We start from the raw sequence: 72,089 nt of genomic DNA, 5'->3' as shown, positions 1-72,089 counted from the left end.
CAGAGTTAGGACTAGAGGGTCCACAGAGTTATCGGACTGGAGGGTTCCACCGAGAAACATTGACCAGAGGGTCAAACAGAGTGATAGCCTCGAGTGGCTAATATGTGTTGTATGTGGTATTTTGGGGAACTCACTAAGCTTCGTGCTTACTGTGTTATGTGTTATGTGTTTCAGGTGTTCTTATCTGGATCGCGGGACGGCATCGACTTGATTGTACACACCAGAGAAATAGTTAAGAGGATCCTGGATTACCATTTTATTAAACATGGAGCTATGTTTTGTGATTTTAATATATGATGTTTTGTGAGATATGTATTGAGAATTATAATTTTTCAAAAGAAAAATTGTTTTGATATTTACGGTGTTACAGTGTCGTCTTCCTATATGACAGGGCCTTCTTTGATAAGCATTGCGTGTCATTACTGCGTGTCATAAATGTGTTTCATAAATGCGCGTCGTAAATAGACGACGCGCAAAAGCGTGTCGTCTCTCGTTATGACAGGGCCTTCATTGACACACATTTACGCGTCATAAAAGGCTGTTTTTCTAGTAGTGTATTTTCCCATCCTTAACATCTTGCAGGTACTTTGGGCAGTTTCGCTTCCAATGCGACTTTTCATGGCAATCGAGGCGTTCAGCCTCTTTAGGGTTGGCAAAAAGAGTGTCAGAACCTTTCTTGGTTCCACTTGAAGAGGAGCCATCAAGGGACTTTCCCTTGGTACACTTCGAAGGGCTCTTCCTCTTCTTTCCTTTGCCTTGCCCGATTGCCAAGGCAGGGGCCATGGTACGAGTAGGAGCGGTAACAATCGATTTACCCTTAAGACCACTTTCGGCGGTCTTCAAGAATCCTTGAAGTCTGCTGAGTGTAACTTCCTCGTTGTTCATGTGGTATGTCATTCAGAATTGATCATAACAAGAAGGTAAAGAGTTCAAAATGATGTTAATTGCCAACTCCCCAGGAAAGTTCACATTCATTTTCAGCAAACGGTCCACATACCTTTGCATTTTCTGCATGTGGCCCATGATGGGTTCAACATCCTTCATTCGAGTTGTTATCATGGAGGAGAGATGATTTCATACCGCTCTTGACGAGCACACTGATGGTGGCGGTCCATCAAGCCCTGGTGCATCTCAAAAGGGTAATAGTCCTCGTAGGACTTTTGGAGCTCAACTGTCATTGTGGCCAACATGATACATGCCACTTTAGTGGCATCTCTCTCATGATTCTGGTATTTAGCGATCTCCTCAGGAGTTGCAAACGACTCATTAAGTTCCTTAAGCTCCTTGTCGAGGACATATTCCTTGTCCTCATATCGAGTGACCATCCTGATGTTCCTGATCCAATCCATAAAGTTGGATCCATCGAAGATGACTCTCCCACAAAGGTTCATCAGAGAGAAGGAGCCGGTAGGGTTTGAGCTAGAAGCAACATTGTTGGAAGACATGTGAAAAGAAAGAAGGACAAGTTCAAATTAGATATAAAGATATTCCTTAATAAGACACCCAAATGTAATATTAAGGCTAGGACCCAACACAATAATTTATAACTTAGAAGAGGGATGCCGTAATCCAAGCTATAAAATATTTGAAGGTAGGTAAATGATTCACCAATTTCCACCATAAAAACGAAATAAATTATTAGGTTTTAAATGGTTTTGAAACTCCTAGATTCTTTGAGATTCATTGAACTTTTCAATGGCATGTTTTAATCTTGAGTGTGGCCTTCAAGTTTTGTGATTGGGATGTCGAGGATCACAAAACAAGGTGTGAAGTAACAATGCAAATTATTTGGTACTCTTAATGGTTATCACCTAACCAATGTGTCAGTTAACCATACACGCTCGACCGATCTGTGATAAACCTTAAGCCACCCTTTGCCTACCTTGTTAAGTCTAGGTTTGTGTGCCGGTTAACCACACACGCTCCACTAACGACTTAATCAAAGTGCAAAGTGTAATTTCATGGGTTAGCACCTTATTCTAATTTTCCTAAAGTAACTGTAACATCCGGATTCCCAGGTATTATTTTCATCCTTTTATTTTTTGGTGTTGTGAGGAGACTCGACGAGTTGGAGTCTAAACTCGCCGAGTAGGGTCACGGTTTTTGTACACGGGTTCGCCTCTGGACTCGGCGAGTCCACGCTTTTTAATGAAACCCTAATTCCTCGAGTTTGGGGCCTATTTAAGGGGCCTTATGGCCGTTATTTGCGGCTACCAGACCCCAGAGAGAAACCCTAAGTGAGCTAGAGCGTTTGTGAGAGGAAAGGAGTCATTTCTTGATCATTTGTTAGTGTGTTTGCAAATAGAAGAGGACCAAGACAAGAGGCGGCTGAAGAGGGTGCTAATCTAGTGATTCTAGGGCTCAGAGACTTCATTTTGCAGTATTCATTTGACCCTTCTTTAGTTTATGGTGTAATTTTTAGAGTTAGGGCTTTTTAGCCCCTTTAGAGGATGGTTATATGGAGTAATTGGTCCCTTCTTGTGTTGGTGCAGTAGATCTGGACCCAAAGTGATCCAGAGGCCCTTTTCCCTTGAGCTTTATGGGTGATAATGGTGGTTATGAGCTTAGGATGTCATTTTAGAGGTCATGTCTTCAATTAAGGCCTTTGAGCCTTTGCATGAGCACCAAGATGTTAACTTTACGTGATTATAATGCTTTGGGAAGTTGGATCTATGGTTTAGAGGAGCAGATCTGACCTCAGGAGGTCAGTTCAGCTTGAGCATGGCATGAACTCGCCGAGTCCATTAGCCGACTCGACGAGTAGGGTGAGGGTTTTCCCGATAATCATACAGTTGGTAACTCACTGAGTTGGGGAAGCGACTCGGTGAGTCAGAGGGAATCTAGAGGACAAGGTACCGAGTCAGGAGCCGGACTCGGCGAGTTGGGTCGGAACATTTCACAGATTGTGATCAGTGATGATATGCAGAGTTGAGGTTGACTCATTGAGTCGAATGAGGACTAGGAGAGTGAAGAACACGTGTGGACTCGCCGAGTCACAGTTGTGTACTCGGCGAGTTTGGTCAAGGTTGACCGTTGACTTCGTTGACTTTTAGGGTTAGTCAATGTTTGGACCATAGGGTCATCGAAAGGGTAGGATAGTCTTTTACCCTTCCTAGAGGATGTATATATATAGAGAGAGAGAGATTAGCCTAGCCCTGAGGGTTGTATTCATTAGAGTATTTATTTCATGTGAATAGGCAGGAGCTAGACCAAAGTTTACCGAGTCAGAGATTTACTGAGATATCCGAGGTGAGTCTTCTCACTATACTTTACCTTGAGTAGGTAACCAGAGTTATGTAACAAAGTATTTGTATGCTTTGTTCGTTATGTGTTGTACTACATTATTTCTATGTGATTTATGTCGTGCATGTTTATAGAGTTAGAACCAGAAGGTTCACAGAGTTAGAACCGGAAGGTTCACAGAGTTAGAACCGGAAGGTTCACAGAGTAGGGTCCACGGACCCACAGAGTTATAGCCTCGAGTGGCTAATATGTGTTATGTGTGGTATTTTGGGGAACTCACTAAGCTTCGTGCTTACAGTGTTTAGTGTTATGTGTTTCAAGTACGAGTGAGGACCGCGGGAAGGTGCCGACTTGATCAGTACACACACGAGATTTTTATGTTATGAGATCTTGGGATCAATATATGTTATGAATTGAGTTTTAACCAATGATGTTTTCATGAATAATGAATGAATTATGTTTTTATAAAATGCGAAAAATTGTTTTGAAAATTACGGTGTTACAGTAACTAAGATTGAGAATTAAAAAAAAAAATATTTAGTTACTTTACATTCATCATACTTTTAATGAGGATTAAAGTCATTGTCCTACCCGTTCGGCTAACGACCCTCCACCAGTCAAGGAAGTGGTGGGTGAGAGTGGACACCCATTAAGCTACCATTTTATAGGCAACAACCTTATAGCCCCCCCCCCCTTATAGACCGGCTTCGTAAGTGAGGCTTACTAACGGTAAAACGACTTGTTCTTATACACACACACACACACACACATATATATATATATATATAATATTAACTTATAATGTAACCTATGTGTTTACTAATGGACTTTAAAAGAAAGACTTTTGGTAATCCATAACTTGCGGACAAATTATGGATTCTATTAAAACACATCATGACCAAGAATTAAACTACCAAGCTAGTTGCAAATAATTTATGTGATCTGCTAAACTCATAAGTCTATGAACATTCATATCAACAATTTCTAGAATCATAAAAAACACATATAAGACTTGAAATTTTGATAATAGCTATTGAAAATGGATTAGCATAACCATTACAGCATCCAAAACAAGTTTTATAAGACCAAAACAGTGTAGGGTAATGTTTCTAGCCCATTTCTAGTAGTACAACTCGAAAATCTGGATTCAAGGCCTCCTACTCGTCGAGTGAAAGAGCCTACTGGACGAGTAGGATGAATTAACACATGAACTCATCGAGTCCCCCCATGGACTCGGCGAGTTCATTCAGCAGATTGCAGTTTTTTGAGTTTTTCCAACAAGATTGCATCAAGTATCAAGAAAACAAGCCCAGGCTCGGATACCACTGAAGGGTTTTTAGCATTCTAACACTCCTATGGTGTACATGCAACCCTAGAAACCTTGGATCTATGTTTCACTAAGACACATGCAAATTTGATTTCCAAGGTTCTTAACCTATCTAGCATGGCATGGGGAACTTGAATCATAAAAGCTAGTAAGAAAACATACCTTTCTTGTTGCTTGGATTCCTTGAGAACCTTGTGAGCCTAGCACCTCAAGTGTGATGCCTCAAATGTCTCACACAACACCACAACTCTTGGAATAACCTTGAGAGAAGACACTTATCACTTAAAATCGGCTAGCCCTCTTTTTCTTCACTTAGTAGTCCGATTTTGCTAGTCATAGGGTCCTTTTATAGTTATGTCACAAGTAGGGTTACAACATGTAAACTCTAATTGACATGGCTTTCCATATTCCTTGATCTATGGGTTTATAACCTCCATGGACTATCCAAGGAGCACCTTATGGGTTTTAGCTCAATTCAATAAACTATGGATCATTAGCCCACTATAAAAGAATGGATGATTTACACAATCAACCCCATATATTTAATTAGTCTCCTTTTGATCACATAATTAATTCCAGATTAATTATTGATCAATACTAATTAAGTAATATTATTAATATATTAGAACTTATAATATATTAATAATCTGTTAGTTTCTTTTCTCTCATTTAGTCTATCCAAGTGTTGCAAGGCCATGCAACCCAAATGGACCATGCCAACCGGGTTAAGTACATCCCAGAAATAGTTATGAACTTAGACACCTAATCCAACATACAGTTGAAATTCTTCATCGAGTTCATCTGAGGCGTGAATTTTAATCATTCAACATCAGTTTGATTACCTTTGTTTTAATTGTTTACTTGTTGAATCTAATCGATCCTTAAGGATTTATATCCTAACAGATACTCCTCCATCTTTTCCGAACAAACCTTCTTCCCCCCATCTCTATAACTGTTCCTATAACTAGTGCACCATTACCAAACAAATTTGTGGGTGTTTCTCAACCTCATATTTCTGATCCACTATCTACTCCCTTATACTACTATTCTACAGCTAAAACCTCTACCTTTGTTAGTAATCTGATGTCTACTGCCAACGTATCTGATATGAGGGCACATGATTTCGGTGTTACTACTGGTCCAAATACTTCAACAGCTTCTCCTCTATGCGAAGATGATTCTGATATCATGTATGGGGATGATCAGAAAAATATACATGATTTTGTTTTTAGCCCCTTTATAGTACATCAAAATAGTGATGACGAGGAAGCCCCCATGACGAAATAGCAGTTCAAAGCACTCAATGAAAAGTTGGATTCTCTACTGGAGTCTTCCAAATCCTCTTCAAACTATGAGTATTGGCTTCAGTCTCATAATGCCTTAATCGAGACATTAACCAAGGAGCATGACAAAAGCCTCGCTGCATCTACAAAAGCAGTTGAGAATTTTAAGAAAACTGTTAAGGAAACGATCAAAAAAGTCGAAAAACTACTTGCTGAAGTTATGAAGTTTATGGCTGACTTTCGAAGCTCTTCGGATCAAAACACTGCAGCTGTAAACCAAGTCATTACGAGTCTTCGGAACCACTCTTCAAAGGAAAAAAGAAGCTCTTTCTCTAGTTTAGAGTGAAATCAAAGCTGGAAACTCTGAAATTAGTGCTTCTGTCATTTTGAAGATAGAGCAGGTTCAGAAAGATCATCCTGGTAAAAATGTGATCATGGATAAACTGGCTCATAAAACTGAAATAGTAAAGGTTCTATCCGTCAAGCTGAATTATGCAACCGCACGTCTGGATGATTGGAGTCCGAAAAGGTGGTATACCAAAGTTGTATTTCAGATATAAATCCATACTTGTAAAGCCTCGTTGAAACTCATTACTCCATGCTCACTATTTCGGTCCAACAACATCCTACTACAAAACTCAAGCCTGTCTTCACAATGCTAAATCATCTAGAGGGTGTTTCAGAAAGCAGTGGTATTCTGAAACAAGGAGAAGATCAGGTTACCAAAGAAACTCACAAAGAAGAACCCCAACCTAAGCCAAAATCCGATGAGCACCATGAAGTGAAACTAAAAGTTGACCAGAAGAATAATGAAGCTTCTAGGTCAAAGGTAAAGAAAAGATTATTGTTGATGATGAAGAAGAGGAAGTATTATCTGAAGGTGAAAACTTGTGATGAAGCAGAGGCATAGAGAGCTTGATAATATTCAACGTGTTCATAAAGAACTAGAAGCTCAAGAAAGGGAAGTTATGGCTGCGAAAGTAACTTTGAAAACATAAGAGTCCCTTTTTCCTCCATGGACCATGGAAATAATTCTGAATGAGGTTGTCACAATCCAAGTTTGCATTGGTTGGAGCCTATGAGCTCTTTTGATCTGGTTAATTCAACTGATTCTTAGTTTGATTTTCCAATCACTTCGAAAGCATTCCTATTCAAATGCTTTAAGCAAGTTAAGAAAGCACCACTTTCATATTATGATGTCAATCGTAAGCTTTTCTCTTTTTATCTCAAGTATGGGAGGCCACAACTGCAAATATAGAGCTTACAAAAGATGGTTGATGTAAAGGTTTATGCACCTTTCTCAATTGATGGATTAATCAATGTCAAGTTTAAAGGATTCAGGGGTGCAAGTCACACTGAATTTGATTTCACTCTTGCTGATCTTCCGTGAATGAATCCGAATAACTAGATTTCATTGTTCCTGATCCTATTGAAGAATGAGCAGACGTATGAACCAATTGTTGCTCACTTGAAAAGAATGCTTATTTGCTATATTCATGAAGTTCTGAAAATAGATATAGAAATAGCTTTTGTTTTGAAGAAAAAGCTGACTGTGAGTCCTGGACCTGAGCCGAAGGACTTTCGAAAGCTAAAGTTGGGAAATATCAACAAAGAGAATTGGAACGTGGTTTATCAATGAAAAGAATGAGGAAATGTTTAGAAGAGCTTGTTTTTCTTACTCGACAAGCATTTATATTCAACAGATTCTTTGAACAACATTTTGGGTCTGGTTGAAGCAACAATGTCCAACAACGCTGATGATCTGAAGTGTTTTAGTGACATGATCAGATGGTATCTCACAATCCGATATACCCTTCTAAATCTGATGACACTGGTGTTCAAGGTTGAGAAAGTGCAACATTGAAGAATCTCTACTTCTTATTTGACACAAAGGGGGAGATTGTTGAGATATTTAATGTGTTGTGTCAAATTTATTATGTATGTATATAGTCTTTATTAACGTGTTGGGTTTGTCCATCCGTCTTTTTGATTGCTAGAGTTAGACTATTTATAGTGCTTGCATGTATTGTTTTTGGGTTAATCGATTGTTTTACGCTTTTACAGAAAAGTTCATGTTGAACTCTTCTAAAGCTTTGATAATATTAAGCATTCGACACATCTTTGATCATTATTCTTGTTATTTGATTCACTTTACTATTAAGATTCTATCAATCTTAAGGTCATTGTTTCTACAAAACCATACATGTATGGACGTTCTAGAGTTGCCTCTCTTTCTAAACTATTAAACAATTGCAATTCAACCATTGTATCTTTAATTAATTCTAAATAATCCGAAATTAATTTGCAATTAATTCTTGATAAATTATTAATAATTTCTAATTAATATATTAATTATATAATCTATTAACAAATAATTTTATCTATCTCCAAAAGTAATTCTTAGTTATTTCTGGTTATGAAGGCAACCCAAAAAGGATTTTACTTTTATTCACTAAAGTCATATCAATTTAGTTACGACCTTAGATACCTAATCCAACACAAACTTCAAGTAACACAAAAAAGCAATATTTTTGGCTACAAGGCATCACAAATATCATGCAATTCTAACTTGCAATCCCTAAAGTGATCCTTAGCATATCTGCTAGCATGCATTTCTACCCATTTGCATATGAGAAGATATAACGAGTATGGATATTTTTGGAGAACACTTTCCTTTAAGCTCCAGCTGCCTGTAAACATCGCATCCTCTTTTCCCCTTTTCAAAATCATTCTGATACGAACTTGTACCATTCTAATTTTAAGAATAAATTTTTTATTTTTTAAATAGAATAAAAACCCATTTATATAACAGTATATTCTAAGCAAAACCATTTGTTCATAAACCATAATCTAAAACCAAAGTTATAAAGAAAAGTAACACGAAATCTCAATTGACAAAAAGTGTTGATGTGTGTAGTCACGTCTTAACCTTCCCATTGTTTGATAAAATACCTGGAAAACATTTAATCAAAAACTATAACCACAAATCTTAGTGTCATTATATATATAATAGTAACAGGTTTGTAATATCCCCGAGTTCATAACGAATCGAATGATGTATTGCAACGAATGGTCCGGATCAATCCTAGGTTTGTATCAACCCAAATAAGTATATAGACTCACAACACTTTAGTTGATCTTGTCATCAACTCTCCAACCTTCAATATAAAGGTATTCTACCAGTATCTTGGCCTTCCGCACAAAGTTGAATGCCTCAGTCTACCGAAAAATATGTCGACATATACATAATATAGATAAAGGACAACTCAACATCAAATATAACAGTTTATAAGTCTACCTACCAAACACCATACTATAGTCAAACACATCCTAACACAAATGGACACATGCTGCAATCTATACTATAGTGAGAAAACTCACCTTATCTAAATAGTAGAAGCTCACCAGCAATCCCCTCAAAAAACAACTAACACAAGTTACCTAATGACAACTAAGACAAGTCCTTAGAAAAATACTCAATTCCACCAAAGTTTGACTAAAATTCAAACAACTAAAAAAAGTCAAATCTCCTATCAACAATCACGCCACGCCCTCTACTAGCCGCCTCGTGCCCACTACAAAACAAATTATTCGGGATCCAGCGCAAAATTAGACACGACCTAAAAATCTCCAAAGATGTGTGGCAACCACAAAAAGATAAGCCACATCTTACCCCTGTCTACGACTTATATTTCTACTTAAGCCATTTTGTCCAAGCCTCTTACTTCCATATATGGATATCTTTGATGTCAACATGGATAAATGTTCCAATTTTATTCATTAACACATCCTAAACATATTAGGTCTAAAACCCTAATCTCTAAAATGTCTATGATTGCATTTTCCTTCCTGTAATGAGTAAAAAGAGCTCATGCATGCTCTCTAAACTCAACCACAAGGTCAAATACGAAGTCTAGCATGATTCTAACATCATGGAGTTATCCAAACTCCAAAGATTAAACCATAAAAGAGACCGAAACACCAAAACATGAACCAAAACACCATTATTTCATAAATACAAATATGAAATGAATTAAAGCATGAATCTTTGCAACTTATAAAGTCGTTGAAGAGTAGAGATGATAGAGATCCACAAGATTCAAGCTTCCAAGCACAACCTTTCTTCATTCCTTTACCGAAACACATCGAATAAGCACCAAAAAATGGCTCAATAAGAAAGAAGGAGCTCAAAACACGCAAAGGAGGTTAGAGCTACCCTCAACCAAAGTTATAGGGTTAATGGAGAATGATAAATGACAAACCATTAGAGTTAATGTTGGATTAAAGTTTCTAAAACAATAACTAAATTGGTATATTCTTAAATTAGAAGCAAAGTCATTTTTGGGTTGCTCTTATGACGAAAATTAGATACAAATCATATTAAGAGAGATATGTATAATGTATTGGATTTTTATATGATTAGTAAACTAATTGGAAATTATGGGAAAATGATTTGTTGATATATTATGTGATTAATATATTAATTTGAGATAGATAGTTAATTTGTTGATTTATTACATGATTAATAAATTAACTAAAATTAACTAGCTGTCTACCCGCGCAATGCTGCAGATGGCGAATAAATTCTTTTGGTTCTATTATTTACCACAGAATACATTAACAAGTATTATTTGATGTCATCTGGTTCTATTGCGGTATGGGCCAACTTCAATCCCCAAAGTAGGTCAAAGTGAACCGAAAGAAGGATTAAATCAAAGGGTAAATATGATATGAATGTGCATCAAAATCAATAAACTACTAACTTAAAAGATGGTTTTAGAAAATCTGAATAAATTTTATGTATTTGCAGTTAAACCTTTTTAGGAATTTAAAAAAAAATCAAGTTCTTTAAATTTTATGATAAATCGGATATTTATGAATTAATACTATCATACAAGGTATATCTTTTGTTTATAACCATTATTCTTTATATTAGTAATTGTGGTCTTCGTCTTTATTAACGTATTTGTAAAGAAAGGTATGTAAAAATGTTGTTGAAATTAGAATGCAATGTTGTCTCTTTTCGAAATGTATGTAGTCAAAGTATCTAAGAAATTTTATTTTATTTTTTATTATTTACAGTTTGATTTATTTCATTAAAAATTTAAAATACAAAGTTTTGTGTGAGAATTTGTTTTTATTCATCTTTTCCGAGAGATACAGGGGCTTCGAAGTAGGGTAGTTGAGATAAGCATAAAGAGTGGGGAGATAAGCATCCCCTCATAAGTCTTATATTTGTTTTAATTCTCACAACATGCGACATGTTGGATACTTTGTTTTTTTTTTTTTTTTTTTGTTTGATGAATTTAAAAACTCTTCCCTTTTCCATTTTTTTAATTAATTTAGTTACGTAAATTCAGTTAATATATCTTCTACAATGGCTTTGAATATATGAATATAATGTAAGCTCCACCTGCTTAATTATTTTAAAAGCATATAATTAAAACAACACTTGCTCACGAAAATATTAATTACAAGAGTAAGTACTTTAGAAATATGGGGAATTCATGATTCATCATAATAAAGCATTTAGAAACATACAAATAGAAATTGTTTAAAATTTTACTTCTGGTTTTAAAGGGCACACAAATGCGACATTTTTGAACATTAATTTTCCCAAACACATACTCCTAACGCCATGCCGAACGCTTGGCTTGTGGTGCTTTTTCAAACACAGACATGCTTGGAGCTAATTGGCCAAAAGAAGGTTCAAAATTAGAACACAATTAGAAGCATCAGAGAAAGTTATTTCCAAAAAAAAAAACTATACTTACAAAAGAAATAGTAGCTTACATTCAATTTATTTTCATGATGCCAATGTACTTAGAAAGTAAGTTGTTATTTCTTACATTGACATCAAATTAAATGCGATAAATAACAACTTACTTTCATTCATTAGCAAGAAATAACAACTTACTTTCATTTCTTTCTATTACATCACTGCTACCTGCCATGCACACATTAAAATAAGACAAAACTTCAAAAATGGTCCCTATGGTTTTCGAAAATATCAAGTTTAGTCCCTAAGTTCAAAAAACCTCACAGATGGTCCCTATGGTTTCAAAACTTTTAACAAATGGTCCTTTTCGCTGTCACCCCAAACACCACCTCACATCTCCCTCTCATCTGTTTCTGCCCAGAAAAAGGAAGGAATAGTGGTCTCCTGCCACCCCCATCGCTGTTCCAAATCACCGCCATCAGCAAAGATGTGTTCGTAGGGTAACTCTGAAGAGGAAAATTGTTTGTGCATTGATTTTTGTTATCATTTGCTCGATCGATCCAAATCCTCCCTATACTAATTAAATCAACCAGAAGCCCCATTGTCGATGAACTCATATCAAACGGTGAAAACCCCAAATCATAGCTTTCTTAACCTCCGTCCCATTTCTTATTTCATTCCTTCACCATGGTTCTTTAATGGCTTATTCGACACCAACAACCCATTTGACAACAACAAAACTCGAATCAAACCCAAGAAGGGGAAGGGGGTATCATTGGATATTACAGTAGCGACCATTTTTGATCAAACTCAATAGCCCCACCCCACCCCAAATCACATTCTTTACATAGCTGATGCCAAAAAAACCGAAAGGGAATTTCTTGGGAAAATCTTAAAGTGGATCCATTCATAGATTTAGATGAAGAAGAAGATGTGTTGTTGAAGAGGATTTCAAGACCCGGAATTGCATCACAAATGTAAACCATACCCTTTATCTCTCTTCTACATGAATGAAGGCACATAACCCATCAAATTTTAATCAAAATTACATCCGTATCCCTCGTCTTCTTCATAGATTTCAGGATAAACAACCATCTATCTCCAAGAGACCAATCAGGATAAAGGTCAAAAACCCATAAGTGATTGTGAGGCGACCACCAGAAAAGGCCCCACAGAAATCTGTTTCAGATCAAATAAAAGAATGGAATCCGACAGCGATTTAAAGAAAAGGGTGGAAGAATGGTGATGACAGTAGGAAGTAGGAATGGTGGAGAGAGAGAGAGAGAGAGAGAGAGAAAGAGAGAGAAAGAGAGAGAGAGAGAGGGTGGGACCCTTTAATATTAATTAATTATATTTTTTTCTTTTTTTTTAAATAAGACAAATCTTCATAAATGGTCCCTATGAGAGTGAAATGACATAAATACCCTTCACTTAACAACCAAAATCTAATGGAGTTAACGAAAAGGACCATTTGTTAAAAGTTTTGAAGCCACAAGGACCATCTGTGAGGTTTTCTGAACTTAGGGACTAAACTTGATATTTTCGAAAACCACAAGGACCATTTTTGAAGTTTTGTCTTAAAATAATATACCATAAAATATTCTCATTTTCTATTCCTACATCCATGTACATTTTTGAGTGCATGGTTACCATCCCATGAAAACAATATCCACTAAATTCATTGTTAAAAAATGATATCTTTATTAGTGGTATAATTTACTACAACAATATCCACTAAATTCATTGTTAAAAAATGTATCAGAAACAACTTCAACTTCAACTCAATACTTCAAAAGGATTTACTATCACATTTAGATATTATACTTTGGCATTTATTCAGAAAAAAAAAAGAAAAAAAAAACAAATGTTGAGGTTTGCTACCATAAAGAGCATGTATACATTGTCCTCAAATATACGAATGTCGGATTTTGGTAGTAGTCGATGAAGTCTCTCATCTTCTTGTCGACTTGGTAACAACTGATCCTTACCACTGAAAAGATGTGAAAACAGTGGTTGATTAGCAACCTATGATGAAAACTGAAAAAAAAAGTAAAAAAAAAAATGAAAGAAAGAAAGCAGAGAGCATTAGAGTTTAAAAAAACTGAAAATACGAAAGATGGTGAAAACTAAAGTATGTTTCTATTTCTTGTTGTTAAACAAATTAATTAATTAAAAACAACACATTAAAGCATTGCGTTTACAGATTTTTTTAATTATTACAACATCATACTTTGCATAGCCTACAAAATTACATCGGTGTAAATTGCTTTTGAATTTAAATGACAATGCTAAAACTCTGTAGATTTTTCAAATTATAATGTTCAATCAAGAAGAAATGGAAGTGCAGTGAAAGTTTGTTGCAAAATCTTACATTTAACCTAAAAGGAAGTTATCAAATACCATAAAACAAAGAAAGCAGATAACAAAATGAGTTTACCTGTCTATGAAGCACATGTCTCACAACAGAGTCAATTAACTCCTTGATGGGTTCACCAGACTGTGTACTTTTACTTGAACTCCGTTGACTTGGCATGTTGTGCTCTAAGCTTTCCACTAACAATAAAATGTCATTGATGAAAAAAAAGTGTTAGAGAGCACAAAAACATGTATAGGAAAGAAAAATATACTCTTGTATTCAGATACCTCATATCCTTTTACTCTATTTTCATTAACAAACCTTAAAACACCATAGCAAACACTAACAATAGACAAATGGAGTATCAGATGACACACTATTGTCAATCTTAATCTTGATTACATCTATATAATATAAGTAAAACATAATGTTGATGGATTAGCAGTTGAAGAGAGAAAAACGAAAACAAACCTGCTGTCAACTCCCTTATCCTCCTTCCATTCTCACCTGACAGATCCAATGAGCAAATAACCATGGGGAAGAATGTCTATAAAAATTTATTCCAATTTAAAAATCATTAAAAGCTATTATTCATAAACAAAAATGGTAGACCTGATATACTTTTAGTCTTTTAGGGGAAACCAATCAAATATAGAAAAAAATGTATTACCTTTTTTCGTAAAGAGATTAACAGGGTGTAGAGGTGAGAGCGATGGTGCTATTAGTGACAATGAGTGATGGTTTATCTTTAGATTAAGGGTTTATAGAGAGATAAAGATAGAGACGACTTGTGGTGGGATTGCGAGAGAAAAAGTTGGGTGGAGACGGTTGGTGGTGTGAGAAACGACGGTTGGTGGTGGTGAACTATTGGTTCACCATTGGGGGTTATACCACTGATGAGTGGTGAAATGTTTCTACCTACCTAAGATAGTTTCATGATATGACTACGACACCCCTCTTCACATTACGAAATGAAAATATGGATCCTAGCCTTAATTTAATTTATGGGTTAATAATTGAGGATTAAAATCATCTAACTTTAATTTTCTCTTCTTCCAACGTTATAGGTGTTATTAAGATAGAAATGGTCTTCCTTATTCTTATGGAAATGGTTTTCCTCAATCTTTTGGATATAATCTTCCATATTTGAGTCAAGATGAAATTGTTTTATATTCGTTAAGAATTAGTGGAAGTGAATGTCGTCCTCCGTCAACTCTTCAACCTCCTCCTCATGTGATTCTCCCAACGTCACGTTTTCTTTGAGTTGAGACATATAAAACAAATCAATCCTTATTGGCGTGAAAACACAAAGATGGAAATTTTGTGTGTGTGCATGTTCTAAAATTGAAATCGTACATTGACTAATTGGAAAGAATAGGTATTGTATTCCTAAAGGAAAAAGCTAATAATTTGGTTCTTCTTTCGCTTCCAAATTCATATGGTCATTTCATTAAGAACTTTCATATAAAGAATCTCAATGTGACCCAAATTGATCTAACCCAAATGTTGATAGTTGTTGAAGCAGAAATGCTTATACGGCCTAATCCAAAGGTTTCCATGGACATTGACAATGGTAACATTTGTGATCAAGAAAATATTTCTCTTCCTAATTAAAAAGGATCGGGCATGGTCAAACCGTTTGATCGTATGGTAAAGAGAAATGATCGTTCAGATATTATTCTACGTGTTGAACCCAATGAGTCCATTTTTTCTACTGCCGATTGAAGGGACATTAGATGAAAAGCTAGCTGAAATACATGAAAGATCTTAGAGATGCTAAATCACTACAAGAAAAAAAAAACTCTTTTACGACGCGCAAACCACGACACTCATTGATTTATGTTACGGAAAAGAGAGTGACATTAAAAAAGTGTCGTCTCTTCAAAAAATTTAAGGATTTAGGTCACACATTATTGTGTGCCCTTAAATTAATGTCTCATGTAAAAAAATTAAAAACACGGAGGGCACTTTATCTAAAATGTGCGTCCTATGTGAGTGTCGCTTTATGATCTTTACTCAAAACGTGCGTTTCTAAAATTTTTCAATACCCCGCTTCAAATCCCTCTTCATTCTCTTCTTCTCTTCTCTCTGTAAACCCTAATCACGATACCATATCTGCTATACACCTCGACAACTCATATAATCATTCTTTAATTTTTTTCTTAAAAACTCGTGTTCTCTCTCTCGCATTTTCACTTCCCTCTCTCGCATTTTCCTCCTGGTGATGCCCTATTTCCTCGTCCTCAAGCTCTATCCAATCATCCATTCTTCTTTCAATGAATTTATTTGCCACACCAGTAGCTCCTGCCACTACACCATCATCGGCTCTGGATAACCCTACCACCAACACAGATTGCTGTATGAAGAAATTAGTCAACCTTCATTTTCATCGATCCATACAAGTAGAAAATAGCTCAAAATGGTAGTAGTCCGAAGAGTCAATCTGGGTTCATAGGGTTTATTGGTATCAACTCAGGGTTTGGGTTCATGTCCTCTTTCTAAGGAGCCCCAATACCTGACACTTAGGCAATAAAATCGTCTCTGTTTCTGGGATACCGACTGTAATTTTGCTCGTCGTCACCTCCCTTGTGAAGCCAATAGCCGAAGACATTCGACAGTTGCATCTCCATCACAGCCAACCCCCAGGTTCCATTTTTTCGTCCTTCTTTTCTACTTTTTTTTCTTCCTTTTTTTCCATCGCATTTACAATTGGGTTTCAGCTATTGGAGGAGCAACAACTGGGCATGTTGAGATTGGGGATTTTCATGAAGCCCTAAAAATTGAACCTAGTTCATGATACACCTCCTTTGAAACCTTTCGTTTTCATATATTTCAGTTAAAATTTTGAATAACAAGTATTAGTTTTCCAATTTTGTGTTCTAAATAGTATTGTAGCTATTTCGTTCTTCTATTATCTGTTTCTTGTATTAACTTCAAAAAAAGTTGTGTGTTCATTTTTCAACAAAACTAATGGGGATAATTAGGAGTTAGAATCGAAACATATATTGTAATTTATTGGGTTTCAAAGTTAAACCTCATCAAATTTGTAGACAATTATGGTTCTGAAAGCATTACGCATTACGAAATATTGGTGTATTTTTCACTTGTTTTTGTAAACAAATAAACAGAAAACAAAAGCTTTTGTCAAACCAGGTTTAAATTAAACTAAATCAATGTCAATTCCTAAAACTTGTGTTTGTGGATTTGTTATTTGTTAATATTCAAAATCTATGATTTTATTGTAGGCTCTACGTGTTTGGGACTCAAGAAGTGGCGCAAAGATGATGAAGCTTCGAGGGCATACAAATAACATTTGGGTTTTGCTTCTTCACTCCACTGGGAGGTTTGTGTTCTTTAAGAATTGCTTAAGTTTTTTAAAATTAAAATTTATATTTTCTTTGTGTAATTAAATTATTAGGTTATTATGTTTCTAATTCTTTATAAATTTTCAATGATGCAAGTTCTCTTTATCAGGATCTTTGGATTTTATGATTAGGTAGCTTCTGTGTGTGTGTGTATATATATATATATATATATATATATATATATATATATATATATATATATATATATATATATATATATATATATATATATAGTACTCATTATTTTTTTTAAATCTTAACTTTTTTTTATAGATTATGGGATCTAGGACAACAAAGATGTGTGCATTCATATGCAGTTAACACAGATTCTGTTTGGGCACTTGCTAGCATTTCTACATTCAGTCATGTGTATAGTGGTGGAAGAGATCTTTCTATAAGTTCACTTTTTTATATTTCAATGAAAGAAAATAAATATTTAATGTTTTTTTTTTGTTTTTTTTTTTATAGTTGTACTTAACGGATCTTTCAACAAGGGAGAGTATACTTCTTTGCACAAAAGAACATCCAATTCAGGGACCACGTTTGTAAGTTTTGCTTACTTTTTAGTTGAGGTTTATAACATTTTATGCGCATATGACTATTTAGAAGTATAGTATTATTACTTTATAATTTATATTGATGATTGAATTATTTTTTTAATACGTTAATATAACATATTATTTGAAAATATGGTATTTTGTAAGAAAACGTTATAATTGAACAACATACAAATACAATTATAAATCATTCAAAATGGACAAGTTTACAACATATTATCTATATGATGTTATAAAACTTATTAAAAACACAATGAAAAGCTTTAAAGTTGGTCTATATGGTTTACTGATTTTTTTTAAGGTTTGGTCCTTGTGGTCAAAGGTAAAATGGTCATTAAAAAATGAACAACTGAGTAGTTAGATATAATGGCCAAATTTGTTATGGAACACCAATATATAGACCAAAATTGCAAACCAAATCTTCATGGATGAAAAGCTGAAAAAAAAAATATTTATACTTAGGGACCAAAAATATAACTTACTATAATTTTAATCTTTCTTCTACATTAATTGTAAGTTGTGCAAAATGTTTACTGTTTATATATGCGTATATTACGTTGCAAAAAAATGCAACTCAAGGATATGTTACTATTTCTGCTAACGAATCCTTAGAGTATGTTGATGCATTAGCAATGAATGATACTGGCTCTTCAGTTTCATTGTTTAATTGTTGGATTCATAACAAAGATACTGTATGCTGAATAAAATTTATGTTGACCCTAAAAATATTTCAATTCATTTTGAAATTTATGTCTAGATATTCCAATTCCATTGAATCCATTGAACTCCTTATTTATATTAAAAGCTATATTTTTTATTTTACTTTTGGTGGATTCAGGATTTCTAAAGTAAAGAGAAGGAATTAAAAGCTAAAGAGGCTGAATTGAAAAGGAGAGAACAGGTGCTTGTTTTATTTAAATCCTTTTGGGAATGGATATTTATTATTATATTGAACTTTTAAAAATGTCAAATCATTTATCTATAAATAGTTTTACTTTCTTAACTAATCCCATCAACATTTTGGTTTATTACAATAATACTAAACTATTTGCAATGTATATTGTTAAAAAATCAACAAAGTATATTCGCAAATGTAAAGAATGAATGTTGTATTTTCTTTATTTTTAACAAATATACTTTACATATTGTTTTATTAATTGAAACTTTAAATGAGATTCCTCAAGAAAGTCAACTGATTATTCATAGATGATCTAAATGATACAAAATTGAAAATTGAATTGCTTTTTTATAATCTCATTACTATGATTTTCAATTTAGTAACGATTTGCACATATCTATATTCCATTCAATTACACCATTTTTATCATTACTTCAAATTTCATGTTTGTTAGTCATACAGCGGCTGTACTTTCTGGTGTCTTTAGCCCTGATAGACAACAGTTAGCTAGTGGTTCAGGTGACACAACTGTCAGACTCTGTGACTTGAATACCCAAACGCCTATGTTCACTTGTACAGGTTAGAAACCAGCATAACAAGTTTACTTTCTTTAAAGAGACAAAAAGAACATTTACAAACTCAAGTACTAAGTATGTTTTGTATTTTTTTTTAAAATACAAAACATACTCAATACTTGAACATAAACGTAAACAATATGTCTTATAGACTGGAGCTTTGATCATACACGTAAACAGTATTCATCTCCAGAAGAGATGAAAAAGGTAATTTGATGTTTTTTTGTGTGTTTTTTGTACTCATTTATTGGTATGAGAATATATATATATATATATATATATATATATATATATATATATATATATATATATATATAGAAAAGTTCAATAGAGAACCATAATTATTGGTTCTTCAAGTAACTAAATCTTTTTTTCAATTTCTAGAGCTTATTCTTTATCGAAAAAAAAATCTAAAAATATCTAAATTCATATGTTAACATTGTGAATGTGAAAAATATTTTTTGGATTCACCGTGTGAATCCGGATTCATGTTGTGAATTTTCAAAGATTCACATTGTGAATTTGACGTAAAAAAAAATTTGAATTTTATATCATTGGAAAAAAGGATAAAAAGTTATGAATTTCTGTATTATTATTATTTTTTTTTGATAAAAAATAAGTTCTAAAAGTTGAAAAAAAGATTGGTTCCTTGATTCTTTGGTTAATTATGGTTTTTTATTGAACCTCACCCTATATATATATATATATATATATATATATATATATATATATATATATATATATATATATATATATATATATATATGAAGTGTGAAAGTACCAGTCATGATTTCTACAGAAGAGCTTGGGGCAAAAGACATCACCATATGACTTGTATTCATACGATAATATTCATACCAATTCATTGCCTCACGATATAAGGTGGCCAACTTTTTTTTTTTTTTTGTATTTTCTTTTCTCCATTCTTATCTTCCTTATGTATATTTGCATGTTCGTTGAAATGACAGTTTGGCATGCTTTTGTTGTTAGGCTGAGAACTGGAAATGTGATTTTAACCACAATTTGGCATGGCAGTATGACAACATGGAATCTAGATTTGACTATTTTGCCCCTGGTCATGGTTGCACCACTATACTATACAACGCTGATGGGAGTCGGTAATATAATTTCTTGAATACATGTTTGAAGAATATAATCCAAATTATTCGGTTTTTTGATAATAAAAAAAAAGAATGGTATTTGCAAATTACGATAGCTTGTTTAAGGTTGTTTTCATGGAGAACAAGTAAAGAATAGGAGTATCAATACTCTCACTACCACAGATGCTAATGGTGCACTGAAGGTTACTTAACTGAAGCAGTATAATATAATAGAATAGTGAATATAGCCTTTTTTTTGGAAAGTAGCACTATTTCACTCTTTCATATTAACTTTTATAATCTACATGTGTATTAAATTTTAATATTTTATAACATAGATTGATGATGCTTGAAGCCTTTCTGAATACTAATGTGTTGATGATGAAAACATGTATCATGTGGAAACAAAAGCATAACAATCAGAAGTAGAAACAAGAAGGTGTTCCTTAATAGCAATGTAGTATTAGGTTATATAGGGAAACCTCTTAATAACAATGTACAATCGGATCCCTTAATACCAATGCATTACAACTTTTTGACCTGATGTTATGGATGAAATTGATTGTTTTGGTATATATTTGTTTCCATATTTTTGTATTATGCGTAAATAAGTATCGTAAAGACACATCGTAAATGTAAATCGTAAATGGTTGCTGAAGTTTATGACACACAAATGTGTGTCATCTTCATTTATGACAGGGGGTTTAATGATATGCAATGTGTGTCCTAAACGTGCATCGTAAGGTTACGACTCGCAAATGCGTGTTGTCTTCCTTTATGACAGGGGCTTCCTTGATACGCATTGTGCGTCGTAAATGTGTGTCATATGCGCGTCGTCTATAGATGATGCGCAAAAGCGTGTCGTCTCTCGTTATGATAGGGCCTTCCTTGACATGCATTTGCGCGTCGTCTGAGCATTTTACGACACACATCGCGCGTCGTAAAAGGTTGTTTTTCTACTAATCCAATTTGTGTGACTCTACTCTAAGTGCATCCATTATTTGACTTTATAAGTTCCTATTCTTAGACTCTTAATACATAATGTGATGATCACATTTGATTGTATTGTAGAATCTAAAAGAAAGAAGGAAGCTTGAGAAAAGTGAGCTAAATCTGATCGTGAGAAATGGACTTTGGTAAAATGGATCGTTGAGGAGAAATTGGAGCTACTACTAGGGAGTTAGGTAAATTTAATAGATTTCTATTACTCTTCAGAGATGTCTACAAATATATATTTTTTTCATTTTATGCATTGTAAGGATAAGTTCCAATTTTCTTTTTTACCAATAAAATGAAGGTTTGGTTTATGAAGTTCGAGTTTGGACACGAGTGTTCATCCAAATCCCAAAAACAAGAGATCTGATACGAATTTGTAACATCCTGATTTTAAGAATAAAATTTTTATTTTTTAAATAGAATAAAACCTCATTTTCATAACAATATGTTTGAAACATCCGAAAAATATGGTCCAAAAATTTCATTTTAAATTTATAAATAATACCATGGTAACCCAAAACATCTCATAAAAACATAAGTAATAGTATCTAAAAACATCATATCATAATATTGTATAAAAATCACATGTATAAATATCAGAGTGAATCCTGCCAGGCTAAAAGCCATGGTGTGTGCAATGCAATCATCTCGAGCTCTTCCCCTTACTAGCGGAAGTACTTGAAACCAAAACTGAAATCTGTAAGCACAAAGCTTAGTGAGTCTCCCCAAAATACCACATACAATACATATAAACACATATAACATACATTGGGCCCCGCCCTACTACCTCGGGGACTGCCCGACATCGGCCTTATTCGAAATCCAGCATCGGGCCCCGCCCGACATCGAGCAAAGCTCAGCATACATACGAGCATAAATACTAATATACATAACATGAGCATAATCACTTAATTATAGACATATAAACTTTCCTCGAGCCCCACCCGACGTCTGACCAAATTCTGGAAGCATACAAACATTCCTTGGCACCCGCCTCGGCATCAGACCGTAGTCCGGAAACATATAAATACAAGAACATGAAAGAATCACAAAGACATCAAGCATACTAACATTCTTCGGGTACCGCCCTGGCATCGGATCGATACCCGGAAAAGCATAAAACCTACATCAGGCCACGCACGACATCATTATCATTATCACAATAACACTTAGTCAAAATCTGATAATCTTTCTTAGCGTACTATTACCCATTTACCCCTGGTTAAAGTCAATGTTCTAGGTTGACTCAACTCGTTGAGGTGAATCATCAACTCGCCGAGTTCTATATATCAAAAACCCTGAAATCGCGATCCAACTCGTCGAGTCATCCCCCTGATTCATCGAGTTCCCTTGCTACTCATAGTCGCGATTTGGCGACTCAACTAGTCGAGTCCCTTCGCAGACTCGTCGAGTTCTACCTTGTATAAAATTGGGACAAATCGATACAACTTGTCGACTCCCTTTTTGGACTCGCCGAGTTCCTCAATCTGTTTGGGCCATCTTAAAGGATTCAACCCCTACTCATCAGATCTAAGCTTCTTGTTTCTTATATACACTGAAAACGTCCTTTTAAGGGTAAAGTTTCCAACTTTACCAACTAATACCCCCATTTTGACGAGTTTAGCTAAAACCCTAAATCTTTAGGACTTAGATCTTGGTCCACAAGTCATCCATACTCCAAACTAAAGCATACAAACAGAGATCTAAGCCTTAGACATCATTTGAAAACGTAAAGCTTCTGCCTTTTCCTTCATGCATGGCCTTTTGGGGCTTAAAAGGCCAAAATGACATCTTCGAGCTTGCATGGGGGCTCCAATGGCATAAAGTTTGCACCTTCATGCCATAACAGCCCTTCAAGGTCCTGTATTTGGGTGAATATCCACTTGAGTCGTCCTTTTCCCAAAAGCTAACATTGTTGGGCCAAAACCCCATAAAAGTGAAATAAATAGATCTAAGAAACCATTAAGCAAATTTGAGACTTGCTTACCCGAAAATGCTGCAAATGGCGTGTATTTTCTGGATCTACTCTCTTCCTCTTGATCCCTCTAGCTTCCTCTTCTTCCACAAGCTTCAAAAGCGCAAGTTTTCTCTCAAAAAGGGCTCACAAGCTGACACAAGGCTTTAGGGTTTCGTGGCTAGGGTTTTGGGACCTGGAGGATGTAAATGAGGCTGGCGTAAAGGGATTAAGATGCTTAAATATGGTGCAAAACCCTAAAATTAGGGTTTCACTCTAGCAGACCTACTCGTCGAGTTTGGGCTCCCAACTCGTCGAGTAGGTTCCTGAATCTGCGTCCCAAAATAATCACCACTCGACGAGTTTGGGCCTCCAAATCGTCGAGTTCTCATATAAAAGTGAATAAATTTTTATTTAAAATACATACCAGGAACCAGGCATTACAACTCTCCCCCACTTATCTTAGACTTCGTCCTTGAAGTCTGCTGTATCGGGAAACAACTCCGGGTAGTGCTCCCTCATCTCCTCCTCGGGCTCCCAAGTACACTCTGAGCCTTTTCGGTGTTGCCACTACACCTTCACTAGCGCAAACCTCTTGTTCCTAAACTTCTTCGTCTTCTTATTGAGAATAGCTATTGGTCTCTTGATGTAGTTCATGTTGTCTTCAACCTGTATCTCCTCTAGCGGCACAACCGCAAAGTCATCCACTAGGCACTTCCGCAGCTGGGAAACTTGAAAAGTGTTGTGGATCTGACTGAGCTCTACTGGAAGATCCAATTGATACGCCACCTTGCCCACCCAGGCTATAACCCTGAAAGGATCGATGTACCTAGAACCCAGCTGGCCCCGCTTCTTGAACCGAATGACACCTTTTCAAGGTGAGAGCTTCAGGAGAATCATGTCGCCCACCTGAAACTCCAAGTCTGAACGGTGCTTGTCGGCATAGCTTTTCTGCCGACTCTAAGCAGTCTGGGGCTTGCTCCGGACATGCTGGATCCTCTCAGTGGTCTTGAGTACTACCTCAGTACTCCCCATGACCCTCTAACCGACCTTTCCCCAACAGATTGGGGTCCTACACTTCCACCCATAGAGCATCTCAAAAGGAGGTCGGTCTATGCTGGCGTGGTAACTATTAGTATATGAAAATTCTGCTAACAGAACATACGTATCCCAACTGCCAGCTATATCCAAAACACATGCGCGCAGCACGTTCTTGAGAGTCTGTATCGTCCTCTTGCTCTATCCATCCGTCTAAGGGTGGAAAGTGGTGCTGAAGTGGAGATGAGTACCCATCTAATCGTGAAACATGCCACTACCTCATGAACGTAGATCTCAGATAGCTTCTCAGCCGATATACTCTCCTAGATCGGGATAAAATGTGCACTCTTGGTCAATCGATCCACGATGAACCATATCGAATCTTCTCCACGTGCGGTCCTGGGAAGCTTGGTGATGAAATCCATGGTGATGTCTTCCCATTTCCACACAGGAATGTCTAACGGCTGCATCTTTCCGTGTGGTCACTGGTGCTCGACTTTGACCTTCCTGCAGGTCAAATAGTGCTTTGCATACCATGTTACATCCTGCGTCATGTAGGGCCACCAGTAATCAGGGAGAAGATCCCGATACATCTTCGTCGCCTCGGGATGGATAAAGAATGTCACACCCCCAAACCGGAACGGCAGAAATGTTCGGGGGCGAAAGATGTCATGTTTAGCATCACAACACATGTATCATAGCAATCATAGTAACAAACAACCATTGTATTAATATTAAAGTGCTCACAAGTAGTGATTCACAAATGATTGAATCCAAAAGTAAATAACAAAATACGACATGAAGCTACTATACTTCATCTTCTAAATCCCAGTACACGTACCTATCTACTAGTTTCCTGAGAATACAAGTTATTTTGAAAGAGAGTAGATCAGCATTTAAGCTGGTGAGTTCATAAGATTTTAGTGATGTAAAGTAAGTTAAAAGTTCTTTTTATAAAAGTTCGCTTGTTCCTCCAGAAGATCCTATATCTCCCGATATGATGAAAGTTAAGTAAAAATGGCTCTACAATCCTTTCTATGAGTGCTAAATGGATACAATTATATAGAACCCATGGTAAACAAATAATGGGTTGTGTGAATTTTCCCTAAGCCCACAACCAAACAAGGAACAAGAAATGAGGCGGAAGTCACGCATCCTGTTGTTTGTTAGATCTCCGTTGTATATAACCCTGGCTATAACACCCAAAATATTCAAATAATTTTCACATTTTAAAAATAAACTTTTATTCATAAGTATTATAAAAATATCATTGTATCACGTAACAATCCATAACTTCACATCCCAAGATCATAAAAAAAGAAAAACTCCTCGTGTGTGTACTGATCAAGCCAACACATTCCCGCGATCCTCACTGGTACCTGAAACACATAACACAACACTGTAAGCATAAATGCTTAGTGAGTTCCCCAAAATACCACATATAACACATAATAGCCACTCGAGGCTATAACTTTGTGGACCCTCCGGTCCTAACTCTATGGACCCTCTGGTCCTAACTCTGTGAACCTTCCGGTTCTAACTCTGTAAACTCTAGAACATACACAGCATGAATCACATAGAAATAATGAAGTGAATCACAATCACATAAATAACATACAAAATACTATGTCATATAACTCTAATTACCACTCTAGGTAAAGTATAGTGAGAAGACTCACCTCGGGTAACTCGGTAATCTCGAACTCGGTAACATCTGGTCTAGCCTCCGCCTAATCACATGGAATAAGCACTCTAATCAATACAACTCTCAAGGCTAGACTATTCCCTCTCTTAGCACTCTCATAAGGGTAAAATACCATTTTACCCCTCTCATGGATCAAAGACCCTAAAGTTAACCAAACCCTAAAAGTCAACAAAATTCAACTATCTGGATTACGCTGCGCGTACCAAACATGTACGTTGGGCGTACCCGGCGTCCTCACAGAAACGGGGCACGCGACCCCTTACACCATGCGTACTGGGATTATGCCCCGCGTAACTCCCAGTTTCAGACTATTAAGCTCTTGAGGTCTTAAACAGTTAAGACACATGACTAACTTCTAGATCTGACCATTTCTAAGTCTCTTGATCCATGAAGTTGGTGACTTTAAGCCTTTGCATGGCTGGACAAGTCACTAACACTCATAATATCCCATTTCCAACCTTAGAAAGCTCATAACTCAAAGATAACCTCATAACAACGACCAATATGGGATTTTTATGGTTCTATAACTCAAATATCACTGAAATGGGATATATCTAGGTCCATGGAATCCATTACACTCATAAAGTCTCCACCTTTAGGACTTTTAACCCTAGAAATGGTCCATGCAACATCAAACCAAATAAAGAGGAAAGTTTTGAACTTTATACCTCTAGATACAACTCCTTCCTCTGTAGATCTCAGATCCAAACTTGCACTTCAAGCTCTAGCCTCCACAAGCTCCTCTCCTTCTTCTTCACTAACACACCAAGGCACTTTTAGCACCAAAACACTCACACTCAAGCTAAGGACGATGGAAGGCTCTCTTAGGGTTTCACTCTCTGATATGGAGGCTGAGAAATGAGACTTAGCATCCATTATATAGTGCACAAGTCAAATATTAGGGTTTGCATTTGCGCCCGCTACGCCCAGCGTACCCAGGCGAGTCCGCGCCCAAATTAAGCGCATGAGTACGCGCAGCGTACTCCGTAGTACGCCCAGTGTACTCATTTGCTACAAGAACTCACCCAAGGGACCAATCTTGACAACTTGACAAAAGGGAAGGGTTAAATAACTTTACCTGCATTTCGAGATTTTACAACTCTCCTCCTCTAGAACCAGACTTCGCCCTCGAAGTCTCATGCCGAAAATAACTCCGGATGCTACTCCCGCATCTCTAACTCCATCTCCCAAGTCAGCTCGGACCCTTTCCGATGCTACCACTGGACCTGAACCAGAGGCACCTCCCTGTTCCTCAGAATCTTGACTTTCCGGTCTAAGATCGCGATCGGTCTCTTAGCATAATTCAGACTCGCGTCCACCTGGATATCCTGCAACAGTACCACTGCCGACTCATCGGCTATACACTTCCTCAGCTGAGACACGTGGAAGGTATCATGGATCTGGCTCAGCTCCGAATGTAGTTCCAAACGATATGCTACACTGCCCAGCCTCGTGATCACCCTAAACGATCCAATATACCGGGGCACCAACTTGCCCCTTTTTCTGAATCGGATCACTCCTTTCCAAGGAGACACTTTCAGGAGTACAAAATCTCCAACCTGAAACTTGAGCTCAGATCGTTTCCTATCCGCATAACTCTTTTGGCGACTCTGGGCCGTCAACAACCTCTGTCTAACCTGCTGAATCTCCTCTGTCGTCTAAAGAACTATCTCGGTGCTGCCCATCACTCGCTGCCCCACCTCTCCCCAAAAGATGGGAGTCTGACACCTCCTCCCATACAACAACTCGAAAGGAGGCATACCAATGCTCGAATGGTGGCTTTTGTTATAAGAAAACATAGCCAAAGGCAGATACGTGTCCCAACTCCCTCCGAAGTCCAACACACATGCCTGAAGCATGTCCTCGAGCGTCTAAATCGTCCGCTCACTCTGTTCGTCCGTCTGTGGGTGGTAAGCGGTACTGAAATGCAGCCTAGTACCCAAGTCCTCATGGAACTTCTGTTGGATAAGGTGTCTAAGTCCATAAATTATTTGGTATATACTTGACCCGACCCGGCATGGTCCATTTGGGTTGTACTTCACCCGAACTATTTATGGATAATTTTATGAGAGTTATACACATATGTTTATTAATATATTATAATTTATAATATATTGATATGAAGTTATTTAATTAGGCTTAGTCTTAAATTAATTATGAATTAATTTAGAGACTAAAAGGAAGACTAATTAGATTGTGGGCTATTGGTTTTATATGGTGTGGGCTAATACTCATCTGTTAATGGGCTAGGCTTATATGGAAGTCCATGGATGATCCATGGAGCTTTTAATCCATGGATCCTTGGAAAAGGAAAGGTCATGGGTTATTAGGGTTTCACCCTAACCATGCACACTATATAAGCATGCTTATGTTGCATGAAATAGCCACTTGTGAACTAGTGTGTGTGTTTGTGTGTGGCCGAAAATTACAAGTGTGTATACACTCTCTCAAAGTTTTCCAAGTGTTTGTGGTGATTTGTGATTTCCATTTGAGGCATTCACACTGTTGGTGCTTGGCTCTCAAACTCCAAGGAATCAATCTCATCAAAAGGTATGTAATCTTATCTAACTCTTTTATGTTTAAAAGTGCCCCATGCCATGTTAGATAGGTTATGAACCTTGGAAAATTATTATTTTGCATGTATTTAGACAAACATAGATCCAAGGTTTATTAGGGTTGCATGCACACTTAGGAAGTGTTAGATTGCTCAAAACCCAACAGTGGTATCAGAGCCTAGGCTTGCTTGTTTGATACTTGATGCAAAATAGTGAAAAAAAAATTGAAATTGTTGCTGTCTGGCTGATGGACTCGCCGAGTCCATGGGGGGACTCGCCGAGTACAAGGCAAAATTCATCCTACTCGTCGAGTAGGTTCATGCACTCGACGAGTAGAATGATCAGAATGCAGAATTTCGACTTTTGCTGCTGGAAATGGACTAGAAACATTACCCTAAACTGTTTTGGTGTTTTAAAACTTGTTTTAATTAGTGTAATGGTTGTTCTAATCCATTTACAATAGCATATATCAAAATTCCATGATTTTATGTGGTCATATAATTCTTGAAATTTTGATGATCATGTTCATGTTCTTGTGAATTTAGAAGATGATAGGAATTATTTGCTGAATTCTTTAGAATTAATTTTTGATCATTTATGTGTTTTAATGAAAGTCCATAATTTGTCCTCAAGTTATGGATATCCAAAGGTCAATTTTCTTTAACACACACTTAAAACACATAAGTTACATGAAAATGAAGAGTCTTCATTTTTATGAACCTTTAATTCATAAGTTATGAAATGAAAATTTTTGCATAGTTACAAAACTTGCCCTCAAGTTTTGGAATTTATAAAGTTTCACACACTTTAATAAACTTTAGTTCCAACCCTTAGAGTTTTAATAGTTAAAATTCAACCCTTATACTATTTATAACATTAATGGTTAATTATTATATATATGTATAAGAATAAGTCGTTCTACCGTTAGTAGGCCTCATTCACGAAGCCGGTCTATAAGGGGGGTATAAGGTTGTTGCCTATAAAATGGCAGCTTAATGGGTGTCCACTCTCACCCACCGCTTCCTTGATCGGTGGAGGGTCGTTAGCCGAACGGGTAGGACAATGACTTTAAATCCTCATTAAAAGTATAATGATTATTATAAATTAAATAAAATCTTTTTAATTCCCAATCTTAGTTACTTTAGGAAAAATTTGAACATGGTGCTAGCCCATGGAATTCACACTTTGTACCTTACCAAGTCGTTGGTGGAGCGTGTGTGGTTAACCGGCACACTAACTTGGACTAGTAAGGATCACGAAGGGTGAATTAATGGTTGTCATAGATCAATGGAGCGTGTGTGGTTAACCAGCACATTGATTAGGTGATAATATTAAGGGTACCAAGTGAATTAGCATGGTTATTCACACCTTGTTTTGTGATCCTCGGCATCCCAGTCACAAAATTTGAGAGGGCACAATCGAGATTGAAACATGCCATTGAAAAGTTCAATGAATCTTAAAAGATCTAGGAGTTTCAAATCCAATTAAAACCTAATTAATTATTTCGTTTTCATGGTGGAAATTGGTGAATCTCATTCGTCTACCTTCAAATATTCTATAGCTTGGATTACGGTATCCGTCTTCCAAGTTATAAAATATTGTGTTGGGTCCTAGCCTTAATATTTCATATTGGGTGTTATATTAAGGATTTTGAATCAACTAACTTGATTATCTCCCATTATAGATGTCTGGTTCAAATAACTATGGTCTTCCCAAATCGCTTGGAACAAGCTTTCCTCTTGAAGATGATGTCCCTTAACATCATGCTTCACTTCCTCCACCTCCTCCATTTATTCTCCCTGACCCACAAGCTCGAAGACTTGAAAGTTTCAAGATCACTCAAACCCTACTGGCAATGAAACATAAAGAAGGAAACCCTGTGTGTACTCATGTCTTAGAAATGAAGTCACACATTGACAGGTTGAGAATGTTAGGTGTCGATATCTCAAGGAAGTTGGCTGCTGACTGGGTTCTTCAGACACTTCCGGAGTCATATAGTGAGTTCATTAAGAACTACTATGTGACAGATCACGACATGACTGTTATTGATCTTTCGTATTTGCTCATCGCTGCTGAATCAGAAATGTTTTGGCGCACTGGGAAAGTAAATATTGGCGAAAGATCAAATTCTCAAACTTCCATGGACTTGGATAATGGTAACATTGATAGTCTAGAAAAGCTTTCTTTTCCCAATGGAAAGGGATCGACCTTGGTCAACCCGGTTGACCGGAAGGTAAAGGGAAAGGCTAAGTCTGTGATTGTCTCGTGTACCGTTCCCAAAGAGTCTATATGTTTTTATTGTCATGAGAAGGGACATTGGAAGCGAAGCTGCCCTAAATACCTGAAAGATTTGAAAGCAAGAAGAGACAAAATGGTTGACTCTACTTCAGGTAAATCCACTATCTAACTTTATTAAAGTTCCTAATTGTTTATTCCTATTACATGATGTGACTAGATTGCATCTTGATGTTTAGCAGGATCAAGCAAAAGGAAGGTTAAAAGAGGAGTGTGCTGAATCTGGTCAAGAAGATGGATTTCTATCGCATGGTTCGAGGATCGGATTTTTGAGCTACTACTTAAAAGTTATGATAGATTGCTAAGAAATATGTAATAGCATAGTTTTCATTTAAAAGATGCATTGTAAGGAATATTTTTCCGCATTTTATATAGAAATAAAAGTTTTGTTTTGTTTATTTTATATTATACCCCCTTACAATGGCTTTTATGGAAATATGATGTTTGTATGTTTCTAGCAATAATGGAAATATGAGTTTGATTTTCTCATTTGTGGTAGTGTCTGAATTCACCAAATAAGGAAAGGTTCTCATCACCCAAGTTTCAATTGGACCGAAACTTGGAATCATACGAGTTGTATCGTATGATGGATGAGAATTTTCATCTTTGGAAAATTAAGACTAATTCCTTATGTGAACAAGGATAGGACTAAAGGGATCGAGTACACATGCTTGTGCACTGGTCAAGCCCACCACAAAGATTGATAAGACTATTCGTCATGATTTGCTAAAGCTTAGTAAATATGGTTATACTTACAAGATTAAGTGTAATTATGAAGCATTGAAAAGTGTTCAATGTGTGACAGAACGAATGGAAAAGAATCAAATTAGGCAGAAAGATAAAAGTTTCTCAAATCTGAAAAGATGGGAGAGTACTTTAGTATCATGTTTTATGATCATCTTAATGATTAAGATACCACATCACAAATTCATACTCTAAGGACATCTTAGTGCATTGTTATGACTAAGAAGAGGGGTCATGAATTGTTGGAATGGTTAAAATCAAGAAGATGAATCATACTTCGTTCCAAAACAACTCTTAGAGTCATACTCCAAGATTGTAACATTGAGTGACATAAAGTACGGTTTAAAACACTTATCAAATGTAGTGTAAAATGTTTTCTACTCTTGTACATTTGAAATTGGTAAGTTGTGATGTCTTGGATGAGACAAAGACCAACTGAGACCAATTGTGTGAAGTGTTAGTCTTGATAAGAATCCGCACTATCCCTTGAATATTTGTTTTGTCAAGGAATGGTCCTTGACTAGGGAAACTTATATGTCAAGAGGACAGTGGGAGCCTTAATGATCCTGAAAGGTTTTTTAAAGATTTAATCAAGAGTAAAACCTGAGTTTTATCACTGGCACACGACTTAGGTTTGCAACCTATCGTGTTGATATAATTCTTATTTCTTTGCCTACTTCAAATAAGTTGAATATGCATGTGAGTTATCAGAGTTTAACTTGGAAGCAATGGTGGGCTTTTGTGCCACCAAGTGGCAAGAAATTAAGATTGAAAAAGTTCAATCCATATGAGTTTGAATTTGTCACTAACCTTGTCTTGTGAATATGGTTTTGACAAATTCACATGGATAGGAACTCATACACCACAAAATCTAAGTGTCATAAGGTTTCTCTCCGATTCTTGAGAATGATGGTGAGGAAACGCTTTCACTAAGTAGATTTTAAGTAGATAGCAATTGTGATATTTACATTTTCAAAAGTCGTTAGTGGAGCGCGTGTGGTTAACCGGCACACTAACATGGACTTGTGAGAAATGGCAAAGCACTAATCAATTGAGACTATGATTACGACATCCCTTTTCATAGGTCTGGAAATTGTTTAGACACACAAGTGAGCTATCTACGGAAAGGTGTATGAATCTAAATTTTAGAAGTCCAACCGATTTCTGAATACATGTCAAAGCTAGTGGGAGCATAAGTGTTATGCTAATAATCATCATGTTAGTGGGAGCATGATAATGTGATTACTATTATTGCAAGCTAGCAATGTTAATTATAGAAAAACAAAAGTTTCAACTCGTGAAGTTGTAGGGGTTGAAAAAGTCGTTTTACTATAATTAAGGGAGAGGAAATTATACTTCATTTCAATTCTAGAAGCTTATATTGAGATTCTAAGCGTCTTTAGTCAAGGATATATGTATGAATTTAATGTCTGAATGGTTCGACTTAAGGAAATTCTATATATATATATATATATATATATATATATATATATATATATATTGCGTTCTCAAAATTCAATTATGACTACGACATCCCTCTTCATAGTTAAATTTTGAGAACATGGCAAATAAAAAATATTGTAGCAAGGGACTGGTCTAGTATCATGTCTTTATGTGAGACATCATGAATCGTGTCCCATATGCTTCGGATATAGGATCAATTTCATGTGCTATAATATTCATCCTTTCTAAATTTTCCAAATGCTCAGGGCATTTAGAAGGGAAAAGTCTAGAACTGGATATGACTAAAGTGATTAAGCAATTGTCGAGGACAATCTGAGGTTTGCCAAAGATTGGTTGCTCAGGGACATTTGGAAGTATAGTGTTAATTTTGGCAGGACCATATTGACATTTTCTGAAAGGAGGCAACTATTGTTCAGAAGTGATAGTCAAAATGGGACTATGGAAATGTCTCCATAGATGGAAGTTATTCAATCTGTGTAAGATTAGAAAATCTTAATGCAAGAAGGATGTTCAAATCAATGTACTTTGAATATGAGACTTCGTTTCCATAGAGCTAATCTTCTTTGGAATACTCTGTAATGACTGATAACAAAGTTTTGGTGACCTTGTGCATAATCATTATGAGAGGATCAGTGTATATAAGTTTAAAATCTAACAAATTTTTGGTAAATGGTAGGAATTAGGAATTCATACATTTACAATAAGGATTTGGGATTGTGAAATGAGTATCATAGGAATCATGCTCAATTGATCTATTTCACAAAGTAAAGATCATAGACAAACATAGTGTGCATACTAGGAGTATGGCATAACTATTGTTTATAAAACAAAGTGTACATGCTAGGAGCATGGGACAATTGTTGTTTTATTCAAGTATTAAGTTGATTATTTGAAACATTATACAAAGAATAATGTGTAATCAATATGGTGATAAATAAAAGGTGGTTTTATTTATATTCAAAAGGGTTCTGAGACCATATTGGATTCGATTATTATTGTGTTTCACTTTGCATGTTTTGACTTCCATAATAGCTACGTTATTCTTTCGAATGACTAAGTTATTTAAACACTCAACAGTCGTTCATATGTTGGAAGTAGGTATGAATTAAGACTGTCATGAATCGAGGTTGTAGATGGCTAAATGGGTTTAGACATAGCAATGGTTGCTACGACATTCATGAGTGCTCATAAGTTATGAGTATTAGAATAAACCCACGCTCACTTGTATCACTTCATGGAATTTATCTCGAGTGATCGTGAGACGGTAATATCATATAAGTCTTCAAACCTAGAGATATGAGTTGTTACTTATGAGTTAGTTATGCATTGATTGCACGTAAACGCATCAGTAACTTGATGTTATAAAACGTGCCTTTGTGTACAATTCAACAAGTAGTAGAACAAGCATATGAGTCGAAGTTTATCTGTTCCTTCTAGAAATAGAAGCGATATCTGGGCCCCTCGATGATTTTGTGTTGACCCATGTACCCGGCCCGGTCAGAACTAAATTGATGTGTTCAGTTAAGTTCTTTGTCAAACAAATCCGAAATCGAGAAACAAACTGCTGGACAATAAGTACGACGTTGTTCCATGTATTCGTCCGGCTGATATCATGAGAACAGAGGATTATATGATCACTTATCTAAAATGGCGCTTCATAGTTCAACAGAGTTTTCGAGAGCTACGATTGCTGGTTGGTTCCTGAAGTAACATACGCAAATATAGTTATTAGACTTATCCAAGTGGGAGACTATTGGATAAGGTGTCTAAGTCCATAACTTATTTGGTATATACTTGACCCGACTCGGCATGGTCCATTTGGGTTGCACTTCACCCGAACTATTTATGGATAATTTTATGAGACTTATACACATATGTTTATTAATATATTATAAGTTATAATATATTGATATGAAGTTATTTAATTAGTCTTAGTCTTAAATTAATTATGAATTAATTTAGAGATTAAAAGGAAGACTAATTAGATTGTGGGCTATTGGTTTTATATGGTGTGGGCTAATACTCATTTGTTAATGGGCTAGGCTTATATGGAAGTCCATGAATGATCCATGGAGCTTTTAACCCATGGATCCTTCGAAAAGGAAAGGTCATGGGTTATTAGGGTTTCACCCTAACCATGCACACTATATAAGCATGCTTATGTTGCATGAAATAGCCACTAGTGAACTAGTGTGTGTGTTTGTGTGTGGCCGAAAATTACAAGTGTGTATACACTCTATCAAAGTTTTCCAAGTGTTTGTGGTGATTTGTGATTTCCATTTGAGGCATTCACACTATTGGTGCTTGGCTCTCAAACTCCAAGGAATTAATCTCATCAAAAGGTATGTAATCTTATCTAATTCTTTTATGGTTAAAAGTACCCCATGCCATGTTAGATAGGTTATGAACCTTGGAAAATTATTATTTTGCATGTATTTAGACAAACATAGATCCAAGGTTTATTAGGGTTGCATGCACACTTAGGAAGTGTTAGATTGCTCAAAACCCAACAACTTCTTCCAGAACCTGGAAGTGAAACGCACATCTCGATCTGACACAATCAAGATCGGTACACCATGCCGTGATACCACCTCCCTCACGTACACCTCTGCCAGCCACTCTGCGGAAGAGCTCTCATTGATAGCAAGAAAATGAGCGCTCTTTGTTAGCCGGTCGACGATCACCCAAATTGCATCGATGCCTCTCGCAGTCCTTGGCAATTTGGTGATAAAATCCGTGGAAATATGTTCCCACTTCAACTAGGGAACCTCTAGTGGCTGCAACTTGCTATGCGGACACTGGTGCTCGGCCTTAACCCTGCGACAAGTCAAGCACTTCTCTACAAACCACACCACATCCCTCTTCATACAGGGCCACCAATAGTGTCTTTTCAGGTCCAAATACATGTTAGTGGCCCTAGGATGGATCAAAAACCTCGACCGGTGCCCCTCCTCCATCAAAATGGCATGTGCCCCGCCCTCAAATGGCACCCAAATCCGGCCCTGGAAGGTCATAAGCCCCCAACTATTGGTAATCAACTAAGATATCTACCCGATCACCCGCTCTCGCTTGCGGTTCTCCGGTCTCATGGCCTCTACCTGGTCCTCCCGAATGGTGTCCAACAACGGAGTCATCACTGTCAACCTTAAACAAACATCTCGCAATAGGGCACTCTCTGCCCTACGACTCAAGGCATCGGCTGCCACGTTAGCCTTGCCCGGGTGGTACAGGATCTCACACTCATAATCCTTTACCACATCTAACCATCTCCTCTGACGCATGTTCAGGTTGGGCTGATCCATCAGATACTTCAAGCTCTTGTGGTCCGTATATATGGTACACTGAACCCAATAAAAATAGTGACACCAGATCTTGAGGGTGAACACCACGGCCCCCAACTCCAGATCGTTGGTATGATACCTCGTCTCATGAGGCTTCAGCTGCCTCGATGCATATGCTATCACATGCCCTCTCTGCATCAGCACCGCACCCAGTCTCGATATCGACACATCATAGTATACCAGAAAGTCCTCCATTCCCTCTGGAAGGGCTAATACTAGGGCTTCACACAATGTCTGGCAAAGTGTCTCGAATGAGGCCAGTTGCTCTGGGCCCCAACTAAATGCTACGCCCTTCCGGGTCAACCTGGTGAGAGGAACCGCAATCTTGGAGAAATCCTTCATAAATCTCCAATAATAGCCGGCCAACCCCAGAAAACTCTTGATCTCTAAGGGGGATCTCGGCACCTCTCAAATCATCACCGCCTCAATCTTGGCCGGATCAACCAATATCTTGCTCTGGTTGACGAGATGTCCTAGAAACTGAACCTCTCGTAACCAGAAATCTTACTTGGAGAATTTGGCGTAAAGCCTCTCCGATCTCAGAACTCTGAGGATCTCCCTCAAATGCTCCTTATGCTGCTCTCTGGATCTCGAATACACCAATATATCATCAATGAACACGATCACCGAACGATCCAACATCGGCCAGCACACCCTGTTCATGAGATCCATGAACGCCGCCGGTGCATTGATGAGCCCGAAAGGCATCACCACAAACTCGTAATGCCCGTAACGAGTCCTGAACGCTGTCTTCTGGATATCCTCATCACGCACCCTCATCTAATGATATCCAGACCTCAAATCAATCTTGGAGAACCAAGACGCTCCCTGCAACTGATCGAACAAATCATCGATCCTCGATAAGGGGTAACGGTTCTTGACCGTCAGCTTGTTCAACTCCCGGTAATCAATGCACATCTGGTATGAACCATCCTTTTTCTTGACAAAAAGGATAGGCGCTCCCCACGGCGAGCTACTCGGCCGTATAAACCCCTTTCCCAGCAGCTCCTGAAGCTGCGAGGATAACTCCTGCATCTCTGAAGGTGCAAGGCGATAAGGCGCCTTAGCGATAGGCGCTGCCCCCAGAACCAAATTGATACGGAACTCCACCTGCCTCTCGGGAGGCACACCTGGCAACTTCTCGGGGAAAACATCCGGGAGTTCACGCACTATCGGGACCTCATAGACCGACCTCGGTCTCTCTGCCCTGCTCTCACATCCACCACATAAGCCACAAACCAACTACAGCCCTGTTGTAGACTCTGCCTCGCTCTTGCGGCTGAACAAAATGCCGACCCAAAATGGGTGCCCTCGCCATAAACCATAAGAACTCCCCCACTAGGGTCTCGTATGGTCACCAGCTGTTGCTCGCAGTTGATAATCACTCCAAATCTACTCAACCAGTCCATGCCCACGATGACACACACATCCCCTATAGCAATCGGGACCAAATCAATCGGAAACTCAATGCCGAAGATCTCGAGTACACATCCTCGAATCACATCAGTGATATATACTGCTCTCTCATCAGCTATGGAAACTCGCAAAGGTCGACTCAACGCCTCTCGACGAATACTAATGTGCTGACTAAAGGATAACGACACAAAAGACTGACTCACATCCGAGTAAAATAACACCAAAGTAGGTACAAAACACACAAGAAATGTAGCTACACATATCAGAATATAAGCATAACACCACAATCTCAAAATAAACAGATGGAAGAATACATACCCGCCACAACATTAGGTGCTGTGTGGACCTCCTCCACTATCAACTGGAAGGCTCTCTCGCGAGCCTTCGGCGCCTCAGACTTCCGGTGTCCGATCTGGTTGCAGTGAAAACAGACTGCAAACCCCTTGGGGCAATCCTTGGCCATGTGCCCCTCCTTGCCACACTTGTAGAAAGACCCTACTCTACAAAACCCCTCATGAATCTTGTCGCACTTGCCACAAGTGCGACCCTTCTGGTTCCCTGATCTCAAATCGGCGGGCTTGGCCCGCTTGGCTGCCGGCTGGGACTGTGCTGGTCGCCGATTCCTCCCCTGAGACTCCGCCTCCTCCCTGGCCTGGGTCTCCAGCTCTATCTCCTTCTTCCGAGCATTTGCATGGATCTCGATAAATGTTCGGTATGACGAGTTTGCCACGAACTCTCATATGTCCCTCCTCAGAATACTCAGATACCGACTCATACGTGCCTACTCGGTAGACACGTGTTCAGGGCAGAACATCGCCCTCTCATGGAACATCCTAGTGTTCACAGTAACTAACTCAGTACCCTGCTTGAGGTCAGAAACTCCTAGGCCAAACGTTCCCTCTCCACTGGGGGAACATACTCATCTCGAAACATAGCGGTGAACCTCTCCCAGATCACCACAACAAGCACAGCAGACGAAAAATGCGCCGTCACAAACATCCACCAGTCCTTCGCTCCCAAGCAAAGTTGGTTTAGCGTGAACCAGAATCTCAAATGCTCTGGACATGAACACGTATAGAAACATCCCTTAATATCAAAAACCCATGTCATCGCAGCAATCGGATCCTGTGTCCCATCAAACACTGGTGGCTTCGTGTTGCTGAACTCCCGGAACAGCAACGAATCTGACGGGTTTTTGAGCAGTCTAACACTCCTAAGTGTACATGCAACCCTAAATACCTTGGATCTATGTTTTCTCTATTATACATGCAATTATGAACTTTCCAAGGTATTACCCTATCTAAGATACAATACTTGATATTTAGGTAATCAAATGGATAGAATACATACCTTTGTTTGATGTAGCTTGTCTTCATGAAGCTTGAGTGCCTAATGCCCCAAGTGTGACACCTCAAATGGTTCACACAAAATCAAGTGCACATGGAATGACTTGAGAGAAATGGAACACTCCTTGATATCATCTAGCCCTCATATTCACACACTAGTGCATGATTTCTTGAGCCATGGGATTCTTTTATATGGTGGCTATTAGGGTTACACAATTTAACTCATAACTTCACTCATTCCTTATGCTGCATGGATTTTAACCTCCATGGAGTATCCATGGGTCACCCCATGGACTTAGTTCAACATAATGAATCTTCGATCACAAGTTCACATATATAAGAATGAATGATTTACACAATCAACCCATATATTTAATTAGTCTCCTTTTGATTACTTAATTAATTCCAAATTAATTCTTGATCAATACTAATTAAATAACCTTATTAATATATTAGAACTTATAATATATTAACAACCTTAAGTGTTATTTCTCTCATTATAGTCTATCCAAATGCATGATGCCATGCAACCCAAATGGACCATGCCGGGTCGGGTCAAGTCTTACCAATTATAGTTATGGACTTAGACATTAATCCAACGGTCTCCCACTTGGATAAGTCTAAAACTATTATTGCGTATGACTTCAGGAACCGATCAGCAGTCGTAGCTCTTAAAAGCTTTTGTCGAACTCTGACCTTGTCGATGAACTTTGACCTTTGTCAATGACTTGCCCATTAGATAAGGGATCATATATTCCTCCATTCTAGATATCATATGGACTGAGACATGGATTATAAATCATTATCTCTGTCCATTTGTTGTTTCCCGATTTCCAATTCATGATCACTGACTGATTGAATAGATCAAAGCAGTCCTGGCTTGGCCAAGCACTCACATGTATCATCATTAAATCATCAAGGGGCCTACAGATATCGCTTTTATCCCGAAGGTAAAAGGAAAGGATAAACTTCGACTCATATGACTTGTTCTACTACTTGTTGAATCATACACAAAGGCACGTTTTATAATATCGAGTTACCGAATGCGTTTTCGTGCAATCAATGTACAACCAACTCATAGTAACAACTCATATCTCTAGTTTTGAAGAATATAATATATTATCATCTCATGATCACTCGTGATAAAATCCATGAAGTGATTCCAATGAGCGCGGGTTGAATCCAATACTCAGAACTTATGAGCACTCATGAGTGTTGTAGCACAACTTTGTCCACCAACTTGGACCTCTACAAGCCAACCCATGACAGTCTTGATTCATATCTACTTCCAACTTCTGACCGACTATGGATGGTTTGAATAACTTAGTCATTCTGGAAGAATAACCTAGTTTATTCTGGAAGTCAAAACATGCAAAATGAAACACAAGAATAATTGAATCTAATATGGTATCAAAACCTATGAACATAAATAAAACACCTTTTATTTATCACCATATGATTACATATTATTCATTGCATACTATTTCAGCTATTAACTTTATTCTTGAATTAAAAACAATAGTTGTCCCATGCTCCGAGCATGTACACTATGTTTTTTCTAAACAATAGCTTTGCCATACACCAAGTATGCACTCTATGTTTGTCTATGATCCTTACTTTGTGAAATAATCCAATTGACCAAACTTTCAATGATTCTAATTTCACACTCCCGAATTCTTATGGCAAATGCAGGAATTCCAAATTCATGCCATATTACCGAAATCTGTTAGATTCTAAACTTATATGCACTGATTCTCTTTTAATGATGATGCACAAAGTCACAAAGACTTGACAAAAAACATTACAAATAATTCCAAAGGAGATCAACTCCTTGGAAACATCCTTCTTGCATTAAGTTTCCTATTCTTACACAGATTTATTGAACAACTTCCATCTATGGGATCATTTCCATATTCCCCTTTTGACTATCACTTCTGAACAAGAGTTGCCTCTTTTCAGAATATGTCAATATGGTCCTTCTAACAATTAACACTATACTTCCAACTGTCCCTGAGCAACCAATCTTTGGTAAACCTTAGATTGTCCTCGACAATTGCTTAATCGTTTTAGTCATATCCAGTTCTAGACCTTTTCCCTTCTTAATGCCCCAGGCATTTGGAAAATTTTAGAAAGGATGAATATAGCACATGTAATCGATCCTATATCTGAAGCATATGGGACACGATTTATGATGTCTCACATAAAGACTAAACCAGTCTTTTTGCTATAATATTTTCATTTCTGTTTGCCAAGTTCTCATAATTCAGATTATGAAAAGGGATGTCGTAATCATAATCGAATTTTAGAACGAAAATAATGAACCCATATAAAGAATTTCCTTATGTTGAGCCATTCCAACATGAAATTCATATATATTTTTGACTAAATTTGATTAAAATCTCAATCTAACCTTTTAGAATTGAAATGAAGTATAATTTCCTCTCCCTTAATTATAGCAAAACAACTTTTTCAACCCCTGCAGCCTCACGAATTGAAACTTTTGTTTTCTATAATTAACATTGCTAACTTGCAATACTTATCATAATTATCATGCTCCCACTAACATGATGATTATTAGCATAACACTTATCCTCCCACTAGCTTTGACATGTACTCAGAAATCAGCTGGACTTCTAGGAATCAATACTTTATTGACTTTCTTACCAAAGTTCAGATTTCTGATACTAGATTGCTATGACAAGACATTATCGAAAACATACACCTTTCATTAGATAGCTCACAGGTGTGTCTAAACAATTTAAGAACTATGAAAAGGGATGTCGTAATCATAGTCTCAATTGTTTAGACCTTTGCCACTTCTCACAAGTCCAGGTTAGTGTGCCGGTTAACCACACATGATCCACTAACGACTTTGAGAATGCAAATATCACAATTGCTATCTAGTTAAAATCTACTGAGTGAAAGTGTTTCCTCACTATCATTTTCATGAATTGGAGAGAAACCTTTTGACAATTAGATTTAATGGTGTATGTGTTCTTATCCATGTGAATTATCAAAACCATAGTCACAAGACAAAGATAATGATAAATCCAAACTCATATGGACTAAACTCAATCTTAATTTCTTGCCATCTGGCAGCTTAAGGGCCTACCATTGCTTCCATGTTGTTATGCAACCAATTGAGAACTATAAGAACTCATATGCAAAGCCAACTTTAACTAGCATGAGCACAGAATATGTCAACACGATAGGTTATAAACCTCAAGTTGTGTGCTAGTGAAGAACTTCAGGTTTTATTCTTGATTAGTTCTTGAGACTTTCAAGACCTTTAAGACTCCCACTGTCCTCTTGACATATAAGACTTTCTTGTCAGATATTCAAGAGATAGTGTGGATTCTAATCAATACAAACACTTCACATAAATGGCCTTACTTGGTCTTTGTTTTATCCAAAACATCACAACTTACCAATTTCAAATGTATAAGAGTAAAAAACTTTTACTCTTACATTTGACTAGTGTTAAGAAACCTTCCTTTAAGATATGTCACTCAACTTACAGTCTTGGAGTATGACTCTAAGACTTTGTTTTGGAACGAAGTATGACTCATCTTCTTGATTTGACCACTTCAACAATTCATAGCTCCTCTTCTTAGCTATCAGAATGCACTTAGAGGATGAATTGCGATAAGGTCTCTTAATCATTAAGTTGATCATATGACATGATACTAAAGTACTCTCCCATCTTTTCAGATTTGAGAAACTTTTATCCTTCTGCCTAATTTGATTCTTCTTATTCGCTCTGCCATACATTAGAAGCTTTTCCAATGTCTCAGAATTACACTTAAGCTTGTAAGTATAACCATATTTACTAAGCTTTAGTAAATTATGACGAATAATCTTATCGATCTTTTGCGGTGGACTTGACCAGTGCACAAGAATGTGTACTCGATCCCTTAGACCTTCCCTTGACTCACATATACATGTAAACAAGGAACTAGTCTTAATTTTCCAAGGATGAAAAATTCTCATTCATCATGCTATACAACTTGCATGATTCCAAGTTTCGGTCCAATTGAAACCTGGGTGATGAGGATCTTTCCTTATTTGGTAAATTTAGACATTACCACAAATGAAAGAATCAATTTCATATTTCCACTCTTGCTATTAATGGAATCATATAAGCAACAATTTTTTTTCCTCAAATGCCATTATAAGGATATTTTAAAATAAATAAAAACATCATTCTTCCTTTTATTTTAAAAACACTGCGGAAAAACTATCCTTACAATGCAAAAGAGCATGAAAACTTTGTTGTTATATGTTCCTAAGAAATATATCATAACTCCTAAGAAGTAGCTCAAGAATCCGATCTTCAAACTATGCGATAGAAATCCATCTATGCGATCAGATTCAACATATTCTTTCTTTAAGTTTCTTCACTTTTCTTTGATTCTTAAAACATCAACATGTGACCCAGTCATATCATGTATCAAGAATCTCAAAGTAGAAACTTAGCAGAGTTAGATAGTGGACTTTACCTGAAGTAGAGTCAAAGTTATTGACTTTAACATCCTTAGGTAAAATTGGCAGCTTCGTAACTAATGCCCCTTCCTTTGGCAATATAAACATATGGACCCTTTGGTAATGGTACCGGTACTATCATAGACTTAGTGTTTCTCTTTACCATTTGGTCAACGAAGTTGACTATGGATGATCCCTTTCCATTGGGAAGAGAGAGCTTTATTGGATATCTAGTGTCTTCATTGTCAATGTCCATAAAGTTTTAAGAAGTTGATCTTAGCAAATAGATAAGATCATTAAGGGTCTTGTCATAGTCTGTTTCATAAGGGTCCCAAAGGAACTCACTATGTTACTTAGAAAGCGATTGAACATCCAACTCTCCCGGCTTGTCAATATGTGACTTCATCTCCAAGATGTGATCACACCTAGACCTTGCCTTGCCAATAGGGCTTGAATCACCTTGAACTTTGTGGGTTAGGGAGAATAATTGGAATTAAAATATTCATAAGTGAAAACTTTTCCAATTTCCAAAACTTGAGGGCAAGTTTTGAAACCATTCAAAACTAATTAATTCCATAACTTATGTGTTTAAAGTAGTTTTAATTAAAAGACTCTTCAAGTTCCATAACTTGAGGACAAGTTATGGAAGACATTAAACTAATAAAATAATGTAACTTTTCTTTATTTTGTAACTTATGGAATTAATTAAGGTTACACATTTTATTACTTAATGAAGTGACTCTTGAACCTCCATAACTTGAGGACAAGACTCTTCATTTTTTGTAACCATTGCCAACTTTTTTGAGTTTTATGAAACTTAAATGTGACTTTTCATATAACTTGAGGACAAGTTACAAAAACACATTTTAGAATCAACTCTTAGATTAATTTGGATTGAAAACAACAATTTCACATAACTTTCTATTAATCTAAGCAACTCATAAGAACAAGATAATTCAAATCAAACTTTTTCATGTAATTAGTCTAAACCTTAAACTAATACAAAACATGAATCTATTGACAATTATCTTTGAAATTGGATTAGCATGAACATTACCACATCAAAAACAAGTTTATAAGTCCAAAAACATCTTAGGGTAATGTTCCTAGTCCAATTCCTGCCAAAGAAACTCAAAAAGATGTTGTCTAGGGCTCCTACTCGTCGAGTGCATGAACCTACTTGACGAGTAGGATGATTTTCTTCATGGACTCGGCGAGTTCATCAGTGGACTCGGCGAGTCCAGTGCCCAGAAAGCCAGAAAATCAATTTTTTCAGCATTTTTCAGCAATTTGCATCAAGTATAATTGAAAACAAGCCTAGGATATGATACCACGGATGGGTTTTGAGCATTCTAACACTTCTAAGTGTACATGCAACCCTAAATACCTTGGATCTATGTTTTCTCTATTATACATGCAATTATGAACTTTCCAAGGTATTACCCTATCTAGCATACAATACTTGATATTTGGGTAATCAAATGGATATAATACATACCTTTGTTTGATGTAGCTTGTCTTCATGAAGCTTGAGTGCCTAGTGCCCCAAGTATGACACCTCAAATGGTTGACACAAAATCAAGTGCACATGGAATGACTTGAGAGAAATGGAACACTCCTTGAAATCGTCTAGCCCTGATATTCACACACTAGTACATGATTTCTTGAGCCATGGGATTCTTTTATATGGTGGCTATTAGGGTTACACCATGTAACTCATAACTTTACCCATTCCTTATGCTCCATGGATTTTAACCTCCATGGAGTATCCATGGGTCACCCCATGGACTTAGTCCAACATAAGGAATCTTGGATCACAAACCCACATATATAAGAATGAATGATTTACACAATCAACCCATATATTTAATTAGTCTCCTTATGATCACTTAATTAATTCCAAATTAATTCTTGATCAATACTAATTAAATAACCTTATTAATATATTAGAACTTATAATATATTAACAAACCTTAAGTGTTATTTCTCTCATTATAGTCTATCCAAATGCATGATGCCATGCAACCGAAATGGACCATGCCAGGTCGGCTCAAGTCTTACCAATTATAGTTATGGACTTAGACGTTAATCCAACAGAATCACCACCCTGAGGTCTGGCAGCAGCAATAATTGCAGTAGCTGCAGCGGCTGCAGCCTCAGTAACCGATGCGTATCTCTTATCAAAAGTCTCAATCAGCATGGTCTTAATAGACCCGAACATCTCTGGAATCTCTACACTGATAGCCGCAGCCACCTTCTCATGGATCATCTGGCGGAGCTCCTCATCACTCACTCTGCTGGTCTCTGGTCTGTGGCGTGTCCCAACCATGATGTCTCTGAAATACAACATAAAAAATATCAGTGATTTGCTCGAGCATACTCGCACTCGATAACTCAACCCTACTCGTTCCATGGTTCCCTAAGGATTCTTACTTGGGCCGCGCACTGCTCCAGTGTCATCAATAGTACAGTCCCAATACTAACATCCACACCGCATCAGTATTCAGCCCAAGTCCTCCTCAATGAATTCTAAATCTCAAGTACTCTACTCTCACTACGCATAGTCTAGTCTCTAGAAGGTCTCTCATAGCTCCTCGCTGCTATCTATTCACTCTTAAGCATTTCCTAGCAGCAAAATCCCTTGGCTAAGGCATCACAAATCAGGCAACTCTAGTCCTAATAACATATCTCATAACTCATAATGTAAGGGTATTTTGGGAAATCACCGTTCGGGTGCTGGCTGATCGTACATACTGCTCTGCTCTACTCTTTCAAAAACCTTTTTAGTCTTTGAGAAAATTTTGTGAATTTTATTTTGAAAACCTCTCAAGTCCTCCGTTTGAGTTTTGATACGCCCGAAGGTGTACCCAAATCCCTCAAACCAGGGCTCTGATACCAACTTGTAACACCCAAAATTTTCAAATAAATTTCACATTTTAAAAACACACTTTCATTCATAAGTATTATAAAAATATCATTGTATCACGTAATAGTCCATAACTTCACATCCCACGATCATAATCAAAAAAAAAACTCCTCGTGTGTGTACTGATCAAGCTGGCGCCTTCCCGCGATCCTCACTGGTACCTGAAACACATAACACAACACTATAAGCACAAATGCTAAGTGAGTTCCCCAAAAATACCACATATGACATATAATAGCCACTCGAGGCTATAACTCTGTGGACCCTCCGGTCCTAACTCTGTGGACCCTCTTGTCCTAACTCTATGAACCTTCCGGTTCTAACTCTGTAAACTCTGGAACATACACAACATGAATCACATAGAAATAATGCAGTGAATCACAATCACATAAATAACATACAAAATACTCTGTCATATATCTCTAATTACCACTCTAGGTAAAGTATAGTGAGAAGACTCACCTAGGGTAACTCGGTAATCTCAAACTCGGTAAAATCTGGTCTAGCCTCCGCCTAATCACATGGAATAAGTGCTCTAATCAATACAACTCTCAAGGCTAGACTATTCCCCCTCTTAGCACTCTCAGAAGGGTAAAAGACCATTTTACCCCTCTCATGGCTCAAAGACCCTAAAGTTGACCAAACCCTAAAAGTCAACAAAAGTCAACTCTCTGGGTTACGCTGCGCGTACCAAACATGTATGTTTGGCGTACCTGGCATCCTCATAGAAATGGGGCACACGACCCCTTACGCTGCACGTATTGGGATTACACCCCGCGTAACTGTTGGGTTATAGTCATATAAACATCCCTATGTGCACATGCAACCCTAATGCTTGGATCTAGGTTTCTCTAATTGAACATACATTGAATCCAAGACTTCTAATGGCTAATATACAATAATAATAATATGAAATCAGAGATTAGAAGTTTACCTTGAATCACTTGCTTGATCTTGTTGTCCTTGAGGCTTTAGAGTCACAATTGTCACTCCTCTAATGGCTTACAAACACCAACTAGCAAGAAGATGATTTAGGAGAGAAGAGAGAGGAAGAATTCGGCTAGGGTTTCTTTAGAGACAAGAGTATCGAATTCCCTCAGCCCTAGAGGTCTATTTATACTTGTAAGGCTCCTAGGGTTTCACCCTTAAACCCTAATTGGATAACTTAAGCCCTAAGCAATCCAAATCCTTTCCATGATAAGCCTTGGACGATTTTATGGCTATCCTTAGCCCTAGAAATCGTCCACCTCTTATCCATAAAGGATATATAGCCCAAAGTGCAACTATCAAACAATTGACAGTTTGTACCCCTTTATTTAATTAATCTCTTTAAGTCACCAAATTAATTCCCAATTAATTTATGACTTATATTAATCAAATAACAATATTATTATTCCTTATATTATACTTATAATATATTAATAATATTCCTTCTCTCATTATAAATCATCCTGTTAAGTTGCTATGGTGAAGGCAACCCAAAAGGACCATGTACAACTGGGTCAAATACTTGCCTAATATAGTTGCAGCCTTAGACACTATTCCAACAGTCTCCCACTTGGATAAGTCTAGTAACTATATATACAAGTATATTCTGATTAGCAATCGTATCTCTCAAAGACGCTGTCAAACTCTGATCTAATCAATATTGTCCTTCAGATAAGGGATCGTACAGTCCTCTGTTTAGATATCATGCTGACATTTATATGGAACCAATTTGTCTAGCATTTGGTTTCTATATCTCCGATTTATTTGACATAGAACTTAATCGAACACATCAATTCAGTTCTGACCGGTCCCGACACATAAGTCAAATCAAATCATCGAGCGACCGAGATATCGCTTTTACCCTTTTAGGATAAAAGTAACAGATAAACTTCGACTTATATGCATTTACTTATTCATTAATGAATTATACACAACAATGCGTTTTATAACATCAAGTTACTGATGCGGTTTCGCATTATCAATGTACAACCAATTAACAAATAAAAAACCATATATCTTGGTTTTAAGACCATATGATATTATCGTCTTGCGATCACCCTTTTAGGTGATTCCAACAAGCACGGGTTTGTTCCAATGCTCAAAACTAGTTCATAAGCACTCATGAATGCTGCAACAACCTTTTGCTATGTCTAATACCATTTAGACAATCTACATACCAATTCATGACAATCTTCATTCATACCTACTTCCAAAATATGAACGATTGTGGACAATTTGAACAATTCGACTATTCTTAATAAACTCAATTATTCTGGAAGTCAAAACATGCAAAGCGAAACAGTAGTTAAATGATTAACATAAGATAGTAACATTACTCATAAATAATACTCTTTTATTTAATCATCAAATGTTAATTACATTTATCTATTACACGTTTCCAATACTATCTAATCTATACTAATATCATCCTTCAGCCCAATACTCCTAGTATGCTGCAAGTGCTTAACCCTACTCAGTCCCTTCGTAAGCGGATCTGCTGGGTTATCTTCTGATGATATCCTCTTCACTACGAGTTGTCCTTCTTCTACACGATGTCTAATAAAGTGGTATTTTCTATTGATATGTCGAGATCTACCATGATCTCTTAGTTCCTTGGTCAAGGCAACCGCTCCTTCATTATCATAGAAAATCTCCATGGGCTCCTTTATGGCAGGTACAACTCCAAGATCACCGATGAAGTTCTTCAACCATATTGCCTCCTTCGACGCTTCGCTCGCTGCAATGTACTCTGATTCGCATGTTGAATCAGCTATGGTTTCCTACTTGGAACTTTTCCAAGTCACTGCTCCTCCATTCAGGGTAAAGACCCAGCTCGACTGCGAACGGTAGTTGTCTCGGTCAGTTTGAAAGCTGACATCACTATACCCTCGCACCTTCAAGTCAGCACTCCCTCCGAGGACTAAGAACCATTCCTTCGTCCTCCGAAGGTACTTAAGGATATTCTTAACCGCAATCCAGTGGGCTCTGCCAGGGTTCCCTTGATATCTACTAACCATGCTCAAAGCAAAGGCTACATCAGGGCGAGTACAAGTCATAGCATACATGATTGAGCCAACTGCAGAAGCGTATGGTACTCGGCTCATTTATGCTATTTTAGCTTCGGTACTCAGACTTTGAGTCTTACTCAACTTGGCATTACTTTGTATCAGTAATTCTCCCTTCTTCGAGTTTTCCATACTAAAACGTTTTAGTACCTTATCTAAGTAAGTGTTCTGACTAAGTCCTATTAGTCTCTTACTTCTTTCTCTCACTATCCTTATTCCCAAAATATAGGAAGCCTCTCAGAGGTCCTTCATAGCGAAGCACTTCCCGAGCCAGGACTTAACTTCCTGTAGAGTCGGGATGTCGTTTCCTATGAGCAGTATGTCATCGACATACAAAACGAGAAAGCTAACTATGCTCCCACTGGCTTTAAAATATACACACGATTCACCTTCGCTTTGTACAAATCCAAACTCTTTCACTTTCTCATCGAAGCAAAGATTCCATCTGCGAGATGCTTGCTTAAGTCCATAAATGGACTTCTCAAGTTTACACACTCTATTTGGATGCTTCGGATCGACAAAACCCTCTGGCTGAGCCATGTAAACATCCTCAGCCAACTTCCCATTAAGGAAAGCGGTTTTGACATCCATTTTCCAAATCTCATAATCATGAAATGCGTCAATAGCTAGCATCACTCTAATAGACTTTATCTTCGTAACTGGTGAGATGGTCTCATCATAGTCAACTCCGGGTGTTTAAGTAAATCCCTTCGCTACCAATTGCGCTTTATATGTGTGTACGTTTCCATCCATGTCGGTCTTCTTCTTGAAGATCCATTTGCACCCAACGGTCTTACGTCCGGGTACATTATCAACCAAATTCCAAACTTGGTTGTCACACATGGACTGAATCTCGCTGTCCATCGCCTCTTTCCATTTTGCAGACTCCGGGCCTGCCATGGCTTCCTTAAAGCTATTAGGGTCATCTAGATTTATTAGTGTACCATCACTAATATACGTGTCCCCTTCGGTAGTAATATGAAATCCATAAAACTGGGGTTGAACTCTAACTCTTTCGGAACGCCTAAGAGGTAAGGACTGGTTAATATGCTCAACCGGAGTTTCCTCCTCGGGTTGAGTGCCAGCGGTAGAGGTTCCTTCATCTATCGACTCTTGAATCTCTTCAAGCTCGATTTTCCTCCCACTGTCTCCTTGGCTTATGAGTTCTCGCTCTCGGAAAACTCCTCTCCTCGCAACGAAGACTACATTGTCCTTCGGTCTATAGAAGAGATATCCAAAGGATTTCTGCGGGTAGCCAATGAAAATACATCGCTCACTACGAGGTTCGAGCTTGTCGTGAGTATCTCATCTTACAAAAGCCTCACAATCCCAAACCTTGATATGTGCCAACGAGGGAGCTTTCCCTGTCCACATCTCGTGAGGTGTTTTGGCAACCTTCTTAGTAGGGACTCGGTTAAGGATATGGGTGGCAGTCTCTAAGGCATACCCCCAAAAAGAGATAGATAGTGAAGCACGACTCATCATAGAGCGAACCATGTCCAACAAGGTTCGATTACACCTTTCTGCCTCACGATTCAATTGTGGTGTCCTAGGTGGCGTCAATTGTGAAACTATTCCACACTCCTTGAGATAGTCGTGGAATTCAAGACTTAGGTACTCTCCTCCTCGATCTGATCGAAACATCTTGATTTTCCTGCCCAATTGATTCTCCACTTCATTCTTGAACTCTTTGAACTTTTCAAACGTTTTCTTGATTAAGTAGATATACCCATATCTACTATAGTCATTGGTAAAAGTCACATAGAAGTGGTTCCCATCCTTCGTGGTTGATCTAAATGGTCCACATACATCGGTATGTATTAGGTCCAATAGACCCTCACCCCTTTCACATGTACTAGTGAAGGGTGATTTAGTCATCTTTCCAAGCAAACAAGACTCGCATGTGTCATCTTCCCTAAGGTCGAATGACTCCAACACTCCATCCTTTTGGAGTTGGGCTATGTGTTTCTTGTTGACATGTCCAAGACGACAATGCCACAAGGATGCTCTATCCATACCATTGGAAGAATCCATGCATAAAACATCATTTCCTAAGTTATCTACAATCATAACGGTTTCATAAATTCCATTACATGGTATAGCTTCAAAATATAAGACACCATTTAGATAAGCAAGAATAGAACCATTCTCATTATTAAAAGAAAATCTAAAACCTTGTCTAAACAAACCATGAAATGAAATGATGTTTCTTGCCATTTCTGGCGAATAGCAACAATTGTTCAAATCTAAACATAAACCATTCCTAAGCACTAAAGAATACACTCCAATCTTGGTCACAGACGCCGATCTTCTGTTCCGCATGATTAGATTTATCCTTCCATGCTCCACATCCCTATTTCTTCTTAGTCCCTGCAATTCAGAACAAATATGGTAACCACAACCGGTATCAAGGACCCAAGAAATAGCATGAGATGAATCGTTAGATTTAATTATGTATATACCTGCGAAAGATGGCTTGATCTTTCCTTTTCTTTTAGCTTGCAGGTACTCTGGGCAACTTCTCTTCCAATGCCCTATTTTATGGCAGTGGTGGCACTCTGCCTCCTTTGGGTTAGGGTTAGGCTTAGCGGGATCAACTTTGGTCCCACTAGAAGAGGAACCATCTCGGGACTTTCCCTTGCGGTGGCTTTTAGACGGAGCCTTCCTCTTCTTGCCTCTTCCTTGCCCAATGGCCAAAACAGGAGCAACGGGTGGATTGGGAGTGGGTGCAACAGACTTGTCCTTGAGGTTGCTTTCAGCAACCCTAAGGAGACCTTGGAGCTTAGTGGTCATCCTAAATTGATTGTAACACGGAGGCAAAGAGTGAAGCACCATGTCGATTGCCAAGTCTTCCCTAAAGTCAACATTCAACTTGCGAAGACGATCGACATACCTTTGCATCTTTTGCAGGTGCACGGTAAGAGATTCTCCATGACCCATTTTGGCAGAAATCATGTTAGTGAAAATCTCGTAATGCTCTTGCCTTGCATTTTGGTGGTATCTCTCCAACAAGTCTTGGTGCATTTCGTAGGGATACATGTCCTCGTAGGACTTTTGGAATTCGGCATTCATGGTGGCTATCATGATGCAATGTACCTTCGTTGCATCACGCTCGTGGGTTTCAAAAGCGGTCATTTCAGCCGGAGTAGCGATTTCTAGGTTGATTTTCTCGAGCTTCTCATCGAGGACATACTCCTTGTCCTCATAGCGAGAAATTGTGCGAATGTATCTTATCCATTCGCTAAAGTTCGTCCCATCGAAAGTGACCTTTTGACAAAGGCTCATCAATGTGAATGAACTAGCAGCAACATTGTTTGCATTTGACATCTACAAAAAGAAAGGACAAAGATAGATTAGAATTTGAATCCCTAATTATCACCCAATAAGAAAAATTAGGGCTAGGATCCAACAACAATATTTACACATTAGAAAGGGATACCATAATCTAACATGCAAACAATTTGAAGGTAAGTGAATGACGATTCACTAATTCTCCACCATAAAACATAACTTTAAGTCTAAATGTATTGAGAATTCCTAGGTTTAGATGAGATTCATTGAAACTTTTCGATGGCATGTTTAAATCTCGATATGCCCCTCTCGTTTGTGACTGGGATACCGAGGATCACAAAGTGGGTGTGAATTACCATGCAAATTCACATGGTGCCTTCATTGTAACAATCACCTATTCGATGTGCCGGTAAACCACACACGCTCCATCGAACTATGATAAACAATGAATCACCCTTTACCACCTTTGCTTAGAACCAATTAGTGTGCCGGTAAACCACACACGCTCCACTAACTTCTTAGCAAGGGTCCAAAGTGTAATTTCATGGGATTGCATCAATTCACTTTTCCTAAAGTAACTAAGATTGGGAAGTTTTTGAAAAACATGTAGTTACTTTGTATTTCATATTATACTTTTAATGAGGGGATGAGGTTGCTCTATCCTACCCGTTCGACTAACGACCCTCCACCGATCAAGCAAGCGGTGAGTGTGAGTGTACACCCATTAAGTGCCATTTTATAGGCCGCAACCTTATACCCACCTTATAGACCGGCTTCGTGAATGAGGCCTACTAACGGTAAGACTAGCATTTTTAATTATACATATATATATATATATATATATATATATATATATATATATATATATATATAAATCTTGTAATATTATATTAGTATAGGGTTGAATTTTAAACTTGTAAAATTCTAGGGTTTGAAATTTAAACTTTCCTAAATTAAACTTTTAATCACAAAATATAAATCTCAAAACTTGAGGGCAAGTTTAAAACTTTTCAAAACATAGAGGATCAAATAACAAATAATCTAAATAAAAAATTGATTCCATATTTATCCATATTTGATTTATTTAATGATTTCTTGCAAAAAAATTTACCAATTAAAATAAAATAATTAATCAATTATCACATAAGGAAACAAATATTTTATTAATTGATAAATATCTTCAATTAGGTCAAGAATATACTCATATATATATCATAAAATCGGATTTATATTGATCTAATATGATTAAGGCAAGTATCTCAAAGATAAACAGCAAGAAATCCTGAAGTTTCCTCTTTCTAACACTTGAACTCGCCGAGTACCCAGATGGACTCGCCGAGTTGAGCCTACTCGCCGAGTACCACCATGGGATTCATCGAGTTCATCAGCCAGAGGACAAAAAAACGATTTTTCCAGCAACAAACAAGCAATCAAAGTATCAATTCAATAGAAACCAATCTAGGCTCTGATACCACTGTTGGGTTATAGCCATATGAACATCCCTATGTGGACATGCAACCCTAATGCTTGGATCTAGGTTTCTCTAATTGAAATACATTGAATCCAAGACTTCTAATGGCTAATATACAATAATAACAATGTGAAATCAGAGATTAGAAGTTTACCTTGAATCACTTGCTTGATCTTGTTGTCCTTGAGGCTTTAGAGTCACAATTGTCACTCCTCTAATGGCTTGCAAACACCAACTAGCAAGAAGATGATTTAGGAGAGAAGAGAGAGGAAGAATTCGGCCAGGATTTCTTTAGAGACAAGAGTATCGAATTCCCTCAGTCCTAGAGGTCTATTTATACTTGTAAGGCTCCTAGGGTTTCACCCTTAAACCCTAATTGGATAACTTAAGCCCTAAGCAATCCAAATCCTTTCCATGATAAGCCTTGGACGATTTTATGGCTATCCTCAGCCCTAGATCGTCCACCTCTTATCCATAAAGGATATATAGCCCAAAGTGCAACTATCAAACAATTGACAGTTTATACCCCTTTATTTAATTAATCTCTTTAAGTCACCAAATTAATTCCCAATTAATTTATGACTTATATTAATCAAATAACAATATTATTATTCCTTATATTATACTTATAATATATTAATAATATTCATTCTCTCATTATAAATCATCCTGTCAAGTTGCTATAGTGAAGGCAAGCCAAAAGGACCATGCATATCCGGGTCAAATACTTGCCTAATATAGTTTCAGCCTTAGACACTATTCCAACAGTAACTCCATGTTTCAGACTCTTAAGCTCTTGAGGTCTTAAACAGTTAAGACACACATCCAACTTCTAGATCTGACCATTTCTAAGTCTCTTAATCCATAAAGTTGGTGACTTTAAGCCTTTACATGGCTGGACAAGTCACTAACACTCATAATATCCCATTTCCAACCCTAGAAAGCTCATAACTCAAATATGACCTCATAACAAAGACCAAGATGGGATTTTTTTGGTTCTATAACTCAAATATCACTAAAATGGGACAGATCTAGGTCCATGAAGTCCATTACGCTCATAAAGTCTCCACCTTTAGGACTTTTAACCCTAGAAATGGTCCATGCAACATCAAACCAAATAAAGAGGAAAGTTTTGAACTTTATACCTCTAGATGCAGCTCCTTCCTTTGTAGATCTCAGATCCAAACTTGCACTTCAAGCTCTAGCCTCCACAAGCTCCTCTCCTTCTTCTTCACTAACACACCAAGGCACTTTTAGCTCCAAAACACTCACACTCAAGCTAAGGACAATGGAAGGCTCTCTTAGGGTTTCACTCTCTGATATGGAGGCTGAAAAATGAGCCTTAGCATCCATTATATAGTGAACAAGTCAAATGTTAGGGTTTGCATCTAGGCCAGCTACGCCCATCGTACCCAGGTGAGTCCGCGTCCAAATGAAGCGCATGAGTACGCGCCACGTACTCCCTAGTACGCCCAACGTACTCATTTTCTACAAAAAATCACCCAAGGGACCAATCTTGACAACTTGAAAAAAGGGAAGGGTTAAATAGCTTTACCTGTATTTTAGGATGTTACACTGGTGTATTCATTTGGTACTCACGGAGTTAACTGTAATAGTTCATTTATATTTGAAGAAAACATTCTTTATGTGTAAATCTTATTTCCTTTAGTAAAAATGGTAACCACAATAGTTTCTTCTATAATAACTTAGTTTATACTAGCTATATATAATCTAATATCAAACAGATAGTTAATTGTGTGAATCTGCCCTAAGCCCACAACCAAACAAGGAACAGGAAGTAAGGCAGAAATCATACATCCAACTACCTATCGGATATTAATAATATATAACCCTCATGTATAAACTACGGTATTATAGAACTAACTACTTAAGGTCCTTTAAGTTATACTGGTTTAATAAAATGAATTAAACCCTTTATTGATAACTTTCTAGTTTAGTTTACTCAATATTCTATTGTTTGGACGACTACTAGAAGTAATGATATCCTATACTCTTAACGCCTCAGTCGATATTGTTGTGAGTTTTGTATATATTTGTGTGTTTTATTTATTATTGTCCGGTACTTTGCAGATGTACCCTTTATAAATAATTCCAGTTTGATATACTGTTATTATGTGTTATTACCTCGTGCTTGCTAACCCTGGTACGTTGTATTTGTACCTTTGTTAGTGCAAACCCGGTAAGATATGTTATTATGTGTTATCACCTCGTGCTTGCTAACCCTGGTACGTTGTATTTGTACCTTTGTTAGTGCAAACCCGGTAAGATATGTTAGTATGTGTTATCACCTCATGCTTGCTAACCCTGGTACGTTGTATTTGCACCTTTGTTAGTGCAAACCCGATAAGATATGTTAACACTTTAATTTGTTACAAACAATAAGTTAAGGATACGATGTCTTCCTAGAATACTAGGAATATCGTATAAGTGTGTAATTCATGATTTTTTTCTTCTATTATTGTTATAGTATGTTCCTCCCGGAACTAGTTATAGTATACTCCTCCCTTTACTAGTTATAGTATGATCCTCCCTATACTAGTTATAGAATGAATTGAACCCCTAAACTATACTTATTATAGTTTACTAGCATGTTTAGTTGTACTGTTACTGATTTAAAGAAAAGACTCATTTATCTACTAAGATATGATTGTATTTCAAAAACAGAGTTTTATAAACAAAAGAGTAACATAACTTTAAAAGAGTTTTTTTTAAATGATTTGATAACTTATAAAAGCATAAGAAATCTTTTAACGTGATGGTTATCACAAATAATATTTACACAATTATCTTTGTGTTCAACTTGTATTCCCCCCAACCCACCCCCCTTAAAAGCATTTAATAATGTTAAAAGGTTCATTATAGGGTATGAACTCACCTTATGTGGGTGATTCAACTGCAGATTCGTGTAAGGATGAGAAGTTTCACGAATGGATTCCTGAGACACAAACGAGTCCTAAATGACATATAATGGCATATATAGGTATGAAATTAGTGTTTTAAACAACTAACATGCAAGGAAACACTCTGAGAGACTAGGATCCCTTAGAATAAGTGTTACAATCACATGTGATTGATCAAAGGGGGTTTAAGGCCATACCATGGAGTGTACGGCCAAGGGGTGTACGGCAAAAGAGTATACGACCGTTCATTCATGGAAAACATGAAAAAGAGGGTATTTGATCCATGGGGAAGCTAGTTTGACAAATGTATAACCATAGGATGAACAAGGCTTTCAATTTGGAGGGTTTTTGAGGTGTGTACAGCCATACCAAGTGTGTACGGCCGTATACACTCCAAGAGGGGTGCATTTTTGGTCTAGATTCAAAGGGGTTCAAGGTTTCAAGAGTTCTAATGGATAACTAGCACTTGGCAAGTGTTTAAAGCCTTAGATTAGGGACTTAACAAGTGTATACAACCGTATATAGAGTGTATGTCCGTACACTCTTGATATTCTTGAGTTTTCAAGATGCTTCAAGGCTATAAATCCAGTGTTTAACATGTCTAACTAGAAGATAGAGGAAATACTCACACTTTGGTATTCTTTAAAGAGTTCACGGCCCAAGAACAACTGTGTGTTCTTGGTGTTCTTGATGAAATGAATGAAGATTTGAAGATCTATCATAAAAGAGATGTTCTCATGGATGAATCATGAGATGATTACAAGACTAGGAAGGATATCAAGAAAGATGGAAGAAACACTTACCACTTTTTAAGATCAAGATGAAATGTTTGATGATAGTTGAGAGACAAACTAGTTTCTTGACTTGGAAATGGAAGAAATGAAGGAAAATGAAGGGTATCATCTATATATGAGGGAGGTTCACGACCATGATGGGTGTATGGCCGTACACCCAAGTGTACGGCCGTACACTCCTCTTGAAGGATGTTTGGCTCAAATGCAATGCTATGAACTTAAAGTACTCCTTCCTAAACCCTAACCTTGATTGTACTAGGCTTATAACACTCGAACAGACCCCAAACAATGCTAAAAGATAGCAGAAACGAGGCTGACTATGATGCAATTGAATGTTGTACAAGATAGAAATTTCGGGTTGTCAAATCATCCCCCCGTTAAAGGGAATTTTGTCCCGAAATTAGAGTTTAAACAATAAAAATGGATGAGGTGGAATGTACGGATACTCATGATTCATTTGATTCACCCGATCTCTAGGGAAATCAAGTCCTCAGAATACGCGTTAGAAGGCTTTCGCCACAAGGTACAGTTTCGTTTTCGTTCGCTGGACTCCACTGACTAGGGTTCCCAAAGGTTTCCTTCACAGAACTGGATTTCTATAGATTTATTTACCAAGACGAGGCTTTTGCTTACATTGATCTAATCAAGTGGAATAATAAGAGTCCCGACAGACAACCGCTTTTTTATAATCTTTATAGACTTGGAAGGATAGGGTTAAATATATTGAATTCCCTAAATAGACGAGACTTGTAAGTTGTTAGGCCAATTCTGTTGAGAATCTTACATGGTCCTAAGTACCTTGGATTTAGCATTCCATGAATCTGAAACACATGATGCCCTTCTAGGGTGAGATCCCCATTTGAGGTGATCATCATCCTGGAGTTCCAAAGGTTTTTCTCTTATGGAAGGCATAGCTTTCCTGGTTGGTTCTAGAAGTTCTAGGTTGTTTTTCGGATTCAAACATTCTGCTTGGCAGTTTCATTGAATAGTTTCTGGATCGGAAAATTTGTTGTCTAACATTTAGCATCAAACTAGTTGTGTGGCACCTACCTTAATCAAGTGCAGAGAGGTTCTGCGCTCGCGTCCAATGAAGGTTTTCGAACGGAGTAACTCTAGATTCCAGTATGGAAAATGAGTTGACTAATTGGCAATTGGGTATCCCAAGCTTTACCAAGGTCAACCAAATGCATTTTCTGCACAATTCCTAATGGTTGAATCGTCCTATTATTCCGTCTGTCATTTCATGGATGGTAGGCTAAGCTCATGACTAGCCTAGCCCTTAGGGATTTTCTGAAGTGACTGCCGAATTCAGGAGGTGATTCTATTATCTCGATTAGAGATAACAGACATTTGAACACCGAGCAGTCTAACTAATCTCTTGGACACGCGTTCCATTAGCTTTTCTATTGTGTCTGTTTTCTTCAATTTGCGAGGAGCATGCAGATTTAATCCAACAATGATCACTCATAATGATATTGTGTCCGCCTATTGTCTTAGGAAGCTTGACTATGAAGACCAACACAATATGTTGCCTCTGAGTGGCAGAATACCCACTCGTAAACCTGGAAACTTTGCTCTAATGTCCATGATAGGATTCATACCTAGTCCATCTATCATTACCATGTGTATATAAGTCATATATAATTAAGATTAGTAAGACGGTCGGATGTGTGGCTCTACCCTAGGTCCATAATGAAACAATGAACAGGAGGTAGGGCGGAAACACACATACTAAATCTGCATAATCTTAATTATATACCACCCTCGCGTATACACTTAATAGTGATAGGTGGGTTGTATTCGTTCTTAGCCTTGGTGCTTGAACATGATCCACTGGACGAGTGGTAGTTCAGGAAGGTCTGCTGAATATACGGTGGTAAGGTTTCGAAGGGCAAGGTACTCTTCGCATGAGTATTTCGGGGTTTCGAATATGAGCGAGATGATTCTGAGGTCTAAGTCGGGTTAATGTTACGAATGATAATGGTTTCGTGAATTTGACGGTCAAGGCGATGGAAACATATGAACTTAGCATGATGAGGACCATGCCAATCTATGACAAATGATGACAATGGACTCTTTACCGAAACAAAGATTAGGCTGATTTGAAAGAAACGTTTTCTATACGACGGTGTATTCTGAGTGTGCTCGACAATGTACTCGGTGTAAATGTTCTAGTGCTTTTTGGTTCGCCTTGATGTTACCACTGCCACAAATTGTACTGCAATGAACGAATACTATTAGTGTAGTGTTTTGATAACTAGTGTTGATATTATATACTATGATCCTCCTCGGTACTTCTATGATCACTCTGCCTGTGCAAAGTTATGTATAATTAAGATGAATAAGACGGTCGACTAAGTGGCTCTGCCCTAAATCCACAACCAAACAAGGAACAAGAATTAAGGCGTAATCACTCACTCTAAGCCTGCAAAATCTTAGTTATGCACAACTCTGATGTACATACTAAGTCATCATAGCTTCCCTGAATGGATCCTTAGTTCTCTTATGAATGTTGTGAGTTATTCATGTGAGTGAGTTATTATAATTACTTTTAAAGTTTTCCCCAAGTTTTAATCTTATATAATTATAAATTAAGTTTTAAATCAACTTAATTTGAAGACATACCAAAATCTCAAAAGCATGATTCCTCGCTGCCCCTTTATCTCTTGTTGTTAGTTTCCTCCTTCTCCTCTGTTACCTCTCTCTATTGGGTAGTCTCTATTGGCATGTCCCATTTCACCACATGCATGGCATACATGAAATATACCCGCATCAGTTATTGAAGTGATGTGCTGAGTCGGAGTTTCAAAGAAACGAGCTTCTTCGTCTTCCCTCTCTGTTTGACAATTCCTCTTAAAGTGTCCAGATTTGCTGCACTTGAAACAGGCAAGGTTTACTTGGGGGATTGGCCGTGTCGGCGCCCTGCAGAAATGGGCAGTGTGCCCCTTCCTGCTGTAACTCGTACACTGCATCTCTCGGCAAGCTCCATTGTGGTGGTAGGTGCATTCGTCGCACTTTAGGAGATTTCCAGCATATCGTTTGACGGGGGTTGTAGTGGTAGATGAAGTGCTAGATGTTGTGGCTGTTGTTGTGACTGCGGGGGTATCCATGGGCTGTCATCTCTTATTAGAACCTTGAGCCGACCTTTTTCCCTTTTTATCCCATAACTTTCATTTATTGCTCTTACGTTTGTGGTCTGAGGTGTCCTTGTCAACCGACACCTGCTGGTTCCCTTGATTGTTAGTACGATTAGCATGACCGACACCACTGGCGTCATTTGCTTTGAAATGGGGCATGAAGGCTATCACATCAGCTGTGACTGTAGCCTGAAAAGTATCGGAGTCTATCTGCAGAATTGGTGCCTCACCTATTGGTTGGTTTCTTCTTGGTGAAGACATGATTTTGTTGCATGGCGAAGAATGATCTCGTGAGTAATGATGGTCATCACTAGTTGTATTCCAACATTTTAAAAATACCAAATAGTTTCTCGCTTTTCTAGACTATTCTCAATTTTTCTGACAACATTCCTGAGATGTGCCCATGGTAGTGGGTAGAAGTAGGTTTTGTACATGTGATATTGAAACTAAGTTATCCCTGGTCTGAGTGTATCTGGTTCTTACTTTCATAGGGTTCTGGAAATAATTCTTAAAGGGAGTCTATCTAAAATAAACTCTATGAATCAGAAGTGGCTATCTTGAATGATTTTCTATGAAATGAATAACTGATACTGGCTGAATGAAAAGAAATAATTCTAACACATAGTGTGAGTAGTGTATTCACTAGCTCACTATGTCAAGTAAGGTAATTATTTATTAGTGTGATGCGTAAGACGTTTTAGTTTTTCTGGCTGATCACTGCTTGGAAATCTCTCCTTGTTTCTCCTAGTGTGTATAGCCGTACACACTCCAAGATGGATGCATTTTTGGTCTAGGTTCAATGGGGTTCAAGGTTACAAGAGTTCTAATGGATAACTAGCACCTAGCAAGTGGTTAAAGCCTTAGATTAGGGACTTAACAAAGGTATACGACCGTATATAAAGTGTGCGGCTGTACACTCTTGATGTTCTTGAGTTTTGAAGATGTTTCAAGGCTATGAGTCCAGTGTTTAACATGTCTAACTAGAAGATAGAGGAAATACTCACACTTTGGAAGTCTTTAAGGAGTTCACGACCTAAGAACAAGTGTGTGTTCTTGGTGAAATGGATGAAGATTTGAAGATCATTCATAAATGAGATGTTCTCATGGATGAATGTTGAGATGATTACAAGACTAGGAAGGGTATCAAGAAACATGGAAGAATCACTTACCACTTTTGAAGATCAAGATGAAATGCTTGATTATAGTTGAGAGAGAAACTGGTTTCTTGACTTGGAAATGGAAGAAATGAAGGAAAATGAAGGGTATCATCTATATATGAGGGAGGTTCACGGCCATGACGGGTGTATGGCCGTACACCCGAGTGTACAGTCGTACAATCATCTTGAAGGAGTGTTTGGCTCGAATGCAATGTATGAACTTAAAGTACTCCATCCTAAACCCTAACCTTGATTGTACTAGGCTTATAACACTCGAACAAAACAGTGCTAAACGATAGCAGAAATGAGTCTGTCTTTGATTGAATTGAGTGTTGTACAAGATAGAAATTTTGGGTTGTCACAAAGAACCTCGAATTATGGGCCTCATCCATCAGAAGTTGTCGTTCCCTGACCTAATATGGAACCCAGAACCTTCCATGAAGGGTCAACAACTGACGACTGTTATAATCAAATGAGGCCACTTGGCCTATGATCCACTCACACTTCTGGCGCTGCTCATTCATACCCTCGATCTGCGCCTCTCAGATCTACACCAGCAGTGGATTAATCACTATCATCCTCATACACATGTCTTTAACCGGGGCCGCCACCGCCTTGTGGCTAAGAGCATCGGCCACCACATTGGCCTTGCCCGGGTGATAAAGGATCTCACAATCATGATCCTTTACCACATCTAGCCATTGACGATGCCTCATGTTCAGATTCGGCTTATCCATGAGTTACCTCAAACTCTTTTTGTCCGTGTAAATGGTACAATGGACCCCATAGAGGTAATGCCGCCAAATCTTGAGGGCAAAAACCACAACACCAACTCTAAATCATGCGTTGGATATTTCGCCTCGTGAGGCTTCAACTGCCTTGAAGCATAAACTATCACGTGACCCTGCTGCATCAATTCCGTGCCCAAGCCTAAGATCGAAACGTCACAGTAAACCACAAAGTCTTCGAATACCTCTGGCAGAGTCAAAATTGGTGCCTCACATAACTGTTGTATGAGAGTCTCGAAGGCTACCTCTTACTCAGGCCCCCAGCAGAATGTCACCGACTTCTTGGTCAGTCAGGTCAAAGGAACAAAAATCTTGTAGAAATCCTGGATAAATCTCCGATAATAACCCGCCAGACCAAGAAAACTCCGAATCTCAATTGGAGACCTCGGAACCTCCCACTGCATCATGACCTCTACCTTGGCCGGATCGACCAGAATACCCTTCTGGTGACAAGGTGATCCTGAAACTACACCTCACGTAACCATAACTCACACTTGGAGAAATTTGCGAAAAGTATTTCCCTCCTCAATGTCCCCAGCACCTCCCTCAGGTTCTCCTCATGTTGCTCCTAAGTCTTGGAATAAACCAAGATGTCATCAATGAAGACTATCACAGACTGGTCCAGCATCGGCCTGCATACGCGGTTCACGAGACCCATGAACGCGGCTAGAGCATTGGTGAGCCCAAATGGCATCACCACGAACTCATAGTGACCATAGTGGGTCCAAAAAGTTGTCTTCTGCACATCCTCATCTCTGACCCACATCTGGTGATAACCCGATCTCAGATCAATCTTGGAGAACAAAGATGCACCATGTAGCTGGTCAAAGTAATCATCAATCCTCGGGAGGGGATACGGTTCTTCATCGTTACCTTATTCAGCTCCTGGTAGTCTATGCACATCCGATGTGACCCGTCTTTATGTTGGATAAGGTGTCTAAGTCCATAACTATATTTGGTATCAACTTGACCCGACCCGGCATGGTCCATTTAGGTTGCACTTCACCTAACAACTTGTATGGATATACTTTTGAGAATAAGATGTTTATGATAAATTAATATATTATTAGTTATAATATATTAATATGATATCATAATTATTTAATTAGTATTGATCAATAATTAATTTAGAATTAATTTAGTGATCAAAATGGATCTAATTAAATACGGACTCATGTTTATACATATGGATCGACCTAAAATTTATTTAGGATGAGTTAAGAGTATATGGAGTCCATGGATAGTCCATGGAGCTTTTAACCCATGGATCCTAGGTAAATGAAGAGTCGTGGGTATTAGGGTTTAACCCTAATCCTCTATAGTATATAAAGGGGTCCTTGGTTCTAGAATTGGCACTAGTGTGTGTGAGCATAAGAGTGAGCCGATTTCTATAAGTGTTATTATTCTCTCAAGAGCTTCCATCTTGATTTTGTGATTTGTGACACCACTTGAGGCATCCACACTATTAGTGCTAGGCTCAAAACTCCAAGCAATCAACCACCTAAGGAAGGTATGTTATTCTACTTAAAGTTTTGTCTTACAAGTACCCCAAAACATGCTAGTTAGGTTGTAAACCTTGGAAATCATATTTGCATGTATTTTAGAGAAAACATAGATCCAAGGTTTCTAGGGTTGCAAGTACACCATAGGAGTGTTAGTATGCTCAAAACCCAATAGTCGTATCAGAGCCTAGGCTTGTTTTCTTGATACTTGATGCAAACTTGTTGAAAAAGCTAAAAAATCTACACTATGCAGCATGAACTCGTCGAGTCCATGTGTCAATTCATCCTACTCGTCGAGTAGGTTCTTGGGCTCGACGAGTAGGAGCCCCTGAATGCAGTTTCGAGTTTTTCTGTTGGAAATGGACTAAAAACATTACCCTAAATTGTTTTGGTGTTTTAAAACTTGTTTTAGATGGTGTAATATTTATGCTAATCCATTTACAAAGGGTAATATCAAAATTCCATGTTTTATATGTGTTGATATGATTCTTGAAATTTTTATATGAATGTTCATGTTCTTATGAGTTTTTAGAAGATCATAGGAATTATGTGTTATTTGCTTGTAGTATAATTCTTGATCTTAATGGATAATGATGAAGTCCATAACTTGTCCTCAAGTTATGGATAACCAAAAGTCACTTCTTTAAAAGTGTCATTAAAAAATAAGAGGTTACACAAAATAAAGAGTCTTCATTTTGATGGACCATTAAAACTCATAAGTTATGAAATGAAAAGTCTTGAATAGTTTCAATACTGGCCCTCAAGTCTTGGAATTTGTAAAGTCTCACACATTAATACTTTAATTCCAAATAGGTCCTTGGAATTTTAACAATTCAAAATGCAACCCTTATACTATATATATATATATATATATATATATATATATATATATATATATATATAAGAATAAGTCAGTATTACCACTAGTAGGCATCGTTCACGAAGCCAGTCTATAAGGGGGTATAAGGTTACTACTTATAAAATGGCAGTTTAATGGGTGTCCACTCTCACCCACCACCTCCTTGACTGGTGGAGGGTCGTTAGCCGAACGGGTAGGATATGACCTTAATCCTTATTAAAAGTATAATGAAATTATAAAGTAAGTAAACCTTTATTAAATCCTAATCTTAGTTACTTTAGGAAAATGTGAAATAGGTGCTAACCCATGAAATTACACTTTGTACCTTACCATGTCGTTAGTGGAGCATGTGTGGTTAACCGGCACACTAACTAGGACTAGTAAGAGTGGCAAAGGGTGAATTAAGTTTTATCATCGATCGGTGGAGCACGTGTGGTTAACCGGCATATTGATTAGGTGATAAAATTAAGGGTACCAAGTCAATTTGCATGGTTATTCACTCCTTGTTTGTGATCCTCGACATCCCAGTCACAAACTTGAGAGGGCACAATCGAGATTGAAACATGCCATTGAAAGTTCAATGTATCTCAAAAGATCTAGGAGTTTCAAATACAATTAAAAACTTAATAATTATTTCGTTTATAATTGTGGAAATTGGTAAATCGTCATTTACCTACCTTCAAATATTTCATAGCTTGGATTACGACATCCGTCTTTCAAGTTATGAAATAGTTTGTAGGGTCCTAGTCTTAATATTTCATTTGGGTGACTTATTAACGATTCTTCATCTAATTAAACTTGTCCTTCTTTCTTTCAGATGTCTTCCAACACTACTACTGGCTCAAACCCTACAGGCTCCTTTTCCCTCATGAACTTGTGTGAGAAAGTCACTTTTGATGGGTCTAACTTCAATGAGTGGATTAGAAACATCCTGATGAATACCCGCTATGAGGACAAGGAATATGTCCTTGATAAGGAGCTTAAGGTTATAATGAGTCCACTGCTACTCTTGAGGAGGTTGTGGAGTACACTACACATGAAAGGGATGCTACCAAAGTGTCCTGCATCATGTTGGCTACCATGACTCACGAACTCCAGAAGTCCTATGAATATTTCTACCCCTATGAGATGCATTTGGATATGATGGAAAGGTACCATCAGAGCGCGCGTTAAGAGAGGTATGAAATCATCTCCTCTATGATTACAACCAGGATGAAGGATGGTGAAACCATCACCGGTCACTTGCAGAAGATGCAAAGGTTTGTGGACCAGTTGCTGAAGCTTAATGTGGACTTCCCTGAGGACATGGCGATTGATATCATTCTCCATTCCTTACCTCCAAGTTATGATTAGTTTCATATGAATTATCATATGAACAAGGAGGAAGTTACACTTACCAAACTTCAAGGACTTTTAAGGACCACTAAAAGTGGCCTTAAAGGTAAGTCGGTGGTTACTTCTACTCCTATTCCTACAGCAGCCCCTGTTTTGGAAATTGGGCAGGGAAAGGGGAAGAAGAGGAAGAACCCTTCAAAGGGTACCAAGGGAAAGTCCCTTGATGGCTCCTATTCATGTAGGACCAAGAATGGTCTCATTCCTCCTTTTTCAAACCCTAAGGAAGTACAATGCTTCTACTGCCATGAATAGGGGCACTGGAAACGAAGTTGTCCCAAATACTTGCAGGATGCGAAGGATGGGAAAGTTAAACCCACCAATGCAGGTATTTTGTAGAATCTAAGAATCAAGTTTGAATATTAATCAGAGTAAGTAATCAAGATTTGTATGAAAGATTGAACACTGATGTAAGTAAGATCTCGTTTCAGCTCAATATTATGCTTTGGTTTTACAGAATACAAAACTAGACAAGACTGTAAAAGACCTTATCTAACTCTAGTAAAGAATGCTATTTATAGGAGAGTAAAAGCGTACAAAAAATATACTAAGGACTACACATCAAAACTTCATATAAAATGCCTTAGCAAAATACATATAAAAACATACGAAGAGTACATTCAAGACTTCGACTCTTTACAACCTAACAACCCTTACATTCTCCCCCTTTGTAAACAAAGTCGAAGACTTCAGTTTGTAAGCAGTTAAATAGAGTATAGCATTACTCTTCGTATTTCAGTATACCATGAGATTATCTTCTTCAGCTCCTTCTTGTCACCTTCATTATTCTTCTTGCAATGATTCATACGAACAATCAAGTTCGTATATTGCGAAGTAGAATATCTTTCAACTTCACTTGCCTGGAACAAAAATATCTTCGACTTTCCAGACTTATCCTTCCCAGAGAAGACTAAGCCAAAAGGCTTCAAGCATATTTTACCATTTGCATATTTCTTTAATTCTGCTTGAGTCTTCGAAGAAGCCATTGGTGCAGTAATTTCCAGACCTTTTGTTGTAACCAACTCCACATCAGTCATTGCTAGACATTCATAATAATTTTCAATAAAAGTTTTGATGTGATTAACTCCAAACTTGTATTCATCAGGCTCTGTGTTTTGAAGATATGAAAATGATCTTTCCTTTAGCAGTAATGCAACTTGTATAAGATCATAGAAGTTCATCAAAGGAAAGTCTGCTATTCAAAACTCGCACACATCACCATTTTCCTGGTCACAATATACTTCATATTTTGGACTGTGTTTTCGAAGACCACATCCTTCTTTATATTGATGACCTTTTTAATCTTGACTAAAGACCACACATCTTCTGGAGGCTTGGCAAGAACCACATGAAATCTTATCTTCATTTGTGTGCCTTCGTCCTTCTCCTTGAATTTACTTTCAACTTTAAATCGAGGCATGATGAACATCATTTCGTTAATTGGAAAGTCCAATTGGCTTGCATCCGTATTCGTGACAATATAACTCTATTTAGGCTTCTTTTCAAATGAAAACATCTGATTGAATGCAACATTGGCTTCAATTGTTTCATAGTTGTAATTCTTTTATGGATCACCCTTGTTTCATGCCAGGAGGATCACTGGCCCTATGAGTCATGATGCTTTGTATCATCCTCATCTTCTCTACTTATGCCTCAACCTCTGCCTTCTTCTTTAGATTATCGATTAAAATAGACTTTCCCTTTGCCTTTGAACCAGATTCCTCTATGACTTCTCTTCTTCCAGTGTCACTAGATTTACCAATCACAACTCCTTTCGAAATTGGCCTTGTAATTGGCACAGTTGTAAATATTGTAGAAGTAACAGGACCAGCAGTTGCCATCACAGGTTTTGATGTTGAGATTTTGGAAGGAAACACCTTTCCTACAACCTTTGCATCTTCGCCACTAGCCTTCGAACCTTCTAATTTCTTTTCTCCCCCTTTGTGACATCCCCAAAATCTTGGCCAGAAAAGGCCTGTTTCATTTATGCTTTTTAAAAAAATTTCAGAGTAAATCCTTTTGATTTAAAAGAGTTGTGGAATTTATTCCCAAAAACAAAACATGATAAAATAGATTTTTATCAAAACATTTCAGAAAGAAATGTAATTTCATTTCCTAATCAAAGATCAGGATGTCACGTTCCGATACAGACCATAAAGCGTAAACGATAACATTACAAGTCATTCAACACATATATACATATACAGACTTGTAAACAAAACAACTTGATGATTCATCCATCTTATACCCTTGCGTCACTTCCTGTAATACAAAGAAACTGAGTGGGTCAGGCTTGGTAGCCTGGTGAGCATATCGGGTGTTCAACCCACAACAAATAATTATATTTATTTCAACAATCAATAATAACCCGATTACCCATTCCCGTTATCCTCACTTTACGTCCCTAAAACAACATCTATTACAAGGGACCTAATTTAGGATTTTCATCGGGACGGACATTACTGCAAAGGGGCTTCCTTAGCAATAAATGTCCTAAAGGCTACCATGAGGGGGATAGAGTACACCGGTGGACACATCGTTCACAACACCTATAGGTTATGAGCCTGCTAGTGTTCCACAGGACCATCTAGAAGAGTCTTTGGTTGTCATCCATACTCTGCTGAATGACTAGAACAACAACAACAACATCGAGGCCTCTCATCTGTTTATCACACATCAACTATCTACCCATGTTCTACCTAACATATTAGTAGATAAAAATATACATTTTTATACATAGTTTAAAACATGTATAGCATGTTCAATCAATACATATTCTACATAACAGACGAGGCACACACACATAACACGTAATTCATAGAGAACAAATCAGATCTATGAGATAGAAGAAAGTGAATATACATTCACTCATGTAATCAACAAATATACACATAACACGTATTTTGTATAAAATACTTCATAATTATGTGTTAGAAGAAAGTGACTATACACTCACTTGATCAGAAGATGATCGGACAGCACTACGACTTGCAGAAGTAGTATTCTTCGGTAGATCTGGAAGATCTTTACAAAAAAACCGGGTTCCTCGCGGCCAGTGCTTCAGCTCGGGAATCTCACTTATCGGGATCCTCGGGACTTCGGAACTTGCTTCGGGGTTCGAGAATGATACCGGGGCTTCGGGATATAATTGGCACACAAAACGATGCAAAACTTAGAGAGAAAGGAAGAAAAATAGCAAGGAAAATGGCTGATCTCGAGTTCTATTTATAGGCTGCTGGGTCTGGGATTACGTTGGGCGTAACCTTAAATACGCTGGGAGTACCAGGCCTTATGCTGGGCGTACTAAACGTCACTGCATGTGTCACTTGGTGGCACTCGAGTATTGGTCAGGCAACTTGCACCCCTCTGAGTACGTTGGGCGTACTCAAATTACGCTCGGCGTAATTTGACTCATCAAATTTCTAAATTGCGTAACTTTCGCATACGAGCTCTGTTTTCGACGTTCTTTATATCCACGCGTAGTTCACACCATACTCTACAACTTTCATTTAGACTTCGTTGGCTAATTTTGTTAGAAATTCATAACTTCTTCGTCTGACGTCCGTTTTCTTCCCTCTTTCTGTCGTTGCACTACCATCGACGAGATCTTCGATTCTCGTGTTGATCACTAAGGCTAAATATCACTCCTCTGTAAATTCACTATTTACATCACGCCGTGCCACACCGGTTTTGTCGCGAAACTTCGACAGGTCATAACTTCTTCGTTATAACTTGGATTTCAACATTCTTTATATTTTCGGAAACCTCGTCTCAAACACTACATCTTCGTGCATCGATATCGGGTTTATATAACATTTGATTATTACGCTTATTTTTATTCTTGATTAAATCAAATCACATACTTAAGCAGATAAGCATAAAACATGTTGAGAGAAAAACTTTGAGACACACTTGAACAAAAAGTTAGAACAAGTATAAAGCGGAATAGTTTATCTCGAAGGATCTGTTAGCTCAACAGTAATATTAAGAGTTAGAAGTTAGTGAGTTAGATGCGGAAAAGTAAAGAAATGTAAATGACAACAATTGTTATATCAAGTATACACAAAAGCAGATTCATAACAAGGAATGCATTCAAACCAAGTTAGTAAGTGAGATCTAGCTTAGTGATTAAGTCACAAGTGACTTGCTCCGAAGAGAGATGATTATTGATTATGAGAGTAAGAAGCTTTGATAAGTAAGATAGAATGAGAACTTGTATTAGAATTTGATAAGAGATTTTCACTAGTACTGAATACATTAGAAATAATCTCTATTTATAGAGAAGTTTACAACTCTAAGAGTAGCCATGCAAGGCATACTGGACATTAGAGTGTTTTACAGAAAAGACAAAATAAACTAAGTAAGAATATAGATTGCGGTGCTGAAGACATCGGATGACAGTTGATAATGAGATTGCTTTACTGCGGTGGCTTGGACGCTGCGGTAGCAAAAGTTCAAGAGGGTTACTTTTTGATTCAACAATTTCCCCTAAGTGTCTTGTTTAACTTAGATCAGCTGTCATGTTTAAGGAACTTGATCAATATCCACCAAAACTTCCTGATGTTCTCTAACCAGTTGATTCTTCTTAGTATTTCAAATTTGACTTCTGCGGTTGTATGCTCGGTTTTTTCAACTGCGTTACGGCATATCTCAAGCTGTTTTCTGGTGAGACGATGCATGGAAGTCAAAGGAATGAAATATTTGACGTTGTCGGTCTTCCTCTTGAAAATGACTCCCAACTCAGCATAGTTGGTTGCACCTAAGGATCTTTCTTCGTAGCCTTCGGTAGGCATGGGTGTGGGGTCAAGCGGTGGCAAGTCAACAATCTTGAAGATAATGGGATGAATGTTTGCGTCTATTTTTGCGAAGCCACAGACTGTTTCCTTAAGAAAGGTACTTTCCCTTTCAAGAGCGATCTTCATCTTCGGATGCTTCTCAAACTTGTGCTGAAAGACCTTAGCGATGAGAAACACTTCTTCCGAGTTCATAAACGGAAAGTCAGCCTGGGTGCGGATGTAGTCGTGCTCCCTCCTGGTCAG

This window comes from Lactuca serriola, chromosome 1 (assembly GCF_051521515.1).
Source record: "Lactuca serriola cultivar US96UC23 chromosome 1, Lser_US96UC23_V15, whole genome shotgun sequence".
NCBI classification, from domain to species: domain Eukaryota; kingdom Viridiplantae; phylum Streptophyta; class Magnoliopsida; order Asterales; family Asteraceae; genus Lactuca; species Lactuca serriola.
This window is presented reverse-complemented; position numbering follows the sequence as displayed.